Source organism: Prosopis cineraria, unplaced genomic scaffold (genome assembly GCF_029017545.1).
Source record: "Prosopis cineraria cultivar Desert tree isolate PC_DT_omini unplaced genomic scaffold, ASM2901754v1 PC9, whole genome shotgun sequence".
NCBI lineage: Eukaryota > Viridiplantae > Streptophyta > Magnoliopsida > Fabales > Fabaceae > Prosopis > Prosopis cineraria.
This window is the reverse complement of record NW_026555340.1, coordinates 26,146,853-26,203,508: the sequence shown is the minus strand read 5'-3', so window position 1 is coordinate 26,203,508 and position 56,656 is coordinate 26,146,853. Positions and strand designations below refer to the sequence as shown.

General features: G+C 33.1%; 6 protein-coding genes across 11 annotated transcripts in view; 2 read left to right on the top strand and 4 right to left on the bottom strand.

Annotated features, from left to right (window-relative positions):
* The first annotated feature begins 5,187 nt into the window (after positions 1-5,187).
* Positions 5,188-11,978, top strand: LOC129319925 (uncharacterized). Of its 2 annotated transcripts, XM_054965035.1 has the most exons (10): positions 5,188-5,427; positions 5,523-5,590; positions 6,293-6,354; positions 6,452-6,601; positions 7,464-7,640; positions 8,046-8,258; positions 8,384-10,059; positions 10,539-10,604; positions 10,692-10,761; positions 11,104-11,978. In XM_054965035.1, the coding sequence occupies exons 1-10, from the start codon at positions 5,222-5,224 to the stop codon at positions 11,809-11,811; spliced, it is 3,396 nt and encodes a 1,131-aa protein (XP_054821010.1). In that variant the 5' UTR covers positions 5,188-5,221; the 3' UTR covers positions 11,812-11,978. The 2 variants fall into 2 exon arrangements, with proteins under 2 accessions (XP_054821010.1, XP_054821009.1); XM_054965034.1 differs by having other exon boundaries at positions 10,539-10,761.
* Positions 11,979-15,338: 3,360 nt separating this feature from the next.
* On the top strand, positions 15,339-27,891 carry LOC129320092 (uncharacterized). The gene is made up of 6 exons (XM_054965274.1): positions 15,339-15,870; positions 16,793-16,879; positions 17,798-17,980; positions 18,100-18,186; positions 18,298-18,369; positions 25,611-27,891. Exons 1-6 carry the CDS (start codon positions 15,670-15,672, stop codon positions 27,552-27,554), a joined length of 2,574 nt encoding a protein of 857 aa, XP_054821249.1. The 5' UTR covers positions 15,339-15,669; the 3' UTR covers positions 27,555-27,891.
* Positions 27,892-32,166: 4,275 nt separating this feature from the next.
* LOC129320986 (uncharacterized) lies at positions 32,167-35,985 on the bottom strand. 3 transcript variants are annotated; one of them, XM_054966700.1, is made up of 5 exons: positions 35,449-35,985; positions 33,355-35,140; positions 33,055-33,259; positions 32,513-32,965; positions 32,167-32,266 (listed from the first exon to the last, which is right to left on the bottom strand). In XM_054966700.1, exons 2-4 carry the CDS (start codon positions 34,235-34,237, stop codon positions 32,539-32,541), a joined length of 1,515 nt encoding a protein of 504 aa, XP_054822675.1. In that variant the 5' UTR covers positions 34,238-35,140; positions 35,449-35,985; the 3' UTR covers positions 32,167-32,266; positions 32,513-32,538. The 3 variants fall into 3 exon arrangements, with proteins under 3 accessions (XP_054822675.1, XP_054822676.1, XP_054822674.1); XM_054966701.1 differs by lacking the exon at positions 32,167-32,266 and having other exon boundaries at positions 32,326-32,675; positions 32,787-32,965; XM_054966699.1 differs by lacking the exon at positions 32,167-32,266 and having other exon boundaries at positions 32,326-32,965.
* A 2,168-nt stretch (positions 35,986-38,153) lies between these two features.
* LOC129319831 (36.4 kDa proline-rich protein) lies at positions 38,154-39,872 on the bottom strand. The gene is given in 3 exon segments (XM_054964912.1): positions 38,154-38,362; positions 39,069-39,095; positions 39,097-39,872. Coding segments are annotated over 2 exon segments (729 nt in total). The 5' UTR covers positions 39,799-39,872; the 3' UTR covers positions 38,154-38,362.
* A 4,570-nt stretch (positions 39,873-44,442) lies between these two features.
* Positions 44,443-47,275, bottom strand: LOC129319351 (uncharacterized). Its single transcript, XM_054964397.1, has 4 exons — positions 46,584-47,275; positions 45,731-45,915; positions 45,067-45,264; positions 44,443-44,995 (listed from the first exon to the last, which is right to left on the bottom strand). The coding sequence occupies exons 1-4, from the start codon at positions 47,104-47,106 to the stop codon at positions 44,765-44,767; spliced, it is 1,137 nt and encodes a 378-aa protein (XP_054820372.1). The 5' UTR covers positions 47,107-47,275; the 3' UTR covers positions 44,443-44,764.
* Positions 47,276-52,892: 5,617 nt separating this feature from the next.
* The window catches only part of LOC129320692 (putative clathrin assembly protein At5g35200), a 6,084-nt gene continuing 2,320 nt past the window's right edge, over positions 52,893-56,656 (bottom strand). For all 3 annotated transcript variants that reach the window (XM_054966247.1, XM_054966248.1, XM_054966249.1), the window contains exons 7-16: positions 56,437-56,520; positions 56,247-56,297; positions 56,101-56,166; positions 55,962-56,027; positions 55,800-55,880; positions 55,632-55,703; positions 54,589-54,753; positions 54,377-54,452; positions 53,960-54,069; positions 52,893-53,824 (exon numbers count right to left, since the gene is read on the bottom strand). In XM_054966247.1, coding sequence (XP_054822222.1) covers positions 53,456-53,824; positions 53,960-54,069; positions 54,377-54,452; positions 54,589-54,753; positions 55,632-55,703; positions 55,800-55,880; positions 55,962-56,027; positions 56,101-56,166; positions 56,247-56,297; positions 56,437-56,520 — 1,140 coding nt within the window. In that variant the 3' untranslated portion in view covers positions 52,893-53,455. The remainder of the gene's footprint in view (positions 53,825-53,959; positions 54,070-54,376; positions 54,453-54,588; positions 54,754-55,631; positions 55,704-55,799; positions 55,881-55,961; positions 56,028-56,100; positions 56,167-56,246; positions 56,298-56,436; positions 56,521-56,656) is intronic.

Below are 56,656 nucleotides of genomic sequence, written 5' to 3'. Positions count from 1 at the left end.
TTTCACTCTCCAAACTAAAATTATCTCCATCAATCATCAATCTTTCAATAATAATTTCCATTGTGCTGATCCTTAACATGTACAAGGAGAAAACAACAATAATAAATCTCAAATATTATGTGAAGAAGTAAATTGCGAGACTTGAGAATCAATGAAGGGACTGAGAAGTAAATCAGGATGGTTTTGACTTAAAAGAAGGGACTAAGAAGTTTCACACTATCTGATCACTAACGTTGATATATCATATTCTTACATTCATTAAGCAATAAAGGCAATCAAGTAAACAGTTTTCATTGAGCAAACAGCTTTGCAAGTCTACTTAATGGAAAGACAAGTTCTAGCATTTGATTACATCTATGTTTCACCTCCATCTCAACAAGATGAGCAGACTACAGGATTTAAAAATACAATAAACATTCTCATTTTATAAAATGTAAATCCTACATAAAGGATTTAACACTAAAACATAAAAGATGCTTGCTTGTAAGTCAAAACAAGTTGGGAACTTCCTCTTTTAAGACATCCTAATTTTTCAGGAATGGTTTTCCCATAGACATTGATAGGGCAGTAGAGTCGGAGGTGCAATTAAATTTTACAAGGATTTTACGCAATAGATAACAAATCCATAGCGCTTAATAATACAGAACATGCCTAAGCGCACATCAATAATTAAAGCATAGCAACAAGGATAAAATTCTACAATAGATATGAATAGATAAAATTATTTAATCTTTCACTCTATTGGCAGTTTGTCAAACATCAAGGAAGCTCTTCTATTGTAATGGATCATAACAAAGCACTAGCTAGCTGAAAGCAACACACAAAAACTTCAACAATTCATACTTTCTTCTACCAAATCAATATACCGTCAGATAAGCCTGTGGAGAAGAAGACATTCAAGTAACTCGCTGCAGTTTTAAACTAATCATGGTAAATACTTCACATAATCACGTAATCAAATAGAATTATCGATGCCCCTTGGATGTGGTAAGAGAATAAAAAAAAAAAGCATGCTAACATGTTCAGTAGCAGATGAACAACTTATTTTTCTTCAAACACTCAAGATCATCCCCGAGCTTCCCATAATTATGCACGCAATAGACATTGCAAACCGAAAATCAGAGTCATTAACAACACTAGCATAGAGTACTGATAAATGCATATTTCATAATTAAATACGTATAGATTTTCATTTGCATTTGATAATATTTATTAAAATTTCATATCTATTTAATTAATGTTTATATATTTCCCCCATCACTTAATTATAATATGAAGAAAAAATTCTCTACAAAATATATTCATATATCTTCTTTCATTTTTGTGTGTAGGAAATATTATAAAAAATATTAAAAGAAAGAGGAAAATCATATAAAGGAAAAATGCATTGAAGAGGCGCGCACACAGGAGGGAGTATGAGAATTATTTTAAAAATAAGATAATATTTTAAATAATATCAAATCTAAAATGATATTATGGTAATTTTAGAAGGATTAGGAAATATTAATTGCAAAATATTATAAATAAGAGCTTATAGCCTTATTCAAGATTGTTTAATCACTCGTCTGAGAATCTTAAGAATTCTCTCTGAGATATTTGAAGCCCGTATAAGCATTCTAAAGGTTGGAAGTGAAATTGTTAAAAAGTTTTACACATCACAATCAATTATTTCTTTTCTACTTCTTAATTTTTTCTGTGATCATTTTTCATGATTGAGGGCTTTATAATAGTGTTATTTGATTTTATTATGTGTTTATAAATTATTCAGTTGTGGTAAATGTAGTCCAATTGATAATCTAGTTATTTATTTATTTTATTTTGACTATTTGCTTCTATATTTATATATATTTTTTAATTATATTTATTTCTCTTGTTTTTCATATTGATTTTATGACTGGCTACTATTTAATCAAATTTATAGTTAGTCTTGATGGATTGGGAGGTAAAGAGAGAATCTAAATATAGATAAATAAACATAAATAACTAAGTTAGAGATAATTCTATAAATTTATGTCGACTCAAACTATAGTTTCATAGTTTAATTAGTTATTTGAGTATTGTGAGAATGAATACAATGTTGATTAAAAAGGGGACTAATAGTTTAGAAAATATTATAATACTTTAAAAATAGTTGTTACTAAAATTGATTATAGTTAACTCAAAAGATAGAAACTAATAATCTATAAGGTGAATTTTAATTCTAACACTTCAAATGATTATATTTTCTTTATTGTTATTTTAATGCTTTATTTTCATTCTTTATATTCTCATCAAATAATTTATTTTATCTAACTTTCTTGAATTGTTAATTATTAAAAATGCAACTTTCTTGTGGTTTTGATGCCTGAAATACTTTAGGTAATTTATTACCATAATTCTGCACACTTGTAGAAGTAATCAAGTAGACAAGAAAACTCTTGTGAGAAAAAACTAAAATAATTCATCCAACAGCTTGAAAAAGAAAGAAGAAAAAGAAGAAGACACAACACAGATGGAATGCAAACCCATTCGATGAAGCTTGGAAGCCATGAAGTGTTTGGATAGTTTGAAGTGTGGAAGAACCGAGGAGGTTGAGATGAAATATCTCCTTACTAATGGTGCAATGGGCTTTTGATTGCGTTGCTCAAATGAAGATGAAGTCAGAGGCTTCTATGAGTCGAACCCACTCACTTTAAATTGAGGCTTGAAATCAAAGTTGGACGACGATCAAGTAACATTGAAACCAAGAGAAACAGATCAAAGAATCAAAGAAAGATTGAATAACATTCAAATAACCAAGACCTAACCTCACTCTCTATTGCGCCCTAACTTCAATGGTTTCCCTAAATTTAATTCAAGTTCTTTGCTTGTGAGACATATTCATTAAGAGATTGGTGAGTTTGAGTGATGCAAAGTAAGAAATGATGAACAAGTAGGGAAAGAGGTGTCATGGGTGGTGGTGCACAAGAGATTGACAATGAAGAAGGAGAAAGGAAGAAGGAAAGGCATTAAAGTCACACAGCTTTCAGCAATTTATGCCACCAAAGGACCTGATTTCAAATAAGTTTCTAAGTCTTTGTGAGCAATTAAATTTGTGGTCAAGTCTTTTCTAACAACTTTTCCTTAAAGTTGGGTTGTTAAACTTTCAATTCCTATAGTTTCGTTTCCTTTTGTAATCTATGATCCCTTCATTTGATATCTAACCGTTTTCTCATATTTATCTTGAGTGTAATTTTCTGCTTTGACACTTGTACTGCCACACAGCCACACCTTAATTTTTAATGAATCTTTTCTCCAGGAAAAAAAAAAGTTTGTTCCTTCAATGGGGAAATGTTTTTCTTTTTTCTTTTTTTGTGCCCTGAAATTTTGCAGTCCGCATGACAATTGTTCACAACGGACGTTCTGCTTTTCATATATGAGACTAATTAAAGTGAATTGTAACACTTGTCACTGATATTTCAAACTTTCATTTGCATGGAAAATTTGAACGACTGACTCTGCATTTTTTTAGAGTAAAATATAGATACATAATTTTTCTTTTGTTAAAATTATAGAGACTTTTTTTTTATTTTTAAAACTTTACTTTAATCTAATTCCTAATATTATTACAAATATTCTGTTAAAAGTTCTAAAATACTCTATTTTTTATTGGTAATTATACTAAAATTTTAAAATTATTAACTTGTTCTTATTATCTGATTGTCCACTCTCTCCCCCAATTAAGAAAAATTTGAATAATTAAGATTTTCAATATTTAAATAAATAGTTTAAAAATTGTGTGTTAAAATTAATGAATAAAAAATTAAACATAAATTATATTAAGTAACTTACTATATTAAATTCTTAGTTTATAATTTTTTTGATGAAAATATTTCTTAAGTTTTTTGTATTGCGTGTTTGAATATTATTTCAACCAATTTATATATCTATTTTTTAAAATTACTAAATAAATACATTTACATAACATAAATAAAAATGTAAAAAAATGTATGCATGAATTTTTTTGGATAATTTGAATAGTTTGTAGACATTATATATTTAGAGGGGTATTTTGTTCAGGCACACGTGACTCACAATCAACTAATGGTTTAGTGGATAAAAATAAAATATTAAAAATAAAAAAGTGTTTGCATTTTGTAACTACTTATACTGAGAAAAGTTCATACAGGTTTTAAAAATAAAAAAGAGGTAACTATAATTATGATAAAATAGAAAAGAAATCAGAGGATTTTACCTTCTCTTTAATAAATTAATGTGCGTGAGTACGAGCTTCAGTTTATTTAACTTCAATAATCAAATTTTACAATTGCAACTCACTATAACATCAATCCAATATTACAAACCAAGATCTTACTTGCCGGCACCTTGTAAAAAACCTGATCGTAATACATGATGATCTTATCGTGTGGTTAGTGTAGTGAATCGTGTAGATTAAAAATTTTATAAAAATAATAAAATGAGGAAAAGTATTTTAAAAAAACTTCACGTGAACTCATAAATATCAACTATAGAGGACTTCAATCCAGGTTTATCCAATCAAGCCTCGTCTAATTTGACCTATGTTAAAAATGCTACAAACTTATTTAAAAAATTTCGGCCAAATCAATAATTTTAAAATTCAGGATTTTAATATATTCTACATTAGATATTTATAATGTTTATTATATTTTGTTGGTAATATCGTGTTTATTATATCATATAAATAATAAATATGCGTGAAGTTTACCAGATTGTAGACCAATATTCATTTTATGTATATTCATGTATTTATCTTGTATCAATATAAACACATGCATGATGGATGTTCTTGGATCCAATTATTTAGTATGTAATTCTTTTTGTCATGAATTTTCTTAAGACTTTTGTTTTTTAATAAACGATAACCGTGAGGGAGGTTGAATAGATTCTTGAAAGTCGTTGTTTGTTATCTATTTCAAAGCAATTAAATATTTTGAAAACTTGAATTTAATCAAAAATTAACTGATCTTAAAATTCACCATCAAACAATATTTTTGTTTTTTGTTTTTCGTTTTCGGTTTTGCAGTTTCATGAGAATCTCACGAGTTACGAGTTAGAAGTCCCCAGAATTGTCTCTGTCAGTCTTTTTCTTTTTTCTATTTATTTTGAAAATGAAAACCGCCTTTCCCGGGCTTTGGCGCGAAAAGGGGCTTCGATATCTCACAGGCAGGAGGAGCAAGGGTTTCAGTTTCTTCCCCTCTTCCTAGAGGCTAGTGGTCTAACTATGACAAATTCCTCGGACGAGATCCATCAAATCAAATCTCTAATAACGTCAAATGACATATCGATCAAGTCCTTGGGCTACTCAACGCTCCTGCATTTCCAACAACACACTGCTCACAATCCTTCTTCTATCCAATCCTTAGCAGAATGTTCCCGGACTCTAATCTGTTCGATGGTTTCCGATATCCACGACGACGACGAAGAAATGTGAGGATCAGTCTGCTTTTTACCTTCTCAGGATTTGCTTTAATGCTTTGAAGATTTTTTAATTGCATATTTCCCATCTTCTTTCTCGCTTCCAGAGCTGCGCAGGCGCTGAAGGGTTTGGGCTTCATGATTTATCATCCCGTTACTGTGGCCACGCTTCGAGGTATCTGGGTTTATTTACAGGGGACAATTAAAATTGTCTGCACAAACCGATACAATTTCAACTACTCTGCCATCATTTAATACCTTATTCAAGTTGCTGTGTTCCATGTTCATTATGTGTCTTTGAATAGCTTTTAGTGTTATTGCCTTCATTCCTATCGCGATGTTAATAGTTAATAGAGGATAAGATGGAGAAAGGATAAAATATTTTCTAAGTTCAGCACTCAGTTTGTGTAATTAGATAGTATGCGGATTGTTAACTAAGTTCAGTTGTATTTTTGTATTATTCTGTCCTCACCTGCGTTGTTTGTGTACACACACACACACGCACGCGAATATCTGATATAAAATAAAGCAAGTCCCACTTTTACCTTATTGTATTAGACTATTAGTAGTTGACAAATGTCCAGCTCCTTTGCTCTGATTTAACACGCTGAAGTTTACCTTATTGTATTAGACTATTAATAGTTGACAAATGTCCAGCTCCTTTGCTCTGATTTAACACGCTGAAGTTTACCTTATTGTATTGACTATTAATAGTTGACAAATGTCCAGCTCCTTTGCTCTGATTTAACATGATGAAGATTTTTAATGCACCCGCTTTGTAGGAAAAAACACATACATTTTTCTTTAAATAAATTAAAGGGTTTTTGAGCCACTTTGATATTTTTTTGAAAACACTGTTTTCTCCTTGTAATTGCAGTGGAAGATGCCAGTCTGGTTTTAGAGTCATTGGTCAAACTCATTACCACCACAAAATTGAAGGTAGAGTCCTTCTCTTTCACCACGATAGTTTTATAAGTTCTCATTCCCCGCCAAACTTTTGGTGGAATCATATTAACTTGCTCAACTATTGCTGCAGTCGGCTTGTAATCTAGGGGTATGGTGCATTTCTGTCCAGCAAATAGATGCATCAATTATTGCAACTCACTTTCATTTTCTGTTATTGGCAATCGTTCACGCCTTTGACAATCCTATGGGTTCTTTATCAACAATGTTTGAAGCTAGCCAGGTACATATCGCCTTCCTTGTGAAAAATCTTAAGTATTTGGTTGTTAGAAAAGAATTAAAGAAAGAAACAATGGCATTCAATAGTAGAAGGGGAAAAGGAAAGGCATTGCGAGTTTTGAACTAAAACAAGTAGTTTATGAACAAATTTTACCTGCTGATGTAATGGAAGACCATAACTCGTCCTGTTTTATACTTTTGTGGTGGTCACATTGATTAGCAAAATGGCTCCTTGTATTAATTTTCTAAAAGTCTAGTTACTTTCCCAATTGATTGGCTCACCATTATATCTAATGTTTGATTGAGAAATTTTAGGGTAGTCTTCATATAGAAGCAGAGTTTAAGCTTATTCTCATTTCTTCAATGTTCTAGTAGTTTGATAGTTCTATTTAGGACTCTGGTGCTCATGCATGGCCTAACTGAAGGATTTATTCCTCTAGCCACCATTTGTTCATTCGTCTCCTATTTAAAGAAAGGAAAAGGAGGAAAGGCATCCAACTTTTCTTCCTTTTCTCATGAATCTACGGACTGTATTGTTAAATAAACATTATAATGATTCAAGATCATCAATATAATCTATTGTTGACAGATAAATATTGGCACTGCAACCTTGAAAACAAAGCAATGTGCGCGTGCGTCATATCACTATAGTGAATTGTCAATGTGGTACTAGTGTACAATTCATGCTTTTGACAAATGAATAACTGGGAGTGTTCTTTTCTATATGCCTGGTTATGCTGGTCCTGGATATTCTTATCGGAACTTATATAGATATATTCATGCAATTTCTTTTAACCCTCATTTTTTTTTGGAATGAAAAAGAGATACATTAATTCAACTCTCATCTTTAATTTTTTAATGAACAGGCTGTAATAAAGCTAGCTGCTCAGTTAAGGGACGAAATGAGAAGCTCATCACATATATGGGTTCCTCCAATATATAGGAGGCTTCTCAGCACAGAGAAAAGGGAGAGGGATGCTTCAGAAAGGTGCCTATTGAAGATCAGGTCCATAATCATTCCTCCATCACTGGACCTCTCCAAGGTAACAAAATACAGATCTTATCAAAGTTTATTCAATATAAAGAGTTGAATCTGTACTCTGAACTTCGGTGGATGATATATTATATAGTTAGACCTTTTGGTTATTGTTGCATCCTTTTACCCATGAAATCAGTGACTAATGATTCATAATATATAAATAGTTTTGAGCAAAGGCAAGTTTTTCACGGTGTAAATTCTTCTTATCCTTTTTGCCTGCATTTTTCTGTGGCAGACAGTTGTGTGAAATCAGTGAGGATTTTTCTTCGGTCCTGCAATTTAAACAAATTTTTGAGCTGATATACTGTGCATGGTCCATCATTATTGGTCTACAAGGCTGATTTATATCGTGAAGGCTATCAGTTTACATGTGCTCATTGTTCTTATTGTTCGCCTCCTTTCTACCCAGGCTATTGTCAAAGATTTGAAGAAAAAATTGCTCACTGGAATGAAGGATTTGCTCGACCAGGGTATGAAGATTCAAGTTATTCGAGCATGGGGATGGTTTGTCCGCATGCTAGGGTCTCATGCTTTGAAGAATAGGCATTTGGTAAATGAGATGCTGAAAATTCCTGAGAGTACATTTACAGATCTTGACTATCAAGTTCAAATAGCAACTCAGGTACTTTATATGAGTTACTGCATTTTGTTGGCCAGATTCATAGGGATGGGCTATATTAGGCTGAAAGTATTAGCAATATCATTTAGTGATATGATTTAAAATCATGCACAAAGTCATCTATGCAGGTTGCCTGGGAAGGTCTAATTGACGCTCTCATTGACTGTCCAGAGATGGCTTCTCAGAAAAATACACCATCTGAGGAGAATTCTCTTCAGAAACAGCATAGAATAGGACATCATATCAGTGACATTGAAGCAAATAGATTTTCAAAAAGTATAAAGTTGATAATGACTCCATTGATCGGCATTATGTCTAGCAAATGTGATATATCCGTCCAGTTGTCTTGCTTGAATACATGGTGTTATTTTCTATATAAGCTTGATACCTTTATCAATGAACCATTGGTGATAAAAATGGTTTTTGGGCCCATTCTTGATGCGATTTTTCGGAAAGCACTGGATGGCAAGAGCATCTGGTTATGGAATGTGGGCCTTGACCTGGTCTGTGATAGTATTTTACAGAAGTGTGGGGATGGTTTCTACCAGTCAACTAATCTGGCAAGACCCAGACTATCAGAAGTTGGACCTTCTTTATCTGGAAAATATTCTTGGAAGCAACATCCCATCAAATGGCTGCCATGGGATATCAGCCAGTTGGACTTTTACCTAAAAATGATATCTGTTGTCATCCATCAAGCATCTGGAACAACTGTCACCTGTGAGCATAGAAGTTCTGTTTATGATGCTGCTTTGAAGTTATTTATATATGTTCTGAAAGGAGTTAAATTAGAATTGACAAATCCATCTTTTAATTATGACGGTATAATGTGGTGCTTGAACTCATTACTGACATTCATGAAGAAGACATGCGAGGATTTGTTCTCAGACAGCAGTGAAAATAGTGATCTATTTTACATTTCCATTCAGTTTGTAGATGCTATCACCAAGGAGTTAGGTCCTTCTATCTTAGCGTCTCCTCTATACAAGTTCACTTTGGACCTGAAGTCCATTGGCAACTTGCAGCCAGTAGATCATGTCAAACACCTAAATTTTCGAAGTGTGATTTTCCTTTCTTATAAGGACAAGGTTTCTCCATTGGTTTATTTAATAGCACTTTACTTCCATGTGGTGGGCCAGTTAACTTCGAATTTCCCCCAGTCAGACTATAATTCTCAAGGGATGTGTGAATATTTCAAGTTTTTATTTTCTTCAAGTGATCCCCTGGACATTCTCCTTGCTTGTGTTGACTTGTTGTACAAACACGTTCGACCAATTTATTTGAACATATGGGTAGCAGTAGCTCAGGGTCTAAAACATTCCGTGCATGATGCCAAGTTAATACAGGAAGCAATGTCGGACAACGCCTGCTATTCTTCCATGTGCCATCTTTTACTCTACCCACTGGTGGTACACTCAAATATTCCAAACTTGGAGAAACATCCTATATTATCAGAAAGAATGCCCATGTTCGAACTCATTATCCAAACTTGGAAATCGCTTTATGGACTTTTTTGTGCTTCGGAATTTAGATGTTCAGCATCGACCAATTTCAATGAGGATATTTTTTCATCGTTAACTGGATTCCTTGATGAAAATGCTGGCTTACTTGAGAGCAGTACTGAGATTAATTCAACAGGCAAGAATACAGGTCTTGGCTTCGTTTATTTATTGGGAAATTTTATGATATGCATTCTAGAACATATCCAGGCTACAGAACTAATTTCGGTGACAATCAGGAGTCAAAATGGCATTTGTAGAAAAATCTCCGGCAGCATTGAAAACTGCTTAAAATTTTCCGTTGGGTAAGTCCATTTATGTCTTGTTAAATCCAGCTAAGAGCCCCTTGAGTCCATTAGTCTTTCTTTATATGTTTGAGTGAGTGTTGGTATTACGCTTATTCCGTATTAAGGGCTTAAGAAATTAATGTCACTGGTATTTAAACATGATCCCCCCCTTTTCTGTTGCATTTTAATAATATGTTGGATGTGTTCTTTTTTCTGGAATGTTAGTTATACGATTGTTGAGATCATGGTTTCAAGTGGCCAATTGATAGAACGCTGAACAAGTACTTTGCTGTTTTGTTCAGTTGGTAGGAATTTCATTTATTTGGGCATGATCATTGGAATTTATTTTTTTGGGTGATATTTTGCAGAATCAAAATTTAGATCGTGCAATGCTTCTATCTATTAAGGTTATTCATTGCAAATGATTGCTCATATTATAATTTGAAGAATTTTAGGCAGGTTATCCAAGAGACTCATTTTCATGCGGCATTTTACAGGTATGTGAACTTCTTGGGGAAGAAGAAGATAGTAGACCCACTGCCTGGCTTTGTCAGCACCTCAAGGTCTGTCAATATAGCGTTTGACTTGTTTCCTTCAGTGCATGCTTTGGTTGCTTTTAGAGTAACTCTTCACTTTGGCATAAATCGTAGGGTCTATTCTGCACTGGCATGCTTTGTTGGTTGCCTCCACCTGAAGCAAGATATTATAACTTTCCTTGAGGTTTGTTTCCTTTATTCACACGATCGTCAGCTGAATCTTGTATGCTTACATATTACTGACTAGAAAAAGGTTAAGGAACAACTCTAATAATTTCATGTAAGAGACCTTGAGTGGGTTTGGCTTAGGAAATCAGGCAATTGTGTCTAGAGCAGCGATTTCCTCAATTTTGTCTAGACCTTGAGTGGGCTTGGCTGTCGAAAAAGCATTATAGTGTCGTTCAATCTATATAGTTGAACTCCACTTTGTTATTGTTGTTGTTGTTTGGGGGATTCATTCTCTGTTACCTTGAAAATTGTAAATTTGTTAGAGTAACACGTAGTCTTTCACTTGCTTGATTGGCAGATTATGTCCGCCCCGCTACTTGAATGGCTGTCAAATATGGGAATGCGGGATGAAAGCGCTGATGATCATCTCCAATTCATGTGGACCGAGATTCTCGGTTGCCTAAGAAGAAGTCAACCGCCATTAAACTTTGGTTCAGCTTTTCTGCAACTTTATGAACCCCTTTTTGTTAAAACTCTTGATCATCCACATACCTCCATTTCAGAGCCAACCATCGGCTTCTGGAATTCCACGTTTGGCCTGCAATTCATATCAGATTTTCCACCCAAATTGCTTCCCATCTTAGACAAGCTATCAAGAAACCGTGAATTAAAACTCCAGAAGAGATTCCTCCCATTTCTTCAAAAATGCCTCTCTCATGAACAACCCAATCATGCTCTTGATGAAGGATACAAGGTGACTCCAAAGCATATCAGCACGTCTAAGAGAGTGGAATTAGAGCTTGATTATAGGAACCACCTGGAGAAGAAAGAGGCATCAGCACCCACATTGCCGTTGAATTTGAAAAGAAAGAGGTTAGAACTGACTGAGCATCAAAAGGAAGTGAAGCGAGCACAGCAAGGGAGGGAAAGGGATGGTGGAGGACATGGCCCAGGAATTCGAACTTACACTAATATTGACTTTTCACAAGGGCTTGAAGATTCTCAAGAAAGCCAAGAGGTAAGGGATTCTGAAGCCATATTGCACATGTTGAGAAAAGCTATATAAACGTTTTTTTTTTTTATTTTGTGGGGTTGGGTTGACACTTGTACATACAGAATTCTCAGAAATGTGATTTCTAATTTTCTATTTGTGGATGCTTTTCCTTTCCTTTTGTGGACTGATACCAAATGGAAAACCCCTTTTTACTGGTTTGGATCGACGAAAAAGGTCGGGGAAAATACAGGGAAGAGAATATTAAGAGGGAAAACTACCGAAAATAATAAATTTGGCCATTTTTCCTCTTAACATTTTTTTCATCTCCACTTTTGTTCCCATCTAAACCATGGGTTAGGGTAAGTGGTACCTAAAGTGATAGGATGTCCTACTTATCACTAAGCGGTTGAATATGCTATCCATCCACGCACACTTCTCACAACAATTTAACACGTTAAATGTTTTTTTGTTTCCCACAAACATCAATTGGGAAGATCACCTCATGTGAGTGATGCTAGTCATGCAGTGGAATGTTCTACTTACCTAACACTTATACACACTTCTCACTTGTGTGAAGATTAACCCTACCCTTGATGAAGGTATTTACAGCTGCCCTTCACTTATCATTCACCAACAATTGCACGACAATACAGATGATATACAATTTTTTTGGCCTGAAATTGGTTATACAAATTTAAATTTTAAATAAAGAAGGAACTTTCGTTAAAATTACGTTGGCTCTATTTTTAACACTCTTTAGGTCATAATACAAAAATTTAAGCAAGTGCACTAAAACTTTACAATGATATCAGTCTAACCTATTTTTTTTCCTTTATTTGCTTGAGCAAAAATATATATCTTTTAAGATATTTTCAAACAAGTTAAAAATTACCATTAATATGACAAGATTGTTTTTGCATTTTCAAATTTGTCATTAATTCATTTTATAATTAATAAAAAGAAAATAAAAAAGTGAGTGTAATTAAAATTAAAATTATAAATAAGAATGTAATAGAAAAAAAAAATCAATAAATGTTCGCATTGAACTTTGAAAGACATAAAATAAAACAAAAATTGCATTTTAAAACAATTTATATTTTGGAATAGATAAGTCCTTCAGTCAATATCAATATATAATAAAATTGTTAAAAAACCAAATTATTTAAGTTATTAATAAATCACGAATATTTACATCAGACTTCGTGTCAAACACAATATTAATATATCTATCTATTATGTATTATAAAAATTATAATTATGGCATTATTTTAAAGTCATGAATGATATCACTCATCTTTCAAACTCTCTATGAGGAATATAATAAGAAAATGATGGTTGACAGTATAAATTTTAAAAAGTTTATCCAATGTCTTTATTTTTCATTTTTATCTATCATTTATGAATCATAATATTAAATAATATGACTTATTTTCTCCATTTCAAATTATAAGATACTTTCAAATAAAATTATATATCTAATAAAATTTATTAAGTATACCTTATAACTTTATTTTTCAAAACAAAAATATGAACTTTCAAAAGTGCTCTTTATTTAATACTCCATTAATAAAAAAATATTAAAGAGAGGTAATATATAGAAAGGATAATATTAGATAAGTATAATTAATGAAACCATTTTTTTATCAAACTATCTTAAATTTTGAAATACCAAATTTCTTCTAAAAGTATCTTATAATTTGAAATGAAGGTAGTATTTTTTAAATCCTACAATTCAACCTACTATTATTAGTTACTAGTAAATGAAGAATGACCATTGTAATATTGCTTAATGTTATTTTTCAAATCCTGCACACAAAACCTTGACTTTTTATACTCTATCCTTCTTGAACAAACCGTCATTCAAGCTTTTGATCTTAGCTTTGTCTACCTAAAAAAATATTGACCTTTGATCTGTTTGAAGTATAATGAAATGAGGATTTTTGTTTTTTTGGCCTGAAATGAAATAAGGATTTGAGGCAATGATGACTAACAATAATGATCTTTATCGCTAACTCTCCATTTATTGCTTGCTAGTAGCAGACACTTCATTGGACCATTGTTTAGCTTGTTTAGTTTATGTTAAGAATAATAATTACGAGTCTCAACAATGAATCATGAAATTTTTAAAGTAAAGAACAAGATTTTGATATTTTTATAATAAAATGAAATTTTACTAATTTTTATTATATTAATATACATACTTTCCATGTATTTGTTTGTTTTTGCCTCCATTACCTGTATCTGTCAATACCTTTGTCTAACATGTAAAACACAGTCTACATTTAATTTTTGAGGTTTGTTACAATTCATCTATTGCTACATTATTCATTTATCCACTTCTTGTAGCTGTATTTCCCTGTACAAAACTGTTTTTATTTCCTTTTTTTTTTACATTAACAATTTTTTTTGTTTTTGCAAAAATAGTGAAAAACCTGACATGTTTTTTTTTTTAAATCTCTGTGAGGCTAGTTATTTTTTTTATAAAAAAAATTTATGTGAATTGAATTTTAAGAGTTCATCAAATCAAGATATGTTTAAATGGGGATGTGAACAAGTGAGGTAAGGGACCTTCCTTAAATACGTGTGAGCCTATAACAAAGGCTTAAGGCCTAAATTTCAAATTTGTATATAGGTTTTTTTTTAAGCTCAGGTCTAAACCTTTTATAAGCTTATAAAGCTTAAAGCTTTTTTAAGAGCTTACTTGGTTCAAAAAATATGTTTTAAAGAGCTTTCATTAGATTTTAAGTCTAAAAAAAATTATCAATAATGCTCAATCATTCAATCAAAAGAATATAAATTAAAATATAATTATATAAATTAAATGTATTTGATATATAAATAAAATAATATATATAATTAATAAAAAAGCCTAAATAGGCATGGCTTTTTGGCTAAACATGTTTTAAAAATAAGCTTATTTAGCTAAAGAGGTTTAATGAAATAGGCCAGGCCAAGCCTCAACTAGATGAGGCCACAGGTCCTATTTCTACCTCTAACACTTATATATTGCTTATCAATAAAATCTTCACATTAATAGTGAGATTTAATTTATGATTTGATGAGTTATGGATTAAATTCTTATTAATTGAACTAACTTTTAATTAATTATTAGACTAAAGTATATATTTAATTTTTTAACTTTATACAACATTTCATTTTAATCTCTTAATTTTATCATGTATCTTTTTAGTCCTTTAACTTTAATATTATTAGTTTTATCCTAACAAATTTTTATAATTAATTTTTAAATATTGATAAAATATTCTTAAATGTTAACATATTAAAATTATTTTTTTAAAAATAATAATTATTGATAAAAAATAATCATTTAAAACTAACAATATTAGAGTTAAAGAATTAAAAATATTTTATAAAATTAAAAGATTAAATTAGAATATTATATAAAGTTAAAAATTAAAAATATATTTTAACTTTAATTATTGTTAAATTTTTATGTAATTAATTATTGTTAATTTAAAATAAATGATAGTGCCATGTTACCGAATTTTATTAATTTTTATAAACAGGGCAACACGTCTTAAATGATTAAAATCCCCGTCAAAAAAGAAAAGAAAAGAAAAATTATTACGAAAGAAAGAAACTCCCTCTCTCTCTCTCTCTCTCTCTCTTTCTTCGAGTCCTCCTCTTTCTATCCTCACCTCCTTGTCCTTTGATTCGGCGAATAGGTTTTCATTGGCTGTTTCTCTCTTTGAGCAAGAAAGCAAACTTACACATACAAGCCCTTCTCTCAGCTAATTTGCGAATTATTTGTTTCTCCAAGCTCCTTTCTCATTTCGATTTTGAATGTGATTCAGATTCATTGCACCCGGCTTTTCCTTCTTCACTCTTCACTCACTCAATTTAGGGCTTTTCTCCTTCCCTCTCCTAAACCTCTCTATACGATTTATTTCGTAATTACTCGATCTGAGCATGGAAGGCCGAGATTTATCGTCGTCAACGGCAGCCCCTTCTTCCAACCGCGAAGGCTCTTTGACCACTGATACTGACGATGTTTTCCCTGCTACCGTTGCCCTTGCCAAAGATGCTGACTTGCATTTCCAGTCTGGCAAGTTCGCCGAATGCGTGGAGTTTTTGAACCAGCTCCTGCTCAAGAAACCGGATGATCCCAAGGTAATTCTCCTTTTCAATTGCATGGATCCTGTCAGTGTTCCTTCTCTTTCTTCATCTCTGTGTGATCAATGCTTCCAAAATCGTCGATGCTTATTATTATAATCTGCACGGTCCAAGTCCTGAAAGTTTCGATGACACCTGAATTTGTCTTGTCACCTAATCATTTCTTGGGCTGGTGCAAATTTTGTAGCAACTGATATTTATTAGGTGATTAGTGGATTATGTATTAATTTCTTCTGAATGGTAAGGTTCAATTTGGCGTGTGCCAGGCATCATATATTATGGGCGCTTGCAGTTAAGCATCTGTGGCTAGAGCCGCAATACTGGTTCAACTGGTTTACACAAATTATTAAGTTTCATCTGGTAGCAAGAGTTTGCATGGGATGGATTAGATGCGTTAAGATGGTTTAAATGGACTTAAAAAACGTATCTGTTTGTTGGCCTGTAAGAACATTGGATATCGGGAGAAATTGGTTACACTTCTTGAACAACCACCTTACTTAATGTGGAACAGAAAGTTTGGTTGTTTGGATGGTTTTTCTTGAAGAACTTTGGCCTGAAATTTTTCTCGAGGACAACCTCTATCAATTTGACTGGTTAGTAAAAAAAAATTGTTGGAGTGTTGGTTTAAGTTACTTGATGGTCGTCTAATTATAAATGGAACAATTACTGGATGCTTATAGATCTCTAACTTAACGTCAGAAATTACGCTTGTTTCTTGGAATTAAAATGTTCCTCTTCATTTGTAGTTCCTTTTCATGGCATTCTGCTGATGGATTAGGTTTGCGATGTCATGAATAAGTTTAAACAATGGGGCTTCAAGAAAAAATTCTGTAAAACTGGTTTTTGTAGAAAAGATTATATGGATTATCCATTCTTTTTCTTTTGTTTTTTTTTTGAGCTCATTCTCATTCTTACCCAGGTCCTTCATAATATTGCAATTGCGGAATTCTTTCGAGATGGTTGTTCAGATCCCCAAAAGTTGATTGAATTACTTAATGGCGTCAAGGTATGTTATATTATAAGGTGATTATCTTTTTGTGTTTTATTCTTGTTTCTTGGTACTTGTGGACAACCATAGTTTCTTTTATCTCATATATATTAGAAAACTGGAATTCAGATTTCAGACACGCCATTACCATTGCCACATTTGAAATATTTTGTAAATGTAATGATGATGATGGCCTTGAATCGTGATTTGGCCTCTCCTATACAATAGTTTGTGAGCCTCATGCTTTGTGGAAAATGTCAATGTCAATGAATACATTGATCTCTAAATTCAGGTGGATTTCACATTATAAGAATGGGCTGGGAGTTGATTTCTTTTCTTGAATAATAATAGAGACCAGATTTCAACACCTGCTAGAATTGACTGAGTATATATTGATGACAATGAAGCCTTAAATTGCTTCCTCTGGTTGTGATTTATAATAATATTATAGAAGGATTGAGTAGTTTAATTTCTTATAGAATTAAGGGAAAACACAATCTTTGGTCCTTATAGTTTTATTGGGTTTTGTTTTTGGTCCCTGTAGTTTTTTTCAGTGTTTTCAGTCTTTATAGTTTCAAAAAGATTGGGTTATCTTTGTTTTCCAAATTCCTATAGTTTTTGTTTTTTCAGTGGTTTTAGGACCTATAGGGATTGAAAACACTGAAAAAAATCTACAGGAATTAAAAGCAAAACCTAATGAAACTATAGGGATCAAATATTATGTTTTCCCTAGAATTAATTCAGGGAAATCCATGGGAAAAGATAGGGAATTTTATTTAGGCTTTTGAAGTTGGCCTGAAGCATGATGTTCAAATTTAACAATTTAAAATTGACTCAGGCTAATGTGGTTTACTTTTTAGTTGCAGGTTATAGCTATCAATCTATCATCTCTATTATTTGTACTAACTCCTTTACATGTTTCTGGAATTGGTTCAGAGGAAAAGCAATGAACTTGCTCAGGCTTCTGGTGAACAAGGAGAGTCAGCTAACAATATTGGAAATAAAGTTTTTTTGGGATCCAAAGGAAGTAATACTTTGGCACCTCAGTTTTCAGGTGCAAGTAGCACCAGTACGATGTTTACAGATGAATTTGATTCTTCTGTGGCAATGCTAAATATTGTATGTTGATTTTCCTCCTTAGTCTTGTTTCTTTTCTATCTTGCTTGTTTCTTGAGAAGGCATATATTTGTGGCTAGAATATATAAATTTATGTTATTTTGTGATTTCATTCTTCTTAGGCCATCATTTGGTTTCATCTGCACGAGTATTCAAAGACAATATCAGTTTTGGAACCCCTTTATCAAAATATTGAACCTATAGATGAGGTATGTCACAGGCTACTTTAGTGTTATTGCATTCTAAATAATTAAATGACGTGTTAATGGTTTTCTTCTTCTTATTCTCTCTCTCTCTTGTGGTTCTCTTTCAAAAACCAGACAACAGCTCTACATATTTGTCTTCTGCTGCTGGATGCTAGCCTTGCTTGCCATGATGCATCAAAGTCAGCTGTAAGTTCTATTTGACCATTCAATTTGTTGTTCTGATCAAAGTTGTATGATATTTATAATTTTTATTTTGACTGTTTTTTAGGATTGCAAGTTTAATAACTTTATGTGTTGCTGATCAACTTGGACTATAACATGTCATGTTGTTATAACCTCTTGTCATGTGGATATTTTTATTTTATAAGTGCAGTGGTTGAGCGTAAATTTGATTGGTATGCATGTTAGAGGCTAATAAACTTCCACTCTTGTTTCCCATCAAGTAATAATGATCGCATGGAAGCAGTCTGGATTTTTAATCCAAAAATTATGGGGAATATATTATCAACAGAAGAGATATATTTGTCAATTCTATATTATAAAGGACCTGGGTATGAATGAGTTTATGTGTTGAATGGTGTTTCTATTGACCATCCATTGATTAGTTGATTTGGTAATTGAGATTTTAGAAAACCTTGCCAATGCCACTTGAGAACATTTATTAAGTTGAGTATTAGATACTTCCACTAGATCGTTTTTTATGGTCATAGTATATTATTGCAATTTGCTTGGAATATAACGAGTTTGCTGGTTGTTACGGACCTGGATGTTTGTTGGCCTGGTTTGGATTATGGATTGAGTATCTTAAATTGTAACTTATTTCCGTAGTTAAGTTTTAATTTATAAATAGTAAGTTCCTAATTTGTCCCCTATACTCTCTTTGGACAATATTTACATTTCACATATAAACAGGCTTCTGGATGTGTATGATGATCCCAATCCTTATCTTTTTTTTTTTTGTATTAAAAAGAAAACTTAGGAGGCATAGTAACAACCTATAACCAACAATGCTGCATTAGCAAATGATAACCTGAAGTAGGTGATAGTTGAGAAAAAGGTCATGATACTTGATGAGAAAGTTGGAAGGACATGATGGTGGGAAGAACGCAGCAGTTGCTGTGTTGAAACAGACAGAATTTTAATCAAAACGAAAGGACCGGATTCCTGACCTTTTGTATCCTTTTTAATTAAACTAAACTCAAAACAGTGTGGTTTTTTATTTATAAATTTAAAATAATTGAAAAGAACTTATTTTGGGAGGCACCATAGACTCAATCACCCAAAAATGTTACTGCTTATTGAAGTTTTCCGATGAAGTGGAAACTGCACAGTTGTGTCCATTTATAAGGGCATATTTGGTTGGAGGGGAGGGGAGGGGAGGGGAGGGTCCCTCCGCTATCAACCCTCCCCCCAAATTGGGGGGATTTGAAGCCCCTCCCGCCCCCTCCCATTCCCCCTCCCCCTCCCTCTCCCTTACCTCCCCTCCCCTCTCTTCACCTCCCCTCCATTAAAATCCCTTCCTCTCCCTTCCAACCATAGTGTAAGATTCCGGCTGCAGTTCTGGTATTTGAACAATTTGGCCTGCTATCTGAGTTGGTGGCCATATGAATAGAAATGTATTGTGTGATTTGTAGACAACACTACTAATTCTAATTAATAAAATCATGAAAACTTCCCCTTTATAATAGAAACAAATCTGAAACTTTTTCTTTCAAAAAAATTTGGAGCATACATTGTGCTGTTAAGGTTGTAAATGGAGTTTTAGATTTCTATGCTTATGGAATTTAGTGCAGAAGGTTTTAAATGATAAATGTTTTTGTCTCCTTTCCTTCATGGACATACTAAGGAACTAGAGGGTGTATTATGGATGTACTTTTCCTGTGTATTTAGAAGTCTCTGGTGGAGGTTGTCTTATCCCGTGTTTGTATTCTGTCTCTTCTTGATAAAATTTCTTCTTTCGTCAAGACATTGCGCCTTTTCTGGTGAGTAGCATTTGTTTGAGTAGGATCTGATTTCTATATTGAGGTTAGGTGCATTTTTATTCCTAAACTATTCTGCAAGGAGCACCCAGTGTCCTAAACTATTTGTTATAGTAATTTTGCTCCTAAAGTAATTAAAATGTGGCATATTTGCCCTTAACATTATATACCCTAATACAACAACAACAACAACAACAACAACAAGCCTTTATCCCACTAGGTGGGGTCGGCTACATGGATTGCAAGACGCCATTGTGCTCTATCATTTATTAAGCTTTTAGAAATATTATTAATTAAGAGATCACGTTCAACAACTTCCAAGAGTGTTCTCTTAGGCCTTCCTCTACCTCTCTTAATCGGACTCAAAGTTATATGTTTCACTCTTCTCACTGGTGCCTCCCTTGGTCTTCTTTGTACATGCCTAAACCATCTCAACCGATTTTCTACCATTTTTTCCTCAATAGGTGCCACCCTCACTTTTTCACGTATGTGCTCATTTCGAATTTTATCTTTACGTGTATGTCCGCACATCCATCGTAACATTCTCATCTCTGCTATTCCAACTTTATGCTCTTGCTGTCCCGTTAGAGCCCAGCATTCACTACTATATAACATTACCGGTCTGATAGCAGTACGATAAAAGTTTCCTTTAAGTTTATTAGGCACCTTACGGTCACAAATAACTCCTTTAGCTTTTCTTCAATTAAACCACCCAGCTTGAATTCTATGTGAAATATCTCCACTGATTTCGCCATCATTTTGAATAATGGCTCCCAAATATCTAAACTTTTCCACTTGAGGTATAATTTGATCTCCCAATTTCACTTCCAAATTATTTTCGAATAGTCCTTTACCAAATTTACAATATAAATATTCCGTCTTACTTCTACTCAGACGAAAACCTTTCGACTCCAATGTCCTCCTCCATAACTCAAGTTTGCAATTAACCTCTTCTCTTGTCTCTGCTATAAGAACTATATCATCCGCAAAGAGCATACATTTCGGGATTTCCTCTTGAATATGTTCCGTCAAAACATTTAAAATCAAGTTGAACAAATAAGGACTCAGAGATGATCCCTGATGTAGTCCAATCTTTATAGGAAAATCCTTTGTTTGACCACTAGGCGTTCTTATACTAGTTTTTACCCCCTCATACATATCTTGTATGGCTTTAATATAAGCAATCCGTACTCCCTTTTTTTCCAACGCTTTCCAAAGCACTTCTCTTGGTATACGGTCATAAGCTTTTTCCAAATCAATAAAAACTATGTGTAGGTCTTTATCTTTACAACGATACTTTTCCATTAATCCCCTTAGTAGATAAATCACCTCTGTAGTTGATCTACCTGGCATAAAACCAAATTGATTCTCAGAAATACTTGTCTCCAATCTCAACCTGTGCTCAATTACTTTCTCCCACAATTTCATTGTGTGGCTCATAAGTTTAATCCCTCTATAGTTAGTACAATTCTGAATATCTCTTTTATTTTTATAAATAGGAATTAATGTACTTCTCCTCCACTCATCAGGCATTTTCTTGGACCGTAAAATCACATTAAATAACTTAGTTAACCATCTCACCCCTTCTTCACCTAAACATTTCCACGCTTCGATAGATATATAATCAGGTCCGTTAGCTCTACCATTTGCCATTTTCTTAAGAGCTTCCTTTACCTCCTTATCACGTATTTTTCGATAGAATGACAAATTTTGTTCTCCTTCACCAGTTACTAAATCCTCCAAGTTACTAGATGAATCCTCTCCATCATTGAAAAGTTTAGAAAAATAAGTCTCCCATCTATTTTTAATTTCATCATCTGTAACTAAAATTCTTCCCTCTTCATCCTTAATACACCTTACCTGTTCTAGATCTCTTGATTTTCTTTCCCTACTCTTGGCAATCTTATAAATATTTTGCTCTCCTTCCTTCGTCTCAAGGTTCTTATAAAATTTTTCAAAAGCTTTGGAACGAGCTTCACCCACAGCTCTCTTAGTTTCCTTCTTAGCCATACGGTACCTCTCCCAATTTTCCTCATTGTTACACAAATGTATGGCTTTAAAACAGTTCTTCTTATACTTGATTTTGTCCTGTACACTATTATTCCACCACCAAGACTCCTTATCTCTCGGACCAAAACCTTTCGATTCTCCCAAAACTACTTTTACAACCTCCCGTATCTTTTTAGCCATATCCTCCCATATGATGTTAGCACTTCCCTGAGAATCCCAAATTCCTTTATCCAAAAGATTTCGCTTGAAAATATCTTGCTTCTCACCTTTTAATTGCCACTACCAAATCCTTGGTGTTACTACTTGTCGACGTTTTTGGATTTTACTCATAATACACACATCAAGGACTAGGACCCTATGTTGTGTCGTTACAGCATCTCCAGGGATCACCTTACAATTTTTACAAAGTTTTCTATCTGTGTTCCTAACCAAAAGAAAATCAATCTGCGACCTTGAGGCTCCACTTTTGTGAGTGATGAGATGCTCATCTCTCTTCTTGAAACAAGTGTTGGCAATCTTAAAATCATACGTCAATGAGAAATCAAGAAGAGTTTGCCCTTCATTGTTTAGCTCTCCAAAACCAAAACCACCATGCACCCTCGCATACTGACCAGCTTCCCTCCCGACGTGCGCATTAAAGTCTCCTCCAATAAAAATCTTTTCACGCTGTGGTATGTGTCGAATCAACCCCTCCAGATCCTCCCAAAATAATTCCTTAAGACTGGCTTCTGTCCCGACTTGCGGCGCATAAGCACTAACAATATTAACAGTCTCACGTCCAATTATCATTTTTAAAGAAATAATTCTGTCTTCAATTCTACTAACTTCTACAACGTTCTTCTTCCACTCCTTATCTATAATGATGCCTACTCCATTGCGTGCACTTACTTTTCCTGTATACCAAAGTTTGAAACCTTGAATATCCTTAACTCCTTCTCCACGCCATTTTGTTTCTTGAAAGCAAAGGATATTGATTTTCCTTTGAATCATAACTCCTACAACCTCTACAGATTTACAATTTAATGTCCCAACATTCCAAGTACCAAATCTAATTTTGCTCTTATGGACTAACTTCTTTAGCCGCGTGCGTCCAAAATGACGCGGTAGCCCTTGCTCATTTAACACTACATCCAGGCGCCGATGCAGTGGCTCTAACTCACTTATCACTGTACTCGAGCCATGCAGCGCGTTACTTACGGGCAACGACCTAGCATTAACATTATAACGTCTATTGTCCATATTCATGATAGATTCAACAAATTTTTACATTGGCTGTTGATGGCCTAACACAACCCTCCTCCTTTACCCGGGCTTGGGACCGGCTATAAACATAGGCGGAGTTACATTATATACCCTAATGTTGACAGTTAAAAATATTGACTGGTACTTAAGTTTGACAAAAAATGCCACCTGTCATGCTAAGTGGATCCAAATTAAGGTGTATTTTTGCTATGTTTTAATTACTTTAAAGGTGAAATTGCTATGATGCAAATAGTTTTGGACACTGGGTGCTCCACGAAGAATTGTTTAGGGGCAAGAGTGTATCTTAACTTGGATTCACTTAGCATAATAGGTGGCATTGTTTGTCAAACTTAAGTCCTAATGAGCATTTTTAACAGTCACCATTAGGGTAGTTAATGGCAGGGGCAAATATGCTACATTTTAATTACTTTAAAGGCGAAATTGCTATAGCAACTAGTTTAGGACAATGGGTGCTCCTTGGAAAATGGTTCAGGGGCAAAAATACACCTTAATCCTTCTATATTTTTTGATCTTTCATGGTGTTTGGTTGGAAAGCGGCATTACAATTCCTGACTGATTCAAATTCTACAATAGGAAGACTTTAATTGAAATTAATATTATGCTAATTACGTAGTTTTTCTATTAAAGCTGTTCTGTAGTGTTCTGGTGCTGGACTGGACTAGCCAGTTGAACTGGGATTTGATGTTACAATATCTGACTGATTCAACTTCTACATTAGGAAGACTTTAATTGAAGTTAATATCATGCTAATGAAGGATTATTTATATTAAACTGTTTTGTAATGTTCTGATACTGGACTGGACTAGCCAGTTTGACTGGAATTGGATTTGGATATTGGCCCAGATGTCCAGTTATATAATCATATGTTTTGTTTCACTTAGAAGAACTGAGGGCTGGGCAAATGCCTAGAAAAGCATCTGGTTAACTGGAGAAATGATTCGATTCATGGTTCTAGGTTTTAAATTAAGTTCCTTTCTTTTGAAAATAGTTAGCTTTGCCAGGATTTGAATTTGAATACATAGGGGCTGAGTACTGATCCTCTGACAACATTGGCAACTCTTTTTTCAATGTCATGTGTGCCAGTTAATATATCAAGTATAACTAAACTAATGAACAACTTTTTATTTCATATCTTGCTATTGTTTAACTCAATCAGGTCTTTCAAGATTGTCCAACAAAAAAAAAAATCAGATTTGCCAATAATTCCACGCCACTTATCATTCCTAAGGTACACTGCTGGGCAATGGAGGAATAAATGAAACTGAGTTCCTGAATCAGATCCGTGCATTATGCATCAGGGGAAAGGCTATATGGGGCCATTAATTCTGCAACATGTCTTTTTCAGTATTGCTATCCAAACATGGGACTTGACCTTTACAGGAGCTTTAGATTCTTATCTATTATCAACCTTTCACTTGTAGGAGAATGAATGGGATTGAGATTTGCAAGACAAAATACCTGAAGAATCAGGATTCCAGACCTGTCATAAGTCAACTATGATAAAAAGGAACAAAATCAATTGAAGACAAAAGGGACTAGAGCTTACCTTTTCTATCATAAACTAGAAAGACTGAGATTGATTGGAATTGTGAAAAGCATTGATTACATTAGTATATTCTTCACAAGCAGATGGTTCGTCTCTGAAAATTGTGAATATTGTTAGTCACTTGAATCATTCTTCCCTTGTCATTGGATTTACGTTGAGTTAACCATCTTTCCTTTTGCTTTGTTGCTATTAGAAGGTTCTTTATATTGTGCATGTCTCACACAGAAGTGTAATTCTTGATAGTTGAAGATGGTGAAATTGTTTCTATTACGATGAATTATATGTGACATTATCTTATGGCTACCCTAGCTGTCTAATGGTTTGTTATATCTTTACATGTACTAAATAAGAGGAAGCTTGTTTGGACTTCAGAAACTCTACCCCAATATTTATGTGGTCTAATGGAAACTTTTATGGTACATAAAATGAGGGATTGCCTTTATTTGTTTTTCCCTGATAAAAAAGTGGCAAAATGTTCTCATTTATTATTTCACTTTTCCCCCCATGGATCCTATTTTACTTTTATCAATATGTTGAGTAATGGCATAAATATTTATTTTGGTTCCTTTTTTGTGGCTTTGGAATTTTCACAAGTGCATTGTTCTGATGCTGGAATCTTTTTTGTTTAGGATGTATTGACTTATCTGGAAAAAGCATTTGGTGTTAGCTGTGTGAGTCAAGGTGATAACGTGAATTCAGCACACCAACAATCTGCTAACCTAATTACAAAGTCTTCATCTGTCTCATCTAGTGCATCAGTTGCTGAAGCATCCAGTTCAGATTTAGGTCCAAATGTTAATGCATCTGAAAATCATCTATCCAGAGCTTTATCTGATGAGACTTTTGAGTATGAAGCCATGATATTGGATATGGGTGGACAAAATTTAGCAAGGCCAACTGGCCCATCATCAAATGATCATTCAAGGGCTTTGGTGGATCAGTTGTCTACTGTTGAGTTGAAGCTTAAATTGCAACTTTACAAGGTTCGTTTTCTGCTTCTTACACGGAACTTGAAGCTAGCAAAACGTGAAGTCAAGTTGGCTATGAATGTTGGACGTGGAGGAGACTCGTCCATGGCCCTGCTTTTGAAATCTCAGCTTGAATATGCTCGTGGTAACCACCGCAAAGCAATAAAGCTACTGGTGGCATCAGGTAATTGGGTTGATGCAGCATTTACAAGCATTTTCGACAACAATCTGGGTTGCATTTATTACCAGCTTGGGAAACACCAGACGTCGTCATTTTTCTTCTCAAAGGCATTAACTGCTTGTTCATCTCTTAGGAAGGAGCAGCCACTAAAGCTAGCCACTTTCTCACAGGATAACTCTCTCCTTATTGTATACAATAGTGGCATGCAGTACTTGGCTTGTGGAAAGCCAATACTTGCAGCTCGCTGTTTTGAGAAGGCTAGTTTGATCTTCTATAAGCAGCCTCTGTTATGGCTCAGACTCTCTGAATGCTGTCTGATGGCATTGGAAAAGGGCCTAATTACTGCAAGTGGTATTCCGTCAGATTCATTGGAGGTTGGAGTTCGTGTTGTTGGGAAGGGAAAATGGAGGCAACTTGCTGTGGAAGATAAGATTCCAAGAAATGGACTTGCGAACTCATCTAAAAGCGATGAATGTTGTCCAGGCAATGATAGACAGCCAAAGTTATCCATGTCTTTTGCTAGGAAGTGTCTCTTAAATGCCCTACACTTGCTGGACTCCTACAGCACAAGTCTGAAGTCTGGCTTGCCTTCCAATTCTTCCGTGGAGGAAAACAATCCAGGTGAACACTCGTCTTCAAAGAATTCAAATAATAAAAACTTACACGGCATTGATTCCAAGGGACTTTCAGTATCGGTAGGTTTAGGTCAGGTTAATTCAAACGGGGACACAAAAGAACAGAAGGGAGGAGGTAATCAGGAGTTCATTCAGAACTCTCTAACCTATTATGAAGACATCTGTAAACGGGAAAATCAATTAATTAAGCAAGCTACTCTTGCCAATTTGGCTTATGTTGAGCTCGAGTTGGACAACCCTGTGAACGCATTGTCAGTTGCAAGATCTCTGTTGGAACTTCCAGAATGTCTCAAAATTTACATCTTTCTAGGCCATGTTTATGCAGCAGAGGCTCTCTGCTTGCTAAATAGACCCAAGGAAGCGGCTGAACATCTGTCAGTTTATCTGTCACAGGCAAATAATGTTGACTTGCCTTTCAGCCTCGAGGACTGTGATAAATGGCAAGCGAGGAGGATGGTTGAAAATGAAGAGGTGAATGGAGGATCCACGACAGCAAATAATTCTTCCCTTGAGGACTCGCAAACTGTTGTTTTCCTCAAGCCAGAAGCGGCACGGGCAACACTTTATGCTAATTTTGCTGCGATGTCCGCTTTGCAGGGTGAGTTTGAGCAAGCCCATCAATTGGTTACGCGGGCTCTATCCATTTTACCAAACAGTCTAGAAGCCACACTCACTGGAGTTTATGTGGATCTCTCGCTTGGTAAGCAACAAGAAGCTGTAGCCAAGTTAAAAAGGTGTAGCCGAATTAAGTTCCTTCCTGGTGGAATAACATTGAACAAATGTTCCTGAGTGTTGTATTGACAGGTCACCGTGGCTGACCCACCTCAGCTTTAGTTAGAGGATAGTTTAATCCATCCATAGCATTTGTAACATATATATAAGTTCTGTTCAGAGAATAAGTTTTTTCGGTCCCTTTTTTTCCCCATATAATTTTCAAATTTAGGGTTCATTCATTGGTGGTGGCTGTGTTTTGGTTAGTGCTGATGCCCGCCTGTGAAATTTGAGTTGTAATTCTGATTCGGATTGTGTTCTAGAAGCTAATGTAGTTGATATTCAAGATTAGAGGTCAAGTTCCTACATTGAGAGAAAAAAAAACTGAAAAATCGATTTTTATTTTGGATTTCAATTCCACTTTCGTTCTCAGGCAGTTCAGATGTCATGTACTGTTTCCAATTTTTTTGATCTGCTGATTACTTTTTGTAATGACCTAGATTTGAAATTTTTAAGTGTCATGCATATAAATGCGACGGTAAGAAATTTGGTTCAAGCTTGATACATGGAGCCTACGTGCGCTGATTGAATCCTGTTCACTTCATGGATTTGCGTCATCAGATTTTTTTTTTTTTTTTTTTGGGTTAGAATTTGCCCAAGATTTGCCAATCCGTATATACTTTTATCAAAAGTAGGGAATTTGAGCTTACCCGAAAAAATTTACAGTCAAGTTTAGTTAAATGATATTTTAAAAATGTTAGGACTTATTTGATCAGCCTGAATAGGCTTGAACACCTAAACAAAAAATTATATTTTTAAAATATATATTAAATATTAATTAATCATTCAAGTTTGAGGTTATTTTTGATTAAAATATTATAAATTTAAATATATTGTTATAGATTAAAAATGTTTACTTTGTTTTATTTTTATTGTTTTTAATCCTTGAAATATCTCAAGAAAATGTTTAAAATGTATTTTAATCTTAATTTTTACATTTTAAGGCTCACAATTTTTCTTTAAAAAAATTTGAAGTCTTCCACAATATCTCAAAAAATATATTTTATATTTTTTATAAAATAAAATAATTAATTTTAAAATTAAAATAAAAAGTATTTTAAAAAAATTAAAAATTTGATAATTAAGGTATTCAAATCAATCTGAATAAGCTTGAAGTCTAAAGAGGTTAGGATCAGGTTTGACTATTTAAAATTTTTTATGAGCTAGGTTTTATTTTAGGCTGCTCGGATTCCTTACTCTTCTATAGCACGGTTATATGAAAATTTATTCTTTAATTTTATTTTTTATGTTTTTATAAAATTATTTTATATTTTCCGCTCACACATGCTTAGATTATAATAATATAGGTTCTTGGTGTGATATATTAAAGGACGAATTAGATTTAAGACCCTTGCAAGAAAATTTATCACAATGAGGGCCTATAAACTTTGTATCAGATATTTGTTTTACGAAAACACGTATATGTGATTAAAAAATGAACTTTAACTTGTTAAATTTTTAAGAGAATCTTAACAAAAAATATAAGTTAAGGTTTAATTTTTAATAACATATACATATTTTCGTAAGATCTCCCTAGTGTGATAAATTTTTTTTAGAGGGCCTTAAATGACACTTCCCCTATAATTAATTATTGGTTAGATGACGAACATGCAAGGAAAAATAATAGAAAAATCTCACCAAAATATGCAAATGAAAATAAAGTGTCACAAAATGTCATAATTATTCTCAAATCACTAGGAACATTTTTGACATTAATGATTTTTGATGAAATAATTAAAATACCCTCAATTTAAACTAAAATGGTGATTACTTGTTTCATTTAATAATTACTAAAACAAAACTAGTCATTACTTAAATTAACATTATCAAGAATATTTATAACACCTAGATTATAGTGAATCAAAAATTTACATAAGGGAAGCTATATAATTATTTGTTCTGTTCTAATCATTATTAAAAAAATAATTAATTATTTAAACTAAATTAATCATGGATATTTATAACATTTAAATTTCAATGAATTAAAAATTTTGCATGAAAAGTTGTAATTGATTGTTTCGTTTTAGTCATTATTAGAAGAAAAATTGTCATTATTTAAATTAAAATAGTAACAAATATTTATAACACTTGAATTTTAGTAAATCAAAAAATTACCTAAGAAAAATTGTAATTAGTTGTTTTGTTCTAATTACTATTAAAAGAAAAGTAATTATTATTTAAACTAAATTAGTTTTTTGTTGTTGCTAAAGTTGTTACTTTTTTTATTTTAAACTAAGAATATTTTAACTATTTTATCAAAAATATTTAATGTTAGAAAGGTCCCTAAAAAATAAAAAATAATTATAATATTTTGTAAGATTTTATTATTATTTTTATATTTTAAAAAAATTTCTATCATTTTTTCTACATATGACTTGCATTTGACTTTTATATCAAGAGAAAAGCATATTATAATAGAATGCATGGCATGGGCTATTGTGCGTGGGCTCAGCAGTTGAAAAGCCATTTATATCCGAGAGGAGTGAAGAGCAGTGAAGTCTACATGTCCAATATTAGGGGATGCTTGAAATATAATACACGCTTACATTTCTGATGTATACAATGATATTTTTTAATTTAATATGATGCAAATGCTCAATTCAGAAAAGTTGGTTGATATAAGCATTTTTCATGTTACTGTTTTGTTTTGTTTATACTTGACATGATACTCCTATGTAATTTTTTTTAGGATTTAAACCTTTGATCTCTCTCTCTCTCTCTATATATTTATCTTACAACCTGACTAGCCTTGTGTAGCTGTGTATTACTTTATTATATATGCTATTTAACCATGCATCACTAAAACTTTATATTATTCACAAACGATATCCTTTAAAGTGTTAAATTTTAATGGTAACATAATTTACTAATTAATTACTCCCCCTGATCTTAGATAAAAGCTATTTTTAACTAACTCATGTGTCTTAAGAAAAAAAATGCAATATTGTTAAATTTGTTAATAAATATCCCAAGATTTCATTTCCACCCTTAATTAAAAGAATATAAGCAGGCATCATTATTATTACTGTATCAATTTACAGAGCACTTGTTGAAAGACTCAGGAATAAAAATGGCAAGCCATTATATATTATTACATGACACTTATATTATAGACAAAAAAAATATTCTAGAAGATACCTTATAATTAGGATTAGCTAGAGAGAGTCATCAGAGAGTTGTTTGCCAATAAAATAATTAATGATATACAATTGAGTTCTGTACAAACTTAAAAATTTCATTAGGATAATTCCTTCCCAATTAAAGTAAAAAAAGATATTTATATACCTGCCACTAAATAGTAGGAATTACTCCCTTATTAAAAAATATAAGATATTTTTTTAGGGTTTGAATATCTAAAAATATAAGACATTTTTAATGTTTTAAAATGTAATAATTATGTTTTTTTAAATATTCATCATGAATAAATCACTTTATATTTAGTTTAAAGTGAAATAGTATATTAAATATGAATAAATATTAAAAAATAGTGTCAACATTTTTGAATAGAGGAAGTATGCTTTATAATTTGTTCTGAGTTGGAAATGCCAAATGAGATGCAAAATTTGCTATAGTTTCTTATGCAGTATTCCTTTTATTCCCATGTATAAGAAAAAATAATCAATTCAAATAGTTTAAAAAAAAGTTAGTTAAATATAATAATTATATCTCAAATTAAAAAAATTGAATTAAACTGTTCCTGTAATTAATAAAACAACTTTATCTAGTGAAAATAAATGTTGACTTTATGAGGGACACTTTTGAAAAAATGTGATAATACTTCTTAAAATTTATAGCTTTATTTATAAATAAAAACAAAGAGATATATGATAGTTTCTCTTATATTTAAAAATAGAGGGAGTATATGATTAATTGTCAAAAGGTTAGTTTTAATTAATTTTATTTTCTGATATATAATCTCATAGTAATTGGTTACTACCTCATCGCGAATCTGTATCATAGAGCGGTTAGACTTGCAGTTGGTTAAATAAAGATTGTAGAGTGTTTGGAAGCATGATAATGCCCTCAAGTGTGTGCACATGCCCCCCCCCCCCCCCCCGGGCGCCAAAAAAAAAAAAAAGAAAAAAGTACGTATGCACCCGTTAGTCTTGTATATCTGTCATTTTAACATGTTTTGTCATAATAAAAAAATTAGGAATTAAGATATATTTTTATCTATAAATTATTTTTTGAGAAGAATTCAGTATTATAAACTATTTGTCATAGTAATTTTACCTTTAAAGTAATTAAAATGTAATATATTTTCTTTTAAAATTAAATATCTCAATATTGACAGTTAAAAATGCTAACTAGAATTAAATTTAATAAAAGAAAATGACATCTGTTATGTCAAGTGAATTCAAGTTAAGGTTCATTTGTACTGTTTTAATTACTTCAGGGGCTAAATTGCTATAATACAAATAGTTTAAGACATTGTGCGCTCCTCAAATAATAATTTATCGGCAAAAATACACTTTAACTTAGATTTATTTGACATGATAGGTACATTTTCAGTTGAGCTTAAGTCCTAATTATCATTTTTAATGGTCAACGTTAAAATATTTAACTTCAAAGGCAAATATGCTACATTTTAATTATTTTAAATGTGAAATTGTTATGACAAATAGCTTAATACCAATGTTTTAAAACCCGGACCGGACAGCGAACCGGAAATGTCAGCGGGTCACGAGTCTCATGGTTCAACCGGTCGGACCGGCGGTCGAACCGGCTACCTAATAATTAAATAAAAAATAACATATATATATATATATATTTTAAAATATCACCCAAGTCTTTAATACAACAAGTTAGTAAAAATATACCACCACTTAAGTCTTTCAAAACACCTAAGTCATTAATACAACAAAAACACCATAATATGTTCTGGTCAAGTCATTAACATGATGCAACAAGTTCACAAGTACAACAATCTACAATCCACAAGCCAAACATTATAAGATAACTAATAATTTCATTACTTGCCAAAGATATTGGCAGATCTTTGTCAATCCACTTGATTAATCCAGGCATGGTTAGGCTCGAAAGCATCAGCATCTGAGTTGTAACTATCATCATCTTCCTGACCAAATGATCCTAAATCAATCCCTTCACCCTCTGCCACATTCACTCTTTGTTGATCATCTTCATAAACAAATACATCAAAGTAATCAAACCAGATTAAAGCATTATTAGGAGCAATATAATAAAAGTGACAGCATGTAATAAAGCTCTCAAGAAAATTCAAATTCAAACCTTCCTCTTCCTGCTGCGAAATAATAGCTCTTGGTAGTGTTTGCTCATCATAAAGGAGATCTCCTTCTATCTCATCAGCATGAAGTAAAGAAGGATCATCTTCTTCCATTACCCAATACTCAATTTTATCAATACTTTCAAAATCAACAGGATCAGTTGCTTTTCTCTTGTTAGCAACTCTAAAATACACATGACAATAGCAAATTATAAGAATTCATTCATCCAATCTTTATGAATGCAAATAAACACAAAGCTTTAAATAATATACCTATTCTTTAAGCAAAAATTGTAATGAACATATACAAGATCATTCAACCTTTGATGCTCTAATCTATTCCTTTTCTTGGAGTGTATTCTTTCAAAGACACTCCAGTTCCTTTCACAACCTAATGAAGATGCAGTTTGACTTAACAATTTAATGGCTAAGTTTTTAACATTTGGACAACTACTTCCAAAATATCGCCACCATTCATCTGCCATATTAAAGATAAAGTTAGTAGAAGAGATTTTACAGATAAAGTTGCAAGATAATAAATATAAAAGATAAATATATAAATCTTTACTTTACCAGGTCGCATTGATTTTGCAGATTCAATAGCCAATGGATGACTGAAGCTACCACTCTTTTCCTGATATTGTGTGCCTTCTTGCAAGAACTTGGTCTTATTAGAAGAGACTTTCTTATCTATAACAGTAAGATATCCTTGCATAACCTCTGGCTTTTGAGAAAAGTTTTCTTTATCATAAAGAAAGGCAGGATTAAAGACATAAGCAGCTACATGAAGATTTTGTCGGAGCTGAGAATCCCACCTTCTCTTAATAATCCTTGTGTAGGGCTTGTACAAATATTTTTTCTTCAAAAAAGTACTCTTTATAGCTTTCCTTGCCCTATACATACCATCATAGACATACCCAAGTGATGGCCTATCATCAGAATCAACAATTCTCAACAATCGGATGAGTGGTTTTACAATTTCAACAAGAATTTTACAGTCATTCCAAAATTTGTTGTCCAACACAATCATTGTGACATCCTTAGCCTTTCGATCCTTAGAGTATCTAGAGTCCATAAATGCCTTACTAGTTATCAAGGCTTGTATATCATGCTTGTGCTCATAGATATTCTTCAAAGCAATGAAAGTAGTGGCAAACCGTGTGGCCCCTGGGCGAATAATTTCTACCCAACCCTCTCTTTTCCTCAACCAAGCTAGCAAAAATGCATGGTTATATATGAATTTTGAAACCACAGATGCACGTGCTGCTAAACTAGTAACAATCTCCATCTTGCCTATGTCTGCCAAAATCAAATTTAAGCAATGGGCAGCACAAGGAGACCAGAAAATAGAAGGGTACTTGTCATTTAATAATCTCCCAGCAGCTTTATAATTAGCTGCATTATCAGTTACTAGATGAACAATATTATTCGCACCAGCAAATGCAACCATGTCCATGAATAAATTGCAAAGATTTTGAGCATCCTTAACTATATCTGAGGCATCTACAGATTTAATAAAAACAATTCCTCTAGGACAATAAATAAGAAAATTAATCAACTACCTATTTCTTTGATCTTGCCAACCATCCGCCATTATAGTACAACCAGTTTCAGCCCAAAAACTTCTGCATTCATCAACTAGTAACTGAACCTCCTTCTTCATGTCTTGCAATATTTTACTTCTCACAGCATGATAATTTGGGGCTTTATAACCAAGACCAATAGCAGCAATATCATCTACCATAGGTTGGTAGTAAATGGAATTCACAGCATTTATTGAAATACAACAATCATATAACCACCTACCAATAGCCAAATCAGCTCTATGCAAAGCTTCTTTACCTGTAAATGCACTTCTTATTCCTGGTTGTGCACCCGGGGTTGTCCTTGGGGCAAAGAACTTCTCTAAAGATTCAGATGCCTTCCTTTTTCTTGATTGAGAAGAACTTGGAACATTTGCTTCAATCACCCTTTCTTGAGACTGTGGAGGAGCCATTTCTTCCATATTTGAATCATTCCCCCCAAATAGACTATCCTCTGTTTCTGTTGGGTTATCTTGTTTTTTTGTTCTCTTTCCCTCAATCTCTTTCAAATTTTCCTCCAATCGAAAGCGAATATCATGAGGCACATTTTTACAACTAATGGCATCTCCTCTTTTCCCAGCAAGGTGCTGTTTCATTCTATTAATTCCCCCACCAGCAAATTCCTTTGCACAATACAAGCATTTTAAGCGAGGTTTGCCACCTTCCTTTTTGTTTGGTATTTGAGTGCAATGCTCCCATGTAGGATCTGATTTAGCTCTAACAGATTGAGTAGATGCAGCAGTAGATGCATGATCAGATGACGACATTTTCTACACCTAAACAAGTAAATTAACAAATTAAAAGCAGACAGACAATATGAATATAGCCTTCCTATTTTGTCAATAAACAACTCTTGAGTCTCAAATCGATTAGGACAATATGAATATAATTATAACCATATCCATAGATAAATCACAGAGCAGACAACACAGTATAAGAGTCTTGAATAATTCAGAATTCAGAAAATAAACAGCGCAGATAATAAAAAAAATGTTCATCCATCAGCATTCATACATTGCTAATTTGCTATTCAAAACCATGGCATTAGATTAAATTGGGCAGAGAGATAGATGAAGGAGCTCACCAGGACTGATAGAGAGAAAGAGAGAGCGATCAGCGATCAATGAAGAAGATGAAGAATGAAGGATGTTGAGTGTCTGACTGTCTCGGTGTGAATGCACAGTGAGGGAAAAGTCTGACTGTGAAGAAGACGAAGAAGACGAAGACGGTGAATGCACAGAAATGGCGTGAATGCACAGAGAGGGAAGAGTCCGACTGTCTCGGTGTGAATGCACAGAGAGAGAACAGAGAAGAGACCCACAGAAATGGAACCCAGACGGTCGAGATTTGAGGAGGCGATGTGCGATGAGCCGATGACTGACCAGAACGACAGAACCCACCGGCCACCGTGCGAGATAGAGAGAGAACAGAGAAGAGAAGATTGAGACAGAGACCGAGACCGAGACCGAGACCGAGACCGTGAGACGCTGATGCCTGATTTCTTTCTGACTTCTGAGTCTAGCTGCGACGGCGAGCAGGCGAGGTGGCGTGACTGTAGGGAGTGAAATCTGAAGACCGAGCTGTACCGGCTGAATCTGAAATCTGAACCTGAAACTCTGAAAGTGAAATCCGAGAGATACTGATAGATAAGGGTTTTTTTTTTAATTTTTAAAATTCCAATTTTGCCCCTCCTTTGACCCGCTTCTGACCCATTCAAACTGTTCCGGGTTCCGGTTCTTTTTCGAGTTTATAAAACCCGTCCGGTTCCAGACGAGCCAACCCAGGTCAATTGCTCATACGGGTTAATTAGTTGACCCAACCCGCTTTCTTCAACGGGCGACGGTCCGACCGGTCCGACCGTCCAGGTCAGTCCGGGTCTTCAAACCTTGCTTAATACACTAGATGCTCTTCAAAGAATAATTCAATAGCAAAAATGCACCTTAATCCAAAAATTAATAAGTTTTTAATTATACCCATATTAAATATACATTCTTTAATCATATATTTTCTCTCACCTATATGGGTTAAGATTTATTTTTGCCACATAAACCATATTTGTAGGAGTACTTTATATCCTAAACTTCTTATCATATCAATTTTGTATTTAAAGTAATTAAATTTTAGTAATGTTGCCTTGACATGAAATAGGCAAATATTGATGGTTAATTTTATTGACTCATAAATAAGTTTGATTCAACATTTGCCCATTCAATGTCAAAGACAACATTACTACGATTTAATTATTTCAACGACAACATTATTAAGACAAAAAATTTAAAAAACTAGGTGCTTCTATGAAAATAGTTTAATTAGGAGAAAAAATGGACCTCAACCCATATTTAAAACGAGTAAAAGGAAATTTTTTTTAATAAAAAGTTAATGACATGTCTCATAAATATGTTATTAATTTTTTTTCTTTATATCAATGGGGATTAGGTCTATATTAGAATGAGCCATTCCCACATAACATAATAGACTAATATTAGACTAATATTTGAATTCTTGTTGAGAAAAAAGTTTGCAATGAGTAATAAATTTTTTCCCCTCTTCATCTTATGAATAGAAGCGGTATTAGAAGTATTTAGAAATAATTGCAATGGCTATGGCCAGCAAGAGATAAGCGATCACATGTACTCCCTCCAATCTTTGTATATTAAGTGCATTCTAAAATCACAATCCAATTGACTTTATAAATAATAAAGAGATAGAATTATTTTATTTTAAACTAAAATCTTTAAATTATCACTTGAAAACAAAAGAGGTAGAAAAAATAATATTATATTATATTATTTATTTTTATTTATTTGAAGGTTATATTTAAAATTTTAATTACTTTTATATTTTATATTTTTGTTATATTGATATTAATAAAAATAATTTATAAATAAAACAGGAGGATTACCAAATATCATATACGTTATGTACGCGTGTCACACTCACACCCTCTGTCACTCTCTTATTTACATTGAAAAAGTAACATTCTCTTTCTGCAAAACTGGAATTTCCTTAGCCCATTGAAATCCCAAAACCATCTGGCTGTGTGTGTGTGTGTAGTACGGTGGACCAATCAAAGGGGAATCTTTTATATGTGATGTTACATTTAACTCTCAAATTAAGGTTTATGAAAACAACTCAATGAGACTATCAATTTTCACTTTTTCTTTCCATCAACAAGCCAAGTTTTGCCAACGTTATCTGGTACTGAGAATTCTATGCCTTTCATGCTTGAGATTTTTTTTTATCCCTCAGGATATATATTTTATAAGGTTGTAGTTTTTTACTCAATTTTTATTATTTTTTAAATAAAAATTATAATTTTTTAAATAAAATTGTAAATGAAGTTTGTTATTTTGAGAACTTATGCTTTAATAAAAGAAATTATACTTGATAAACTATAATTTTTTATTCAACTTTTACAATTCATAAAATAAAAGTTGTTTTTCTTGAAGCAAAATTTGTAATTGGGATTTGTTTTTTAATAACAAGAATTACATTTGATAATTTATGATTTTTTGTTTAATTCATATGATTTACAAAACAAAAGTTGTGATTGAAGTTTGTTATTTTCAATAGAAATAAAATAGTTTTTTCACTTTAAAATTTATTGACACATAAGTCCTTAAAAATTTTATTGAAATTATAAAATTTTAAAGGATTAAATTATATATATATATATATATATATTTTGAAGATATTTCATTATCATTTCACCAATAATCTGTAGCAATATGCGAATCATTAACAAGTATTCTGGAATATTGTCACAGAAGAAGCATCTGCTAAATGACCTAGCTAGGAATATGAAATATGCATAAAAATTAAGGGCGACGTACAACAATCTCTGAGAATTGAGAAAAACAAATTGTTTTAATAACAATATTGAGATAACCGAATAACAGCATTAATAAATTCCAATCTAGAGAGAGAGAGAGAGAGAAATAATAGTGGCTCGACATCCTCTCATGTCGATGGATTTGGTCCACACATTCATCGACCACCTGCGAGGAATAGTTACATGACATGCAGTAAGACAAAGACTACAAGTCTACAAGTTCACGGGTACAAATTGCAAATCAAAACATAACGTATATGATACATAAAGTCTCCATGATCTTTCAGCCGCTTCTTCAATCAACCAAACTCTTCAGTATCAACAGTACAAAGACATGTGAAAGACTTGCACGTAAAACTAGTAACCTAATTCATTCCTTATCAATTACAGTATCTGTCTGGTCAAAAAAATAAAAAAAAATTACAACATCTCTGTAGTCACAGTGGAACAATAATATTTCATTAATTTCTTCCTCTTATATAAATATTATATATATGTATATATAAAGTTTCCGGGTCAATGTTAGGTCATACGCATACAGGGGTTTAATTATCTCCTCACAACAATCCAAAATGTAAAGCAAAACCAACAAAACATAAGAGACTAGATTATGATTTACTAATTTAATTATTAGTCGTTACATCTTCTAGAATCTATTAGAAGCTTCTGTCTCAAATGATCGATATTAAACAAATGGTCACGCGTTTTCATTAAAATATCGAAGATGAAATTAATTATAGAATAATAGAATATAGCACGCGCAACATATATTAGTCTATTCATGTTCATTAAAACTAAAAGCAAGTGGCTGATTTGACACAAAACACAAAGCAAACATGATATAGAAGAGTTAGGGTTTGGTGTATACATACTTAACTGGGTTTAGAGGGAGCAGGTGAAACCAGGAGGGGGAGTTTTTCCGCAAGTAACGAGAAGCTGAAGAGCGAGAGGAACATAAATGTTGAGGTTCAGAAGCTTCAGCTTCAAGGTGGTGCAGAGGCACACCGCCGCTTCAAGCTCCACCAGACCTTGCAGCACCGGGCAGCACTTGTTCACCACCGGGTCTCCCAACCCTACGTGCACCAACCCGTTCAGCAGATCCACGCAAGCTCCCAGTTTCAGCGTGTCTATAGGGCACGTCGCCGGTGGTGCCGGGCACGGCGTCTTCCCACCTCCCTTGCTTGGAGTTGGTGGGTTCAGGATCGGCACTGGTGGAAGTGGAGGCAGGTCCACCGGTGGCTTAATCGGTGGAAGTTCAACCGGTGGCTTAATCGGTGGCAGTTCAACTGGTGGCTTGATCGGCGGCAGATCAACAGGTGGCTTGATCGGAGGCAGTTCCACCGGTGGCTTGATTGGCGGCAAGGCCACTGGCGGCTTAATTGGCGGGACAGTCACCGGAGGCAATGTGACTGGTGGCTTAATGGGAGGGACGGTAATCGGAGGCAAGATCCCTGGCGGCTTGACGGCGGGAGGCTTTTTGGCGGGCTTGTGCTTCTTGGGAGGCTTGCCTATGCCACAGTAGGGACAACCAAGAATGGGAGAAAAAGAAGAGACGAAGAGCATGGAAATGAAGAGAAAAGCATAGAGCTTTGAAGACTCCATGCTTGAACTTGTTCTGGTTATGTCCTCTGAAACAAGAGAGAGAGAGAGAGAGACAAGTAAGTATACAAGCTTTAGTGGAGGAAGAAGGTGATATATAGGAGAAGCAGTATAGAGTGAAGAAGGAAGCAAACAAAAAAAAAAAAAAATGGTTCAGACGAAAAGCAGATCACGTGATGATGGGCCAATATGGTGAAAATGCGAGCTGGCAAATTACCACTCTAGTTCATATGAATCATGGAATTTCATTACCATAATGTCTCGCTAATGTTATCTTAATTCTTCACCACGCACTCAACATCTATCGGCTATTGCTTTGTATTTTGGCTTCTTCTTTACTTTTACTATAACAAAATAATGGGTTTCTGATAATATAAAAGCATATATATGTATGATCAATTTAATCTCATCCCATGACACTGACAGTACCTGCTAGCTAGCTAATTAATCACAACATATATACTATTCACCTATTGTAATTATTTTTGCACCAGGTAAATACGCTGTTGATGTTTTGTAGTAGTTTTATGGAAAGGTAATGAGAGAGCAATTATTTCTCATGTTTGTATATATATAGCATAAAGAAGCAACTTCTTTTTAGAACCAGGTGATCAGGACGAGAGATTTTAGAAACTATATACTCGTACTTCGATTTCATTTTTCCCACCAAAAAGTATATATCGATTTTTTTAAAAAAATTCAATTCTATGAGAAATGAATCGAAAAATGCATGTATTTGCTTTTTTTGTGCATGATGGATATATAGAACAAGCCAGATTAGACCTGGTTAGGAAAGCATCTAATGCGTCCAGTTCAAACTCAAACTCAACAAAGAAAATGACATCAAGCTCGCAAGTTAGATGAGAGCCAAATAGTATTTTTCAAACTTGTTGGGGATTATATATATTATCAGTGTACGTAGCATGAACTGATTATTATTCCCAGGGAGCTAATGTCTTGTGTGTCATGGAGACAGATATAATATGAAATATGCGAAGTTGATTAAGATAATTAAGAATCTCACTGTTAAGATCGTGTCGACTGTTTGAATAATCTTCCCAGAAATGAAATGAAATGACAGCCAAAAAAGTGAGGAAAAAAGGAGAGAAAGTTACATATATATGTATGTATATATTCTCACGATTATTTTATAATTTTCATCTCGGAATCTAAGATAAGGTTAATAATGACTTGAGGTTGTATATGGTTGAATGATTATTAGACCTTTCATTAGAGACCAATGAAATGATATACATGGGACCCGAAATATGAAGGAACTTTTGTCTCCATCGGTCTCGGTACGTAAAATTTGTGATCCTAATATTTTTTAAGAGAAACTAACACTTGTTTTTTTTTTAATTTATAAGCAAAATTATATATCTTAATAAACATTTCTAATATTTTTTTTTTAAATTACCCCTCATCAACGGAGAGAGTGTTGCACATTAAGATTCAAGATTGAGATTTCTAGTAATTTGACAAAACTTTTAAAGAAAAAACTCTTGGCCCATGCAGTTCTCGAACCTGTGACCTTCAGGTTATCAACACAACACTCTAATCAACTGAACTAATAGGCCATTATACGACGGAAAAATCACAATAAAAATATATAAATAACAGAATGCTTCATACATTAACTGACATGGTTTGGCGGTAAAAATTTGAACAATATAATGAGAAGAATTGGAAAGTGATGGAAGCTTAATGGGGAAGAAGAAAAGAGAGAGTGATGAGAGGGATACGCCTGGCAGACTAGCTACAGCTAATGAAGAAGAAGAGGATAAAAGAAGAGTGGGTGTAGGAAAACAGTACAGGGTGGCATCCCATGTGATCAAAGAAAAGGCAAGGATAAGAAGAAAATGATGATTCTCCAGTGATGGGCTTTGATGGAGATGTATACTTCTGTCTCTCACAACTTCGCTCTATAATGCCTTCATTGCTTTGTAAGCTTCTCATTCTATGCCCATCCGTGAGTTCGTGACTCACTGCACTGCCCTTTCTTCTTCACTCTCATCATGCCATGTGATCTCTCTCTCTCTCTCTCTCTCTAAATTTATGCCGTTTTTGTTGCCTTCTAAAACTGCATGTGCACTAGTAGAATATAAGATTGAATAATATTGACCACCCCCATCCATATCATTGGAAGATATATGCATCTATGGCACAGTAAACTGTTAAGTCAATCTGTTAATTCTTCATAGTTGACACTTAAGTGGTCCTAGTCTGTTTCTTGGATCCATCTCAAGGTTTGAAAACTTTAATCTTTTCACTTCAATTTGTTCGTCTCTCACACTCCCAAGTCCAGAAAAAAAAGATGAAAAATTACTGAGTCAATCGACAAATCAACCCCCAAAAGTCACATCGAACAAGTTAACAGTTCTTCTTTCTTCTTCTTCTTCTGATGATGATGTGCAATTTGGATCACAGAATTTGTGGGCGAGAAAACTGAGAGGCCACTTAATTGCATTTTGTCGTCATGGTGGTGTCCTGTTACAGAAACATTAAATGGATGCTTCGTTGCTTAGCTTGTGGTGAGATATCTAATGGCTGAAATTTCTTCCCAGGAGGTAACGGTTCACACGTATTCACAGTGCTGTACTCTACGCATGTGAATATGGAGATATTGGAGTCTTGTGATCAAGTGGCTTTGCTTCATCCATCTCCACATAATCGGATTGTATAATACAGTACAGCCATGTATACTGGATTCCTTCTTCTTGCCACTAAACCTTACAAATTTTTCATATCAAAATATTTTGTCCACTTATTTTTGATAGGATATGTTCAAATATGGGGGGAAACCCAACATATACATATTGATTTTTCTTTTTTTTTTTTTGACCTGACATATTGAATATCATCATGCATGACAGAATGTAGAAAATTTTGATTATACTTTTTTTTGCCCTCTTTTATGTGCTTCTATCCAGTTATGCGTATGTATCTTAAGACACAGAAGCACATGTGAGGCATGTGTATACAGTGAGAATGTGTTGAGTTTAGGTGTGAGTTATATGATATGTTGAGAACATTGGTTTATGGTGAGAATTATTGAGTTTCGATGTGGGGTGTGTCAGTGTATCAGACGTTGCAACGTGAGGTGATAACTGATAAATAATAATGACAGAAATATTTGGCATTTTAAATTAGTCGAGGATTGGAGGATCATCAAGTGAGACCGACTTCTCACAAATCATAATCACAACACACTTATATAATCTGAATCTCATGATACAGAAGGATAGAAATTATAACAGATACAGCAAAAATCATGAGTTTATATATATAAATATATATAGAGAGAATCTTGAGTTCCATTGCGATTTTTTAATTTGGACAACGCTCATCTGATTCCATAAGAATATATGATGAATGCATATCTGCTGTGAATTTCACCTTGACTACCTTCTTCTCTTTATTATTCATATCCATGAAAGATTTAAGAAAGTTTTATATTGATTGTTAAGAATTTAATACAAATCTCCTCCTTTACTCGAGTTTCGAACTATAGGCAAAGTTGTAGAAGAAGATTAAAGAAAAAAACTTATAGAAATTATTGACCACGACCTCTTAGTTAATAATATTTTTAAAATTTTGATAAATGATATAGCACAATAATATATCATAATTCATGTAATTGATTTCACCTAATAAAATAAGACTTCTTGTTGTTGCACATTCTTCTCTTTATTTTTAATAAATCAATTGCCACCATCTAAATTTTAAATAAAAAGCATCTATAAGTTAGATTTGCGTTAGCTTTCTATGCTACGATATCTGTACAGAATAATTATTTATAGAAGACGAACTTCTTATTATTTAATGGTACAAACCCTAGATGCAACTCTTTTTAATTTTTTTTAAGTAATCATCTGGTGTCCGAAAGTCTAACAGTTCCAATGAATTTGAATTGAGCCAGCTCCGGAAAGGTGAAAACTCTTTCTTACAAGTTGAACTAAACTGTTGTTGGTAGATGCAACTCATTGTGTACAAAGAGTTAGTCATGTCAGTAAACGGGCCAATCTCAAACGAACAACAATGGAGCAGTGGACTTGGCGTGATAGCAGTTGTGGGAGGACTCCATCATCTTCCTGGGCTTTGTATTGTCTTTGAATACCAATTTTCGGCATTTCTTGACAAAAAGCATGATTTAGTTTTTGGGAGACATAAGAAACATACTTTACCGTTTGCAGAGGCTAACTCTTGATCTGAGATTCTAAGGGCAAAGATTGGTTCCCAACTAGAATTGTCACATACACAATAGTAAGGATTAAACTCCTCACCACTTGCTTCGATGATGAGAACTCTATACTTAACCAACTTAAGTTGGTAGAATATGATTTACTTTTATCGTAGTTGACAATATATATGAATTCTTTAAATTCATTTAGTAGATCTGAATTTCTCACAAATCACCACTTGAAAAAACACGCATGAAAAAGTACTTGCTTCCTGGTATCGTTTCTAGACTATCTTTTATTCTGATTATGTTTCCCCAGAACTACGTTTTTCCACTAACATGTAAAATTCTTATGTTCTCCGCCACAACGTTAGCATTAACTTCGATAATTTTTACATGCTTTATCTAATAATAATTGGAAAAAAAGGAAGAAGAAAAAAGAACTCTTGTTGAAAACATAAGGCATGTCCAGGCAGAGGAAATAACACGACAATAATATGTTAAGCTGCAAGAAATTTTCCACTTATTGTATTTTTTGTTAAGAAACTGAATAGTAAATACTTAAAAACAGCAGCACTTCAGCTTTTTGCATGTATCTACCCTTTTATTTGCCTTCCCTGTATATAAGAAAAATGTGGCTGCCACAGGAACTTTTATACAGAAAATATTAAGTTGGGAGAACTGAGTAAAAAATCCTTTACACCATTGTGAAATTTTTCTAAATACAGAGCCCCAGAATTAGGACAGAAGTTGAATCTTTTCAATCACTGAATCAATCAATAAATCTAATTAAAAATCATCAACAGCAAGCCAATCATTTGACTCATCTTCCGAATCCTTACCTTTAGAATGGACAGCCCCGCACCCGCCACCTCCTCTCTCTGAATTTTCACTCAGCTGAACCCAGTCGCTAGATCCATCAGGTGATGAACCCCTTGTGTCATGGGTCCTCCTATGGCCTGATGTTCTATCGGAAAGATCGCTACCATCATCTTCTAGCTCACTGAATGAGACGTCTTCCTGTTCAAAATTCGTGCAGCAGGTCAATAAAGCTATATCAGTGCATCTTCCAGCCAATTTTCGGTACTCACCTTGTCATCAATTTTTAGACCTGTTACTGCATCTTTTCTCTCGGCTGTAATATGGTTTTTCTCGGATGGAATATTTTCTCTCCCTATTATACTGTCTTCCCTCTGCTCTTGATCCGGACTTAATTGTTCACGTTCTTCCACCTGACAGTTTCTCTTCTCTTGGAGTTTCTGCAGAAGCGCATCCCTTGCTTCAACAATCTGAACACAGAAAAAAGGAAAACGTACACATGAGCCTCCATTTACGGTACATTCCTACCCAGCTTTTAGACAAGTGAAATGGAGAGAATTATTTAGAAATTTATCTTCAAGCAGATAAATCGTAGTATGGGGTGCCACAGAACAAGCTATCTGAAAATCTTAAAAACAAAACAAACAAATAGAAGGCCCTAAAATAAACAAGGGCATACAATAAAACCATTGAACATGTCTGCTACTATAGAGCTTTGCTTCCTAATGACAAACATTATTGATTATATGTACAAGAGATGTTAGGAATGCAAATATTTGTGGTCTTTTATATCACAGAAATTTACAAGGATGATAGGGATTACATATAACCGTGGAATAAAATGACTAAGCCTGACTGGTCAATGCAACTACATGCTCTCTATTCACGAAAATCAGATCAAAAAATTAAGAGTATATCTGAAGAAACATAGCTTGCCTTGGGGGTTGACAGGCACTCAAAATCATGTTGATTTAGTCTTGGAAGCAATAGCAAAAAATAGATCATCCAGAATTTTTCCACATTCATGTAACTGCAAAGATTGAGTCTAAGTGAAACCAACTCAGGCACCAGTGTTTCTATAGTCAACGCATGTTCTCTCTGAGAATTCGACATGCTGAAATCTGCCAAACCAAATCCAAATTTCTGAATTAGTGTTGACAAATATCGTTTAGATGATTAAGCAGGAAAGAAAGGAACAAAGAACAGCATATTTCGTCAGGCTTTATCTTGCTTATGCATCCAACACGAAATAGACTTGCAATGTGTATAAACTGTCTGACAAATCAAGTCACAACCAGCATTCTTACAAATACAAGAATAAATCTACGTGTCATTACATAGAAACTGCATTGAGTCAGAACTTTCATACTCCTCAAACCCCACAAGCAAAAGTTAGAATTCTCTATTATATATGGCAGAAGAAATGAGATAAAGCTTCAATCCTTTCATAAGTTTAGTTAGCTCCTTCCCTATATTGCGAGCCTATCAACTACTAGACAATTTAAAAACTTCAATTTCCCCTAGAAAAATGGGATATTGGACTTCTGAATTAAGAATTTGGGATAAAGACCAACCTTCCGCAGAAAAACTTGAAGTGGAAATGTAATTGCCAACTAACATTTATCACTATGTTGTTTACTAGAGCTAGAATTCCCAAAGCGATCTATTTAATCCCAGTAACCCCACCACCCAAGGATTATACATGTTCAATTGAAAAGGTAGGGATAGAAACCATAAACGGTAATACGGTATAATTTACAAACACGGAATCGAAGAGATACTGAAATACCATGATCGAGTGGCGAGGGAAACTCGGTCCAACACTCGGGCCGCCTAGCAATTTCTCTCACAAAACGAACAACCTCATCCGTCGTGCCCGGCACAACCCCATCATTCCGATGATCACCTTTACCATTACCATCTTCTTGATCATCATCTAAAACATGGCCCTCAGACTGCAAAAACTGAGAAGTAAGCTCGGAAATTCCAGTGAAAACTTTGTTGGAGGAGAGAAGGGAGAGCGAGCTCTTGAAGGTTCCACCGATCTCCACGAGATCGTTCCTGATCCCATCGACATCAAGACTTCTTGACGACGAGTCCACAGAATGGCCGGCGGAAGAAGAAGATGGCGGCGGAGCGAGGAAATTGGCGACGCCTCGGAGAAGAGAGGATACGTCACCTTTGAGAGCAGAGCTACCGCGGCGATCGCCGGAGGAGCTCCGCTCCGGTGAAGACGAGGATGTAACGGCTGTGTGAGGATGAGGAGATTGGAGATCGTCGTTGGATTGGAAAGTCTTGAAGATCCAAGACATCTGAATAAAGAGTAATAATGAAAATTTAGTGAATTTATGGTTAATTTTGTGTTAATGATCAGTGAGGGACTGAGGTTTGAGAATCGAAGCCAGCAAAAGGGCAAGGAAGTTTCTGGGGAAAAAGTCAGAGGAGGAGAAAGACGATGATTGGAGAGAGAATTTAATGGCAGGAGTATTTAGCTGTTTTTTTAGTAGCGTGTACTTTCTTATGTTTTTCTTTTTCCTTGTAGAATAAATATTGCTTTTGTATAAAATGTAATGTTTGTTATCAAATTTTTAATAAAATATAATTTAAAAATTATTAAGTTTGATTTTCATCTTAAAAGTGAAAGTATTTGTTGAATGATAAAGTAAAATTAAGGGTTACTTAAAAAAATTATTTTTATAAAAAATTCAATACAAAATGTATTGTTAAAATGATATGGATTTATTTTTTTTAATAAAACTTATTATTAGCTCTTTTTTATAAACAACTTTTTGAAGTAATAATTGGACATGATTCTGCCAACAATGAAATGTCAGGTGTTATTATTATAATTTTGGACATAAATTATAAAATTTATTTTTTAAAAAAAATATTATTAGAGGATAGTATTTTTGCCCCGGAATATGCCCATTATATTGCAAGGAAGTTGGCGATTTGCCTGTGGATGGATGGGTCCATCTTCTTACATTGGAAGTTAAGAAATTCTACGCCCACCATATCTATCAGTTTCAAAACTGCTTGCTGTTGTTATTATTGTTGTTGTTGTTTTTATTTTACTTTTTGAATGGGCTTGCTTATAAGATCAACTGGCTTAAATAAGTTTTGATATGTATATCCAATATTATTGGATGATATTAGTACATTATCGAAATTAATTGAGATAATTTTTTTAAAGACATTTTATATTTTCACACTTGCTTAAAATGTAAACCCTGCTTAAGCAATTGTGATTGAATAAATTTAAGCATCATTTATTTTATACGTTTTTTAATTAAGCTTTTTTTTGTTTGTATAAATTAACTCTTTAGGTCTCAAACAAATCGATATTTTTAAAACAAGCCTCAACAATTCCTTGCAAAAAGACCTATTCTTTTAAAATTAGATGTAACTGAAAAAAATAACGGTAATTTAAGTATCTAAGAGTACTAATAGTTCTATTTTTCTATTTTTATAAATAAAGGAAAGAAATTATTGAATTATATAAACGATTACCTTCTAGCCCGTACATTATACGACTTAAACGGGTCAATAAACATTTGACTTATTTCGACACTTTTACTTTCAAGGAATAAACATTTCTACTTCAAGTCACACGCTTTTGTGTGAGATACTACAAGAGATGGATTAAAAACTCTTGTTAAACTTGATATCTTCAAGTTAACCAAAGGGAAGAGTAGGGCTCTTAAAATGGAAACAATTGCACATAAGGCGCAATATATTTTGAATTGTTTTTACAAATTTAAAGGTCTCAAATGCAAATATATTTTTTAAAAAATTTATTTTTTTAAATGTATAAGTTTTTCAAGTGTATATTGATAAATGTACATTTAACTAATAAATAAGTATAAATTTTAAATTAATTATTAATACAGTTTAATTTAATTATTAATAAATTTTATAATAATTAATTTTTTGTGTGAGATTTTAACATCATTCTTTCATTAAAATTAATCCCCTAGAATTATGAATGTCTGCACGCGAACAAGATCAACAGAGCCATGATCGCATGTGGATGAGTGTGCAATAGAGCCCTTCACCTTCCTTTTTGCCACGCGCGGATGGGAATATATTTTGCACGATCACGCACAGATGAAAGAGAAATAAGTTAAAAAAAATATAATTTAAATATTTTAAATTAGATATCATATCTAATAAAATAAGGTGTGATTTAAACGGATTCTAAATTTATGAGTAGCTATAGAGTCAGTAATTTAGTTCAAGTTTAAACTCAAATATAATTTAAATATTTTAAATTAGATATCATATCTAATGAGATATGGCATGATCTGAATGAATTCTAATTCTATGAGTAGAGCCAATAATTTAGATTAAGTCTAATCGGGTTCGTGCTTGGTCTAAATAACTCAAAAAAATTTAAAAATATATAAAATATGATAAATATTAATTAAATTTTTAATTTTTATATCAATTTATATCAAAATATTATATATTTGAGTGTTTTAATATAGTTATTTTAAATAAAAAATAAAAAATAGTTATACTTCATATATTTTATTATTTTTAAATTATTAAAATATCTCAAAATAATATTTAAAAATATATTTTAATATTTCTTTTTATATTTTAAGACCTAATTTTTTAAAAAAAATTTAGTCCTATACATCATTTGCATATAAAAAATTAATTTTATATTTTTTTATAAATTAAGATAATTAATTTTAAATTAAAAATAAAATTAAAAATAATTTTAAAAATAAAATTTAGGCATGTACAAATTCTCAATTTTATTACTAAATAAATATAATAAATAGAATAATATTCTTGAATAATTACTTAGTTATTGTCCATGCTAGACTTGATTAAAAATTAAAAATAAACTAAAGTAAAAATTCTTATATATAAGAGTTAAACAATATAAAAAGTTAAAGAAAAACGTTCAAACAAATAAAATTTTATTCATAATTAAATAATTTTTTATATAATATAATGATGGCTTTTTTTCTTATATTCATAAAAAAAGTACAATTTATCTAAAAATTATTAAAAATTTTGAACTAATCAAGAAAATAATTTTAAATTAGTAGTCTAAGAATTGAAATCAACTTAATTATAATTAAAATAATATAATTTAATTAAAATATATAAAATATTTATATATGACTACAATAAAAGCAATATGTAAATAATTACAACATTAATTTACAAGTAAAGAAAACATTTATGAATAAATTATACATAACATAACAAAATAATAACAGATCTATTTAAATATAAAGTTAATAAGTTATTTTTTATTTTAGTTTTTTAAAGTTAAAATAATATTTTATGCTTAATAGAATTATTTAAAAATTAAAATTGATTCAAGAAATAAAGAAAAAAATATTTTTAGAAAGTTTTTGGGTATTCAGGCTAGCCCGAATAAGTTTGAAGGTGTTAGGGCATGGCTTGTCTATATGAGTGTTTTTAAAAAAGGTAGGATAGTTGAAGCTTGATTCGAATAAGCCTGGCTTGAATTAAACCCAGCCCATTTGAATTACTAGCTCTATCTATGAGGGTCAAATTTATTATAAATAATTCTCCTGAAAGCCTTTCAACAACATCCAATCTCAGATCTAAAAGCTAAGAGACATATTATAGAGTCTAGAGGAGTCTTTCGAGCCAGGAGCTTTCTCTCTTCTCTTCTTCTTTAATCTTTTATCTATAATTATAGCTTTAACTTTATGAGTTCTGCTAAATTTTTAGTTAAAGTAATGAGTAGCTTGATTGAAATGGATTTTATTCTTCATTTGGTTTTAATTATTTTTCCTATTAGACATTGAATTTTCTGTATGCAATTTATGTTTAAGTATTTATCTCTTTTATTTTAATTACTCTTCATATAGACGTACAGCTGTCATATAAATTGTTTGTGGGCAGTTTAATGAACTAAAGATGAAAAACTTACCTATAACTAAAGAAATAGACACATATAACTAAATTAAAAATAATTTAAGAGTTTATGGTGGCTTAGATCGTAGCTTCATGATTTAGTTAGAAAATAAAATTTAGTGAGAGTTAGGCTTAACTCTAATTAAATACATCCTAATATAGTAAAAGGTCATTAGGACACCTTAAAAATGATTATCACTATAAAAGAAGAGAAAATAATTACCTAAATTAGGATAATTCATCCCAATAGATAAATCTTGATCCCTAACGTTCGTCTGTTTAGTTGGGTCATTGCTCTTCTCTAAAATTTATTACCATGTCAATCCCCCTGCACTTGCTAGGCCGATCATATATACAACACAATGTCTGTAAAAAATATAATAAGGTCCATGAGTAAACAATATAAAGTCTTTTTATTATATATAATTCGTGTGGTTAAGCTGAACAATAATGTCTGCACAGAACATGACTACGTCTATAGGCAAACAACATAATGTCTATTTATTATATATAATTAATATAGTTAAGTTGAACAGTAAATACAAGGTCCACATGTGAACAATACAATATTATTATACATCACCTGTGTGATTAAATTGAACAATAATATACAAGTTTTATAAATATATGTACAACACAATGTCTGTAAAAAAACATGACAAAGTACATGCATTAACAACATAATGTTTGTTTATTATACAAAGTTCATGCAATTAAGAGTAAATGTGTCTTTTCATGAAAAAATATATTTACATTTGAAGTTGTAAGGTCTACAAAAACAATTCAAAATTAAAGGTCGAAGGTTTTAGGTGTGATTTTTTTCATTTCAAAGGTTTTAGGTGCGATTCTCCAAAATTAAAGACCTCATAACATTTGTTAAAAAAATTAAAGGTCGGTAATCAAAACATAAGTACTTATAGTGACAATAATAAGACAAATTGACAGCTATTTATAAGTGGATGACAACGGGTAATGATACTTGCATTGCACATGAACCGATTCTAGCGGACAAAATATAAGAGCGCCTATTTAATGTGTGGGACAGATACAATAACTAGAAGGTGACCAATTATCCCAAGGAAAAAAACCTCATGACTCATATGACATGTCGCGCGACAACCACGCCTGCATTAAATCATGAAGATGTCGGACTAAACAGCAAAAAAAAAAAAAACCAAAAAAAAAAGTGACCATTTATTATTTTTTTTTAATACAAAATCATAGTTTCTCTAAGTGAAAACTATCTGCTGAAGCATTTACAGAATACAGAGGGCGTATTGTGTATATGAAGAGGAAGTTTTTTGTTTTTTTTTTTTTTTTTTGGGGGGCGGGGGGGAGAGGGGGGGAGGATGGTGGCTGCGCAACACATATCGGATTACTCAGTGAAACCCTCTTATCCTTCTTCTTCTTCTTCTCTTGTTTCGTTTCGTTTCGTTTTTTTTTTTTTTTTCGGGGTGGGGTGTTCAAAGATCATTTAAGATATTGGTGTTAGTTCACCATCATATGAGCCTCATTGTAGCCTCTCTAATATCTGAGATGGTAACATCTCCCCTCGGCTCCACTGTTATTATAAATCTTGTGGCACTGTCGTTTTCATCTATTATTTCTCCTCCATCCACTTGGGTAGATTTTTAGATGAGATCATAACGATCTTCTCCATTTGCTTTCAGAGAAAGACTAGAATAGAAAAAGGGTAAAAAAGCAAGCCGTGTGGCTATCTATAATCGTGAATCGTTGCTATTCAAGATTCTAGTATGTTACTTAAGATCTGTATCACCTTCTCTAATTGAAGGTAAAAAGAATGTTTCTCCGTTTTTCTACTTGAGTTGTTCAAATTAGGATACATAATATTTATACATGCCAAAAACAAAATTTATTGTCCACAAATTTACTATGTTAGCTTAATCATTTCATAGCACGCGAATATGGGAACAAAAACTTTCTAGCTTTCAAACGATTTCCAGTCCTTCAACATCAAGAATGAACTTCCATAAAGGAAATTACTCGGCAACACTTGCAGAGTAGCATATATGGATCGGACTGGATTAGAACCCAATTTCAGCTATATCCAGCAATAGGTAAATTTCATAGGTAACCCATACCGTAAGAGAGCTGTAATACTCTCCAATCATTTTTATAGGGTTTAACTGCTAAAACAGAATATACGGAACAAAATAGGAAAAAAATAATATCCAACGGTGAAGTAATTCCATTTATTTAGTATGTACATGAACAATTCATAAACGGTCTACAGACAGCTGATAAGTGATCACTTAACATTTAAACTTGACCAATAAATGAGAGCATAGGGACTGAGAGTTCTCAAAGTTGATGCCTTTCATTTGATAAATGACGTATCAACAATCACAAGATACAAACAATTTCTATCACTCACATATATATAAAGAAATCCAAAAAAAAAAAAAAACTGAAATAGAGAAGTTATCCAGAACAACTTTTCTGCTAACGCATTAACAATAATGGATCAGGAATTAGAAAGAAAAAAAATTCTAAGTGGTCTGAATCGAAGTTCATTATCAGTTTTCTTGAACTTAATAACCAAATAATGAAAAACCTCTCTCACTAAATTATTCAATAAAGAATTTCACCCTTGCTATCTACTGCACATACACAACATATAGTACAAGTTTGTCTATCCTTCATGTTTCCCAATCTCAGAATCCAAAACTGAGCTCCCACGTTTTTCTCTTCATCAAGTTTGTATAGAAAGAATTTGTTTTCCAGACAAAGCATCTAGATGAGACCGGTGTATGGATTGTACGCTTGAACAGGCATACCTGAGCCATAGGGGTGGACAGTAGCTCCATAAGGATTCCCAAAAGGATTAGCAGATGGTTGCTGAGGGGCCATCATCATCATCTGCTGCTGCTGATGATGAGGAGGATGAAACATGAAAGCCTGCTGCTGGTTTGACATAGCAGCCATCTGAACAGAAGGTGGAGCAGCAACTGCATTAGAAGCGAAAAATGGATCATGCATTGTTGGTTGCATCATGCTTGCCGCAGGTGCTGGTTCCCATGGATTATAGCTCACGTTCTGGCTGTTCCTTCTGACCGCATCATCATATAGGCTGTCTAGTGTAAGCTTGTCTAACCCTCCCGCCTGATTATTCAGATAACCCATCAACACTCGTTAAGAAGAATAACAAAAGCATCAACTGACTGCATCAAGATGCAGGCTTATGATGAAAACTAGCGGAATGGTAAACTGAGCAGAAATTTGCAGATAAGGCTATACAAGTTTGCTAGCTGCAGAAGCACTCTCATTAGAACTTGGAGCTGTAACAAGTGCCAATTCCCAGCCTGTAATTCCATTTTCTTGTTTTGAAACAGAAGTTGGCTGATCAGCTGAAAACCATCAGCAATGAGAAGTTGTAAGAAAAGACACTACGATATATGCCTACAAGACTTAGGTATTGTAATTTTAGCTGCGAACCAAGGGAGGAAATGGAGGGAAGTGCCAGAGCACGATTCACTCAAGTCCTTAAAAGTCAGAAGTCTAGCCCTAAGAATGCTTAAAATCATTCTTCTTCAAAGAGAACTATTCAGTCTCCACTTCACTTGTAAACAAATCACTTATTCATACCCACAAGTGCAAATCAACAACCTTATTTTACCAATAGTACTAAATGGAGGAAAAGGAAGAACAACATACCAATAGGAACAATGGCTAATGCCAAGGCATTCTTCTCTTCCAACTCTGAAGCAGCTGGAACAGGATCATCCAAATTCTAGATAGCAAACCAAAACAAGGTAAGTTCGTAGTTGCAGCTAAAGCATTATTAAAAACCAAAAAATTACCAGTTGAGCCAGTTAGAAAACTGCAAAAGCCAAAAGCAGGAAACTAAGAGTTCTTCCTATAATTACCAACAAATCAAGTGGTGGTTGTGCAGCAGGTGCTTCCACTTTTACAGGTTCAGGAGCCAGAGGTGACTCCTGCGCAGGTGCTGCAGGTGCCTCCTGCGTCTCCGATGTCTTCTTGTATTCTATAGCCAAAACTTCTTTTGGAGAGGCAATTTTGTTGTCAATGGCCTGGTCCATAATTATACACGGAAGCATCAGCTTATAAAGTCATCAATAAGAGATTCCACACGTGTAGACCAAAACGTGTTGCTCCAAAGCTTGTTGGGCATGAGATTAACATTACTTTTTTGATACATTAGAGAATAATATTACTTAAATATTCTCCAAATTGACATATTTCAAAATAGTTGGATCATCTTTTTTTATCAGGAACTTGTGTCAAAATGATTCACCTTTGTATTCAACTTTTAGCAGCAAGCATAACTTTGGCAATGACAAGTAGATAACCAATAGAAATACACCATTTTATCTGTGCCCACTGTCAGCTATAGGTACAACAACTAGAAGTTCTTGCTTTTTCGTTTTGTGCTTGCATCCATAACATGAGTCTAGAACCAATAAACAGGCAAACTCAAGCCCAAAAGCTTGATTACCATAAAATTGGTCATTTCTTCAAACCCAACCCTTATTAACCAGGCCCAAATGCCCTTTTTTTTCAATTTTTAAAAATTTAATTTTTACATTATAATATTACATATTCTTTCTTTAAAATACAAATTATAATGCTTAAAAATTAAAAATAAGTAATATAAATTCTAATTTCAAAATATAAACATATATTTTAAAGTCTAAATTAATTTAAAACTTAAAAATATTTTTTTTTAGGGGTAAAATAAAAAAATGGCCTAAATTGTCTGCCTAAGCTCATTTATACACGGCTAGACTTAGAAGACAAATTATACTAAAATTCTTCAATTTTTAAAGCCCGAACCTTTATAAAAATAGACAGCCCGTTAAGCCTGGCCCTTATTCCCGACTTTACATGAGTTTTGTTAGTTCCCGATTTCTCAAGATACACAATCACAAGGGAAAAGACAGTGCTATACCTGATCCTTGCTTGAATCCCGGGGAACTTCTTTGAGATACTCCTCCATGGCTTGTAGAAATGATGCAGGGGGCTTCATATCATCAGCTAATTTCACTCAGTATTGTATTTAAACAAATAATTAAAAATAATTATCAGTTAAAAAGTCAAGGTACATGAGCCAACAAACCTGCTCAATTTTAACAAATTTCTCTCCTCGTCCAATATCAAGATTTCGACATATTTCATAAAACTCAGACAGTCTCTCAGCCTGGAAGGAGTCATATTAAGGACATTATAAGATAAACACAGGGATAAATTGAAGAATAAAAAATAATTCTATAAGAAATACCTGCTTCCCAGCCCTCCGATATATATCAAGAGCTCTGAAAGCATCAGAGCGCTGCATCTCAAAAAACTGTCGCAATATTCATGTTAATACTTGAAAAGTTTAATATTCAAGCTTCATACTTAAGACAACCATACCATACCTTATCAACCAGATTGATAGTGCCATCACTGATGGCTTGGTAAATTTTTATGCTTTCTGAAGCGACCTATTTAAAACAAAAATTATATTCAGAAAACAATAGTGAAAACCAAAACTGTCAAAAAATAATAATAATAATTCACCTACCATTGAGAGTGCTAGCTGAATGACAAAGTTGTTCACAGCTGCTCCCTCTGGCTGCACCACATGAGAGTTTTATCATGTCATAAAAATTAGAATGCAACATCATTAAAGACTTGCTTCATATATTGGGGCACACCATCAGTGAAATGCTTGGTTATAATCCAATAATTAAACAAGTAAAATAAAAGTATACCTGACAACAAAGAACTCGAAACAGAAGTTCCTGTAATGCTGGCAACTGTTCCAACAACTCTGCAGTGTCCAAATCTTTAGTCCTCTGTCAAAAAAATAACAAGACAAAAATTACAATTAATGTATTCTTCCTCAAGGAATTAATTATTTGCACTGAAGTAACAAAATATGCATGGGGTGTTGATAACAATCATAGTTGAGTGTTATTCTGCACAAGTTTA

Excerpts from the sequence above, each read along its gene's own strand:
- LOC129319351 (XM_054964397.1), bottom strand. The coding sequence starts at position 47,106 with ATGTCTTGGATCTTCAAGACTTTCCAATCCAACGACGATCTCCAATCT. Across the intron at positions 45,916-46,583 it reads TCCCTCGCCACTCGATCATG|ATTTCAGCATGTCGAATTCT; the intron begins GTATTTCAGTAT and ends TTGGTTTGGCAG. Across the intron at positions 44,996-45,066 it reads GTCTAAAAATTGATGACAAG|GAAGACGTCTCATTCAGTGA; the intron begins GTGAGTACCGAA and ends AATTTTGAACAG.
- LOC129320092 (XM_054965274.1), top strand. The coding sequence starts at position 15,670 with ATGGAAGGCCGAGATTTATCGTCGTCAACGGCAGCCCCTTCTTCCAAC. Across the intron at positions 16,880-17,797 it reads AATTACTTAATGGCGTCAAG|AGGAAAAGCAATGAACTTGC; the intron begins GTATGTTATATT and ends GAATTGGTTCAG. Across the intron at positions 18,187-18,297 it reads ATATTGAACCTATAGATGAG|ACAACAGCTCTACATATTTG; the intron begins GTATGTCACAGG and ends TTCAAAAACCAG.
- LOC129319925 (XM_054965034.1), top strand. The coding sequence starts at position 5,222 with ATGACAAATTCCTCGGACGAGATCCATCAAATCAAATCTCTAATAACG. Across the intron at positions 6,355-6,451 it reads TTACCACCACAAAATTGAAG|TCGGCTTGTAATCTAGGGGT; the intron begins GTAGAGTCCTTC and ends CTATTGCTGCAG. Across the intron at positions 7,641-8,045 it reads CATCACTGGACCTCTCCAAG|GCTATTGTCAAAGATTTGAA; the intron begins GTAACAAAATAC and ends CTTTCTACCCAG.
- LOC129320986 (XM_054966700.1), bottom strand. The coding sequence starts at position 34,237 with ATGGACATGGTTGCATTTGCTGGTGCGAATAATATTGTTCATCTAGTA. Across the intron at positions 33,260-33,354 it reads TGCAAAATCAATGCGACCTG|ATGAATGGTGGCGATATTTT; the intron begins GTAAAGTAAAGA and ends TTAATATGGCAG. Across the intron at positions 32,966-33,054 it reads AATTTTTGCTTAAAGAATAG|AGTTGCTAACAAGAGAAAAG; the intron begins GTATATTATTTA and ends TGTGTATTTTAG.